Here is a 71,008-nt window from a genome sequence, read left to right as displayed (position 1 = left end):
CCATGCCTTTGGCTTTGTCCAGTTCTTCTTTCCTTTCGGTGGTTGCATGTTTTGTAACGGTCTATGACATAGCGCCTCCTGATCGACTCTTGCCTTAGGATTATCCTTTGACTTCCCATCTATGCCAAACAATGTACCAAAAAGTGCCTCGATGATATTCTTCTCAGTGTGCATCACGTCGATGTTGTGTGGGAAGAGGAGGTCTTTGAAGTAATGCAGATCCCACAAGCATGTCTTGTGAGTCCAGGCATGTTGCGAATTATACCCCTTGAAATACCCTGGACGCTCTAGACCTGGCTCGAGAGTGTTTAACTGATCCAGGATCTCTTGGCCTGTCAATGGAGGTGGTGTAGAGTCTTTCACAACTCTACCTTTGATGAAGTTCTGCTTGTCTTTCCTGAACTTATGGCGAGGATACAGGAACGGTCTATGCATGTCGAATCAAGAAAACTTGTAACCGGCCTCAAGCCAATGAAACTGAAGAGCTCCCTTGCATGTGGGGCACGGGAACCTTCCATGCACACACTAGCCAACGAATATGTCAATGCGTCGAGTACATGTACCACACACGCATTATGAAGTTCTTTTTGCTAAAGGCGTCGTATGTCTTGAACCCCTTATCCCAGGCTTCTTGCAATTCGTCCTTGAGCGGCTGCATGTACACATTCATATTCTTCCCCGGATAGTTCGGCCCTGGAATTATCAACGTCAGGAAAATGTTCTTTCTTTGCATAATCTGTCCTGGGGGGAGATTGAGTGGAATGACAAATACGGGCCAGCAACTATATTGGGTTGCCGTCAGACCAAACACATTGAACCCATCCGTGCTGATGGCGACTTGAGGATGCCTCGGATCTGCCGCTTTGTCGTCATGTAATGCATTGAAGCGCTTCCACGCTTCACCGTCTGATGTGTGCACCATCATCAGCTTCCCATCTGCATCTAGTTGGGTTCTTTTGCCCGTTTTGTGCCATGTCATCTGTCTTGCCGTCTCTTCGACCATGAAAAGACGTTGAAGTCTTGGTACGATTGGCATATACCGAAGAACATTAACAGGGATTTTGGTCTGCGTCTTCTCACCCATACCGTTGTCTACCACAACAGACCTGGATGACTTGCAAATGGGACAATAGTTCAAGTCCGCATACTGAAGCCTAAATAAGGCACACCATTCTCACAGGCATGTATCTTCTCATAGGGCATCTTAAGAGCACGGAGGATTTTGTTTGACTAGTACAGGTTTGCAGGTAGTACGTGGTCTTTGGGTAGAAAACATCCAAATACTATCATCATCACGTCGTAGCATTCTGTGCCCAAGTTGAATTGAGCCTTCAGAGCCATTATTTGTGAGATGGCATCCAGCTGACAAAGCTCAGTGTGCTCGTGGAGAGGACGTTTTGAAGACTCCAACATTTGATTGAAGGCCTTTGCAGATTCCTCCATCTCATCGTCCGAGTCCCGAGCATCATCAAAGTCTTGCACCATGTCTTGCATCCCGGTACCATGCTTGTCGGTGCGACGACGAAGCACCTCAGCTCTGGCACGTTGGGCAGACTCGCCATGAAATGTCCACACCGTATAATCTGGCGTAAAACCCCAGTTCTGCAGGTGTTTGCCCATTTCATCCTCTGTCCTCTTGTGCCAATTCTTGCACCCGGCACAAGGGCACCATGTTGTCCTCTGGACATTTGCAAATGCGGCTCTCAGAAACCCCTTGGTTTTTGTTAACCATTCAGTGGCCATGTCTTTCTGACTAGTGTGACCGGTGTACATCCACGCACGATCAGTCATCTTGCCTAGCTACTGGACACATAAGATATATATATCAGCATGTATATATTCATCAGTTAATGGAGTTTGTCACTTTTATTACGTCCATGCAATCTAGACGCTAATAGGTAAAGATAGGTCCTAATCCCACCCGAGTATGTGTAGATTGGGTTCGTTTTCCCATGCTCTACTCCGGGTCCGACGCAAAATTTCGGCAGCACCTCCCCGTTGTTCTCCTGATACACGTCTCGGCAATAAGCAGAGAGGATGTGTACCCGGAGAACAACAGGGAGGCACTGATGTCTACTACACAACCTTCTTCTTGTAGACGTTGTTGGGCCTCCAAGTGCAGAGGTTTGTAGGATAGTAGCAAATTTCCCTCAATTGGATGACCTAAGGTTTATCAATCCGTGGGAGGCGTAGGATGAAGATGGTCTCTCTCAAGCAACCCTGCAACCAAATAACATAGAGTCTCTTGTGTCCCCAACACACCCAATACAATGGTAAACTGTATAGGTGCACTAGTTCGGCGAAGAGATGGTGATACAAATGCAATATGGATGGTAGATATAGGTTGTTGTAATCTGAAAATATAAAAACAACAAGGTAACAAGTGGTAAAAGTGAGCGTAAACGGTATAGCAATGCTTCAAAACAAGGCCTAGGGTTCATACTTTCACTAGTGCAAGTTCTCTCAACAATAATAACATAATTGGATCATATAACAATCCCTCAACATGCAACAAAGAGTCACTCCAAAGTCACTAATAGCGGAGAACAAACGAAGAGATTATTGTACGAAACCACCTCAAAGTTATTCTTTCTGATCAATCCACTGGGCTATTCCTATAAGTGTCACAAACAGCCCTAGAGTTCGTAGTAAAATAACACCTTAAGACACAAATCAACCAAAACCCTAATGTCACCTAGATACTCCAATGTCACCTCAAGTATCCGTGGGTATGATTATACGATATGCATCACACAATCTCAGATTCATCTATTCAACCAACACAAAGAACTTCAAACAGTGCCCCAAAGTTTCTACCGGAGAGTCAAGACGAAAACGTCTGCCAACCCCTATGCATTAGTTCACAAGGTCACAGAACCCTCAAGTTGATCACCAAAACATACATCATGTGAATCACGTGAATATCCCATTGTCACCACAGATAAGCACATGCAAGACATACATCAAGTGTTCTCAAATCCTTAAAGACTCAGTCCGATAAGGTAACTTCAAAGGGAAAACTCAATCCATTACAAGAAGATAGAGGGGGAGAAACATCATAAGATCCAACTATAATAGCAAAGCTCACGATACATCAAGATCGTGCCATATCAAGAACACGAGAGAGAGATAGAGAGATCAAACACATAGCTACTGGTACATACCCTCAGCCCCGAGGGTGAACTAATCCCTCCTCGTCATGGAGAGCGCCGGGATGATGAAGATGGCCACCGGTGATGATCCCCCCCCCCCTCCGGTAGGGTGCCGAAACAAGGTCCCGATTGGTTTTTGGTGGCTACAGAGGCTTGCGGCGGCAGAACTCCCGATCTAGGTTCTGCTCTGGGAGTTTGGGGATATATAAGAGGTGTTGGCATCGGGAACAAGTCAGGGAGTCCACGAGGCAACCACGAGGTAGGGTGCGCCCTCCACCCTCGTGGTGGCCTCGGGACTCTTCTGGTCCATCTCCGATGCTCCGTGGGCTTCTTCTGGTCCAAAAATTAATCTCCATAAATTTTCAGGTCAATTGGACTCCGTTTGATATTCCATTTCTGCGATACTCAAAACAAGGGAAAAAACAAAAACTGGCACTGGGCTCTAGGTTAATAGGTTAGTCCCAAAAATCATATAAAATAGCATATAAATGCATATAAAACATCCTAGATGGATAATATAATAGCATGGAACAATCAAAAATTATAGATACGTTGGAGACGTATCAAGCATCCCCAAGCTTAATTCCTGCTCGTCCTCGAGTAGGTAAATGATAAAAATATAATTTTTGATGTGGAATGCTACCTAACATATTTATAATGTAATCTTCTCTGTTGTGGCAAGAATATTCAGATCCAAAAGATTCAAAACAAAAGTTTAATATTGACATAAAAACAATAATACTTCAAGCATACTAACAAAGCAATTATGTCTTCTCAAAATAACATGGCCAAAGAAAGCTATCCCTACAAAATCATATAGTCTGGCTACGCTCTATCTTCATCACACAAAATATTTAATCATGCACAACCCTGGTTTCAGCCAAGCAATTGTTTCATACTTTAGTATTCTCAAACTTTTTCAACTTTCACGCAATACATGAGCGTGAGCCATGGACATAGCACTATAGGTGGAATAGAATATGGTGGTTGTGGAGAAGACAAAAAGGAGGAAGATAGTCTCACATCAACTAGGCGTATCAATGGGCTATGGAGATGCCCATCAATAGATATCAATGCGAGTGAGTAGGGATTGCCATTCAACGGATGCACTAGAGCTATAAGTGTATGAAAGCTCAAAAGGAAACTAAGTGGGTGTGCATCCAACTTGCTTGCTCACGAAGACCTAAGGCACTTTGAGGAAGCCCATCATTGGAATATACAAGCCAAGTTCTATAATGAAAAATTCCCACTAGTATATGAAAGTGACAACATAGGAGACTCTCTATCATGAAGATCATGGTGCTACTTTGAAGCACAAGTGTGGTAAAAGGATAGTAGCATTGCCCCTTCTCTCTTTTTCTCTCATTTTTTTCATTTTTTGGGGGCCTTCTCTTTTTTTGGCCTCTTTTATTTTTATTTTTTTATTTTTCGTCTGGAGCCTCATCCCGACTTGTGGGGGAATCATAGTCTCCATCATCCTTTCCTCACTGGGACAATGCTCTAAAAATGAAAATCATCACACTTTTATTTACTTACAACTCAAGAATTACAACTCGATGCTTAGAACAAAATATGACTCTATATGAATGCCTCCAGCGGTGTACCGGGATGTGCAATGAATCAAGAGTGACATGTATGAAAGAATTATGAAAGGTGGCCTTGCCACAAATACAATGTCAACTACATGATCATGCAAAGCAATATGACAATGATGAAGCGTGTCATAATGAGCGGAACGGTAGAAAGTTGCATGGCAATATATCTCGGAATGGCTCTGGAATATGCCATAATAGGTAGGTATGGTGGCTGTTTTGAGGAAGGTATGGTGGGTGTATGGTACCGGCGAAAGTTGCGCGGCACAAGAGAGGCGAGCAATGGTGGAAGGGTGAGAGTGCGTATAATCCATGGACTCAACATTAGTCATAAAGAACTCACATACTTATTGCAAAAATCTACAAGTCATCAAAACAAAGTACTACACGCATGCTCCTAGGGGAAGGGTTGGTAGGAGTTAACCATCGCGCGATCCCGACCTCCACACATAAGGAAGACAATCAATAAATAAATCATGCTCCGACTTCATCACATAACGGTTCACCATACGTGCATGCTACGGGAATCACAACCTTTAACACAAGTATCTCTCAAATTCACAACTACTCCACTAGCATGACTCTAATATCACCATCTTCATATCTCAAAACAATCATAAAGAATCAAACTTCTCATAGTATTCAATGCACTTAATATGAAAGTTTTTATTATATCCCTCTTGGATGCCTATCATATTAGGACTAAATTCATAACCAAAGCAAATTACCATGCTGTTCTAAAAGACTCTCAAAATAATATAAGTGAAGCACTGAGAGTTCATCAATTTCTTCAAAAATAAAACTACCATCGTGCTCTAAAAAGATATAAGTGAAGCACTAGAGCAAATGACAAACTACTCCGAAAGATATAAGTGAATATCAATGAGTAGTTGAATAATTGTGCAACTATGTGAAGACACTCTAACATTTAAGAATTTCAGATCTTGGGATTTTATTCAAACAGCAAGCAAAACAAAAGAAAATAAAATGACGCTCCAACCAAAACACATATCATGTGGTGAATAAAAATATAGCTCCAAGTAAAGTTACCGATGAACGAAGCCGAAAGAGGGGATGCCATCCGGGGCATCCCAAGCTTAGGCTCTTGCCACTCCTTATTCCATAGTCCATTGAATCTTTACCCAAAACTTGAAAACTTCACAACACAAAACTCAACAGAAAACTCGTAAGCTCCGTTAGTATAAGAAAATAAATCACCACTTTTGGTACTGTTGTGAACTCATTCTAAATTCAAATTGGTGTAATATCTACTGTATTCCAACTTCTCTATGGTTTATACCCTCCGATACTACTCATAGATTCATCAAAATAAGCAAACAACACATCGAAAATAGAATCTTTCAAAAACAGAACAGTCTGTAGTAATCTGTAACTCTCGAATACTTCTGTAACTCCGAAAATTCTGAAATAAATTGTTGGACGTGAGGAATTTGTCTATTAATCTTCTTCAAAAAGAATCAACTTAAAATCACTCTTCTGTAAAAAAATGACAGCTAATCTCGTGAGCGCAAAGTTTCTGTTTTTTACAGCAAGATCACATTAACTTTCACCCAAGTCTTCCCAAAGGTTCTACTTGGCACTTTATTGAAACAAAAGCTATAAAACATGATTACTACAGTAGCTTAATCATGTGGACATACAAAAATAGTAGGGGTAAATATTGGGTTGTCTCCCAACAAGCACTTTTCTTTAATGCCTTTCTAGCTAGGCATGATGATTTCAATGATGCTCACATAAAAGATAAAATTTCAAACATAAAGAGAGCATCATGAAGAATATAACTAGCACATTTAAGCCTAACCCACTTCCTATGCATAGGGATTTTGTGAGCAAACAACTTATGGGAACAAGAATCAACTAGCATAGGAAAGCAAAACAAGCATAACTTCAAGATTTTCAACACATAGAGAGGAAACTTGATATTATTGCAATTCCTACAAGCATATGTTCCTCCCTCATAATAATTTTCAGTAGCATCATGAATGAATTCAACAATATAACTATCACATAAAGCATTATTTTCATGATGCACAAGCATATAAATTTTATTACTCTCCACATAAGCAAAATTCTTCTCATTCTGAATAGTGGGAGTATCATAAGAAACTCGAATACTATAAATTGTTTCCACATTAAAAGAGTAATGTTCAGAAAAAGGGTAATCATAATCATGACAAGTTTTATAAATATAATCATCACTACTTTTTATAGCATAAGTGTCATCACAATAATCATCATAAGTAGCAACTTTGTTCTCATCATAATCAATTGAAACCTCTTCCAAGATAGTGGAATCATTACTAAATAAAGTCATGACCTCTCCAAATCCACTTTCATAATTGTCACAATAAGATTCAACACCCTCCAAAATAGTGGGATCATTACTTCCTAAAGTTGACACTCTTCCAAACCCACTTTCATCAATATAATCATCATAAATAGGAGGCATCCTATCATCATAATAAATTTGCATATCAAAACTTGGGAGGTTAAAAACATCATCTTCATAAAACATAGCATCCCCAAGCTTGGGACACACATTAATTGCAGCAAATAAATTCTCAAACATGTCATTCTCATCAAACATAGCATCCCCAAGCTTGGGCCTTTTCATATCATAAGCATAATCACTCTCATCATTAATAGTATGGATAGCACCAATAGTATAGCAATTATCATCATCACAATGAGTAATAGGAGCAACATCATTTGGGAGGGATACCTTTTTACCTTTGCTTCTCCGTCTTTTCTTTTTCTTCTTCACATTAAGTATGGGTTTAATCCTCTTTTTGGAGCTCCTTATTAATGAGATTGGTTGAATAGAAGGCTCCTCCTCGTTACCTGATTCATCATAAGAAAGAATAGGAGGATATTGGGAAATCTCTTCCCTTTCATTAGTATTCTCTTCATCTTCTATTTGTTTTCTTGTCTTTATGTAATTGGCAATATAAGGATTTTCAATGCAATTCACCGCACAATACATAGAAATTTCCTCTAGATCAAAATCAAGAACTTTATCAACAAAAAATTCTGGAATATCCTTAGTTATACATTTCATTTCTTCATAACCCACAAGCAAACTAAGTTCATTATGATGCGCAAGGGAAATCAACTCATCACAATTTTTGGACACGATTCGATCATGAAACAATTTCCATTGGATATTTAAATGACCACGTTCATTGCAAAGTTCACAAGGATGGCTAAGAAAAAATTTAAATTTTCAGCACAAACATCTAGCCTTTCTTACAACCATTTAGTTTCTAAATACTTATGCCTCTTGCAAAATCTATCTTCCCTATTTGGTGTGTACTTGCAAACTCTATGTACTCCACAAAAGTTGACATGCTTATAAGAGACATTTTCATAATGACTAGTGCAATCATCATTAGTACTATGGATATTCGAAGAGTTCATACTAACAACATTGCAATCATGCTCATCATTCAAAGATTTAGTGCCAAACATTTTAATGCATTCTTCTTCTAACACTTTGGCACAATTTTCCTTTCCATCATTTTCACGAAAGATATTAAAAAGATGAGGCATATGAGGCAACCTCAATTCCGTTTTTTTGTAGTTTTCTTTTATAGACTAAACTAGTGATAAATCAAGAAACAAAAATATTCTATTGCAAGATCTAAAGATATACCTTCAAGCACTCACCTCCCCGGCAACAGCGCCAGAAAAGAGCTTGATGTCTACTACACAACCTTCTTCTTGTAGACGTTGTTGGGCCTCCAAGTGCAGAGGTTTGTAGGACAGTAGCAAATTTCCCTCAAGTGGATGACCTAAGGTTTATCAATCCGTGGGAGGCCTAGGATGAAGATGGTCTCTCTCAAGCAACCCTGCAACCAAATAACAAAGAGTCTCTTGTGTCCCCAACACACCCAACACAATAGTAAATTGTATAGGTGCACTAGTTCACCGAAGAGATGGTGATACAAATGCAGTATGGATGGTAGATATAGATTGTTGTAATCTGAAAATATAAAAACTGCAAGGTAACAAGTGGTAAAAGTGAGCGTAAACGGTATTGCAATGCTTCGAAACAAGGCCTAGGGTTCATACTTTCACTAGTGCAAGTTCTCTCAACAATAATAACATAATTTGATCATATAACAATCCCTCAACATGCAACAAAGAGTAATTCCAAAGTCACTAACAGTGGAGAACAAACGAAGAGATTATTGTAGGGTACGAAACCACCTCAAAGTTATTCTTTCTGATCAATCCATTGGGCTATTCCTATAAGTGTCACAAACAACCCTAGAGTTCATAGTAAAATAACACCTTAAGACACAAATCAACCAAAACCCTAATGTCACCTAGATACTCCAATGTCACCTCAAGTATCCGTGGGTATGATTATACGATATGCATCACACAATCTCAGATTCATCTACTCAACCAACACAAAGAACTTCAAAGAGTGCCCCAAAGTTTCTACCGGAGAGTCAAGACGAAAACGTGTGCCAACCCCTATGCATAAGTTCACAAGGTCACAGAACCCACAAGTTGATCACCAAAACATACATCAAGTGAATCACGTGAATATCCCATTGTCACCACAGATAAGCACATGCAAGACATACATCAAGTGTTCTCAAATCCTTAAAGACTCAATCCGATAAGATAACTTCAAAGGGAAAACTCAATCCATTACAAGAATATAGAGGGGGAGAAACATCATAAGATCCAACTATAATAGCAAAGCTCGCGATACATCAAGATCGTGCCATATCAAGAACAGGAGAGAGAGAGAGAGAGAGAGAGAGAGAGAGAGATCAAACACATAGCTACTGGTACATACCCTCAGCCCCAAGGGTGAACTACTCCCTCCTCGTCATGGAGAGCGCCGGGATGATGAAGATGGCCATCGGTGATGATTCCCTCCTCCGGCAGGGTGCCGGAACAGGGTCCCGATTGGTTTTTGGTTGCTACACAGGCTTGCGGCGGCGGAACTCCCGATCTAGGTTATGTTCTGGAAGTTTGGGGATATATAAGAGGTTTTGGCGTCGGGAACAAGTCAGGGGGGGTCCACGAGGCAGCCACGAGGTAGGGGCACGCCCAGGGGGTAGGGCACGCCCTCCACCCTCGTGGTGGCCTTGGGACTCTTCTGGTCCATCTCCGATGCTCCGTGGGCTTCTTCTGGTCCAAAAATAATCTCCATAAATTTTCAGGTCAATTGGACTCCGTTTGATATTCCTTTTCTGCGATACTAAAAAACAAGGAAAAAACAAGAACTGGCACTGGGCTCTAGGTTAATAGGTTAGTCCCAAAAATCATATAAAATAGCATATAAATGCATATAAAACATCCTAGATGGATAATATAATAGCATGGAACAATCAAAAATTATAGATACGTTGGAGACGTATCAGGCACTGACAAAATTCTGCATCGGATCCGGAGCAGAGCATATGGGAAAACGAACCCAATCTACACATATTCGGGCTGTCCATGGATAACGTTGGACAATTCTAAAGAATCACGGTTATAAATATGCAAATGCATGCATATTTTTAGATGTAACCCTTTCAAACGGGAGACGCATAGTGGTCACGCATACTGATGATTGAAGACACCTATAGCTAGCAAGTTTCATCGGCACGAAGACCGGAACAGGGCAAATCAAGGGGGGGAGGAGATGTCATTTGTGCTAACCCACGAATGCAGGGGTGGAGCTCGTCGAATACTAGACCCTCGCAGCGACGAAAAAACTGCATATTTAAATTGAAAGATGAGTTTCATAGCAATATTGATTTTTCCGTCAACCTAACTAAATATTTACAACAGGACGAGCGGGTTAGGGGTTCCTCGGCGTCGATAGAACCCTAAATAGCAAGTATCATCGGTGCAAGATACATGAGGCGCTCGGCGTTGAACACTAGATCCACGTCCCACAAGTGACGCCGGCGCCCGGCGTCCCGCAACAATAGTTCTGGTGGCCGATGACGGTCGAACACCTTGGCAAATTTGTCTGGCAGCCTCTGCAATGAGGATTAAAGCCAAGTTTTGAAATTTCAAACAACCAAACCGACTTGAGTCAGTTTGGGTGTTTCAAGTTTCAACACTTAGCTTTCAATCGTCATCTCAGAGGCTGCCAGACAAAATCGCGATGGTGTTCGACCGCCATCGACGTCGAGAACTGTTGCTGTGGGACGCAGGACCCCTGTGTCACTTGTGGGACATGGATGTTGTGTTCGACACCGACGGCCACATGTATCTCGCACTGATGACACTTGCTAAGGTACCATCGACACCGAGGAACCCCCTAACCCGCTCGTCCCCGGGTAAACTAAATTAGCATGCATTCAATAAGCAAAACTACATCATCTCTTGCATCCGTACATCGTCGAATATTATCACTAATACATCTCGAATAGTATCATACATATAGCATCGCTAATACAACTAGAACCGTAGCGAACGATGGGTATCGGCGCAGGCGGTGGACACCCAAAGAGAAGGAACCATCACAGGATCATAGCTCTAGTGAGATCCCTGAAGAACCTGCCAGGTATTGTCGAACCTGCCCTCCAACGCAACCATGTAGCAATGGACGTGCTCGTGCTCCTCGCTGACACGGTGACGTACCACCTCCGCGGTGTACGAAAGCCTCGGCACCGTCACTGGCCCACGCGACCGCCACCAAACAAGGTTCGGGTCAACGACGGGCTGGCTCCTCACCAACCTGCGCCCCCCGGAAGGAAGAACCTCCCAGTACCAGCCCGGCGGAGCCCAGTCTCGGACATGGCCCCTCTGATCAAGCAGGCCTCCTCCGCCGAGTCGACGACGAGGATGCGGGATAGGCATCGTCGACGTCGAAGCGGGAACAAATGCTTGAACTAAAAAAATAACAACAAATTTCACATGTTCAAGATAAACCAGAAACTTAACCTAAAGTAAACTAAACTAAACCTAAACTAAACTAACTAAACTAAACCAGAAACTTGACCTAAACTAAACTAAACTAAACCTAAAGTAAACTAACTAAACAAAACAAAACCTAAACTAAATTAAACTAAATCTAAAAAATAGAAGAAGAAAATGAAAATGTCTCACCTTGGAGCGGCCGGGGCGGCACGGCGGGGGGAGCGGCCGGGGCGGCGAGGCGGTGCGTCGGGGCGGCTCGGCGGGCGGTCGGGGCAAGGCGGGCCGGCGCGGAGGGGCGGGGCGGCCGGGGCGGCGAGGAGGCCCGGGCGTGGCGGGGCAGGGCGGGGCGGGACGGGGCGGCCCGGGGCGTGGCGGCGCGGCGGGGCGGGGCGGGGACGTGGCCCGGGGCTGCGCGGCGGGGGGCGGGGCGGCGGTGCGGGGTTGGGACAAGGGGAGGGAGAGAGAGGGGCAGGGCGCGACGTGTTGATACATATAGGGCATAGCTCTTTGTCGTCCGCTAGCTGACGGCAAAGAGCCTAGCTAACGGATGTTAGTTTGGCCACTTTCTTTGCCGTCTGCTAGCGGACGGCAAAGTTTCTTTGCCATTAGCTAGCTGACGGCAAAGAAAGTGCCCGTTAGCTGCCCCTCAATATCGGCCCACCCTGCCTCTTTGCCGTCCGCTAGCGGAAGGCAAAGGTTCTATGTCGTCAGCTAGCTGACGGCAAAGACGGGGCTGACGGCAAACACTTTCTTTGCCGTCAGCTGCTTCTTTGCCATCAGTTTTCTTCAAGCTGATGGCAAAGAGCTTGTTTGCCATCCGCTAGCTGACGGCAAAGAACGGCTAACGGCAAAGTTCCTGATTCCAGTAGTGAGTATTGTCACAAAAGATTTTCATTGGACCTGATGCACTAGGTATAACACCTATATCGGATATGAACTCCTTCATTCAGACTCCTTCATTTGCTGCTTCCGAAGCAGCTATGTACTCCGCTTCACACATAGGTCCCGCCACGACGCTCTGCTTGGAACTGCACCAACTAACAGCTCCACCATTCAATATAAATACGTATCCGGTTTGCGACTTAGAGTCATCGGGATCAGAGTCAAAGCTTGCATCGACGTAACCATTTACGACGAACTCTTTGTCACCTCCATAAACGAGGAAGATATCGTTAGTCCTTTTCAGGTATTTCAGGATGTTCTTGACCGTTGTCCGGTGATCCACTCCTGGATTACTTTGGTACCTCCCTTCTATACTTATAGCAAGGCACACATCATGTCTGGTACACAGCATTGCATACATGATGGAACCTATGGCTGAGGCATAGGGAATGACTTTCATTTTCTCTCTATCTTTTGCAGTGGTCGGGCATTGAGTCTGACTCAATTTCACACCTTGTAACACAGGCAAGAACCCTTTATTTGACTGATCCATTTTGAACTTCTTCAAAACTTTATCAAGGTATGTGCTTTGTGAAAGTCCAATTAAGCGTCTTGATATATCTCTGTAGATCTTGATGCCCAATATATAAGTAGCTTCACCGAGGTCTTTCATTGAAAAATTCTTATTCAAGTATCCTTTTATGCTACCAGAAATTCTGTATCATTTCCAGTCAACAATATGGCATCTACATATAATATTAGAAATGCTACAGAGCTCCCACTCACTTTCTTGTAAATACAGGCTTCTCCAAAAGTCTGTATAAAACCATATGCTTTGATCACACTATCAAAGCGTATATTCCAACTCTCGACATATTCCAACACTCCTCACATAGATGATCCTTCTCCTTCATCAACTTGGCTAACTCAGCATCATATCCATTCTTGTCTTGAATACTGCCAAGGTTTTGCTCATGGAACAATTCCCACAGCTTGATGAGGCAGTTCTTCAGTATATGAGGGTGTACTGGATCAACCCACTTAACTACACCACAGTTCACACCTCCATGTTAACTCAAACAACGATATTAAATTCAGAAATAAATTATTTTTTATCAGACAACACATACTTAAGAAAATGCATAAATTCAGTACTAAATTTAGTTAAAACAGTTAAAACAGAGTTAATATACAAGGAGGAGATGTTCAAATTCAGAAATATATGCAATTCAATACAGTTAATATATAGAGGATATATACAGAATTAAGCTAGAGAGGATATATATACACATTCATAAATCAATCCAGTGCCAACTATTTTGAAATAGAGATAGAGAGCATTTCTGCACTCTAGCTACAAATGCAGAGCATTTCTGCACTCTACTTAAACAGAAACCAACACTTAGCATAATTGAATCCAGTGCCAAATATTTTGAAAACCACTTTCTGCAATCTTCTAACCAGTACACAATAACTGAATCCATCCAGCATAACTGGATCCACTAAGCATAACTGATAACCACAAAGCATAAATGAATCACTGACTTCATATATCAAGTAGAAAACCACTCTCTGCAAATAAGAACACTGACTTCAGATAACAATGAGCTATTGATTTACTACATTACTCACCTGAACAGGGCATCCATAGAACCTCCTCCCAGTGTTAGCACCTTCAAAAGCAGTACACTTCCTAGGCATCATCTGGTGCAGAGTGAACTTGGCAACTTCCTCCATGGGAGCACCACACCACAATGGCTCAGGGATGGTGTCAGGTGTGTCCTACATAGAGTACAAGGTAGATCAGACAACCAATGCATCCAATAGTTGCAGATCCATCAAGCACTGGCTAAACCAAACCCTTAACCAAAGGAATCCATACATACAAATGTGCAGATCATCAACCCTAATTCTCAAATCGATTGAACCCTAACCCTAACCCTGAATAATGGCAGAGGAAGGAGGATGAGGCTTACAAAGTACTCCATGTCCATCAGGTTGCCCCCCATGCTGTCGTCGTCGGAGCTCTCATCCCCATCATTCCAAGAAGGCATCATGGCCGGCGACGAGGAAGGGAGGTGGTCGGCGACATTGGCGAGTTCCAGGGAAGGGGAGAACAGAGCGAGGGGGGAGAGAGTGGGAGTGGGTGAGCGAGAGTGGGAGTGGGTGAGCGAGAGTGGGAGTGGGTGACTAAGCACTTGGTCGGAACGACGCGTTCTAACGGCCGTCATCATGCGCGCCGTCCGCCTCTGGCCGACAAAACCTTGACGGGCGGGCCCCACATGTCATAACCGCGCTTAAAATGTAACGATTCGGCAACTAGGGTTTTTGGAACAGCCCACCACTTTTGTGGTAGTTTTTTATAAAATTAAAAAAATGGTAGTTTTTGGAACAATAGCATGTAATGTGGTAGTTTTTTGCAATTTACTCTTCATTACGAACATGCCGGCTCCTTCATAAGGTCATGAGCAACAAGCCACGCTAATGCTAATTATCATCCATGGGAGCAAGAGCGTGAAGCAACCATTCTTTCCTACTTTGGGCATGACCGTACACAGCTCTCGTGCAACCAAAAAATGGGTGGTATTGCAGCTAGCAGAACATTCTTGCTTGCGAGCCAAGCCCGGGTGTAGACGCAGACGATGGGGGTGACATCGCGGTAGAAAAAGCGAGCGTTTCATGCGCGATACTCCATTTTTAGCAACGTTACAGAGCCGACCAGTCAGAGCACACGCTGTAAAGTCGGCCCGTATTGGGCACTGCTCACTGCTGTTGCCGGGGCCCCACCAGTCATCCGCGGACGCAGCTTGCAGGCGCGCGTGACGATATTGTATCCGCGCAGCCAACCCACTCGCAGGATTGGAGAAAAGCAGAGTGGGCCGACGTCGTCGCCCTCCGCAGGTCAAGCTCGGCAGCTCCAGCTCCACCTCGAAACCGAAGCCGCCGCCGCCGCCGCCGGCAGCGGAGGAGGAGGAGGAGGAGGAGGGAGATGGCGTCGGGCCTGGTGACGGAGGACGTGACGGTGGGGCGGCTGGTCCGGATCCGGCGCACGGTGATGCACATGCTGCGCGACCGGGGCTACCTGGTGGTGGAGCACGAGCTGTCCATGACCCGCCGCGACTTCCAGCGCAAGTACGGCGAGTCCTTCCACCGCGAGGACATGCTCATCAACAAGTGCAAGAAGAACGACCCCAACGACCAGGTCTGCTCGGCTCAGCTCATCCCAATCTCCCCTACTTTGCTTTCCTCTTCCCGCTCAGCTTGTAAAGTAGCTAGTCGTCGTCCACGGATCCAGCTCTCTGTTTTTCCTTTTCGCTGATGGAGTGATGGTCATCCGCGATCCGTCTCTCGGTCGACAACTTCGCTAGATTTGAATCCCTAGCTCCATCGTCTCGCTCTTGCTCGATCTGTTCTGTTGGATCGACCGGTGTTTGTTTTGCCGTCAAGTGCTCGATGCAAGCTTAGTTCGTGGTGCTCATGGCATCGGCTGCTTAGCTTGGGGGCACTCTGCTCTGCTGTGCACGACTGCGCGTTGTGCAAGTCGCTTGGTGCCTCTACAATTCTACACACATATGACCACGTACTATTGGAAGAATTTAGCCGACCAAGTAGCTCGACCATGCTGCCTGATGATGAGTGATACTGCTAGGGATCTCTAGGGACAATTCAGAGCCAGTCAAGACTACATTTTCTGCCTAGTTCAGCTATTATGTTGGTGAAGTTCTGCCATGAAATGGCAGTCTCCTAACACTGATTTGTCATTTTTCTCTTTGGAATCAGATATACGTGTTCTTCCCGAACGACGAGAAGGTGGGGATGAAGCACATCAAGAAGTACGTCGAAATGATGAACGCCGAGAAAGTCTCCAGGGCTATATTGGTCGTGCAGCAGAACCTCACCCCATTTGCAAAATCGTTTCTCCAAGAACTGGAGCCAAAGATCCACTTGGAGGTTTTCCAGGTACAGCAGAACCTCACCCCATTATGCACTCTGATTCAACCGGCACATTTCTGTGATCTGTTATGTTCCTCTGGCCTTCTCATAACTGAAGCAACGAACCACAGGACGCGGAAATGCTTATAAATATCAAGGAACATGTTCTTGTTCCGGAGCATCAAGTGCTTGCTAATGAGGAAAAGAAGACGTTATTGGCGCGGTACACTTTAAAGGAAACTCAGGTATTACTAAATCTTGATTAGCACTTGTAAGTTGCACTAATTTTGGGCATTAGTAGAGCCAGCCAATCAAGTGTCTAGTTCCTTGATATAGCAATATGGTGAACATCAGAGGAACAAGATGTTTTTCCTTGATAGTTATAGTAAAAGCTGTCACAACTTTCTATAGCATCAACCATTGCCTTTGTCAGTGTGTTTCACTCATCTTAAATTGTTCACTTTCAGTTCCATTAACTACGGGTATGTAGTTATGTATCAGACCCATTTTAGGCACAAACTAATATAGGTCAGAGAAATAATGACAATCTTTTAAATGCCTGTTCTAGATTCTCTACAATTTTAAGAACAACATGTTTACACAATTTACTCTAAGAAAATTGATGATATTTATCTATGGGAGATGCACTACAATAGCTACTAAATCTTGCTTGTTTGCTAACACATTCATGCTTCTATCACTTGTTGCTGCATGACACCCTCTTCATTTTTCAGTACTTAGCTAGAAAAAATATGCACTTGCTAACCGGCATGTAACCCATCTCTCTTCTGAATGCAATGAACAAAACAGCTACCAAGAATACAGATTACAGATCCCATTGCGAGGTACTACGGCCTCAAACGAGGGCAGGTGGTGAAGATCATCAGGCCCAGCGAGACAGCCGGCAGATACGTCACATATCGCTATGTTGTATGACAGTACACAAGTGAGGTGAAGGTCAAGGAACCTAAAACATGGTGATTTTTGCAGTTACACACGACACACATACCCATTCGCTTGGAGAAAAACGGCATCGCTTCAAGCAACCATTCTTAAGGATCGCATGCCTGTTACGTAAAAGGATTCTTAATAAGCTGAGTGTATGGAGCATAAGCAAAATCCTCATGTTGTACCATTGTTTCGTGAACTTTATAGAACATACAGAACCGAAACTAGTGTGCTGAGAGCAATGAAAGGCTCTGCAGTTCTGGCTGCTACATCATTTGAACGAACCATTCTTGAAACTCCATGATTCTGGTCCTGACGTTGTGTGAGTGTGTGTGTGTGGTGGTGATATGCGTGATGAACTTGTTTGCAATATACCCCACAAAAAAAAACTTGTTTGCAATACATGGTGGATCCTGGAGTGGCATTGTAAGCATTTACTCAAGGCAAAGGGAAAATTGCTCTGTTTACTATTACCTTCGTTTGGAATTAACTCTCGCGGCTCATTTCATCGACAGTTAATTCCGACGGAGGGAGTAGGATGTAGCATCTAGCAACATACCACAGTTGTAGACTGAAATGCTACTGCAAGTGCTGCCGAATCGATGGTTGCTCTGGGCTGGGGTTTACTCTCTTCATGAAAGAAAGGGTAGTGCAGGATATCTTGCCGGTACTGTTTGCTTCCGGAACGCTACTCTGATCACCAGCTTCCATCTTTGTGTAGGCACGGACAGGCATAGCACCGGAGATGCGGAGTTATGACAGGAATTGCAAAGCTAAACATAACATGATCGGCCGGCCTGAATTATGGAGCTGTCCGGCCCCATTCTGCAACAGTTCGTCAGAGCTGGACAAACAAGTGAATGCAAAACAGCGACCACACGTACACTCGCACAGGGACCAGGTCGTCCTAACAATAGCAGATTAAGCTAACAGCATCCAGAGTACTAAACACTAAAGCCTGTAACCGGCAATCTTTTAATTGTGATGATGGCTGTGGTGGTTTCTGGTTCTGGTAGTGGCAGTGGGCATCATCGACCGGCCGCCCAGCCAAGCCCACGAACGAAAATTAACAAAAACGGAATAGACAATATGCCGTTGTTCGGTGGTGATGTGGACGGAGGGATGGGCGGAGACGTAGAGAAGTGGTTCTGACTAAAATAGTTTGGCGAGGCGCAATGGAAAATGGTGGAGAAAAGGTGTTGTTTGTTGACAAAGATACAAACAATGTCCTTTTTGCACGCTTGTTGTACCGAATGGTCCGTGTAGCTTTTAAACTTTCTTCGTCGACTAGCATCTTTTAATATGTTTGGGGTGAATGGGAAACTCAAGACTCAAATCTGCGTGTCAATCTTTTGTTGGACGATTTGGAACTACAAGAATGATATTTGATGTTGGAGTGTAATGTTTTGCAAGTTATCCACATGGTTACTCACTAGAACACCGCGTGGTTTTTACCTTGGTGTGCTGAAGTTCTGAGCTTTTGGGCCCTGAGGGCACCACTTGGAAACGGTCGTGCGGGTTTAGTTCAACCGGTTTGGGGTGACGGTTTATCTGTAGGAGAGTGAAGTATGTATAAGTGCTTCTATGTAATCTCTATTTGCATCCTATGTTTCTTATATAGATGGGTATTACCATCAAGTTAATATCAATACCCGGTCTGTACAACAATCCAATGTTTAAACGTATACAAACAAATCAGCAGCACACAACAACAACCATCAACATCCATCCTGTCCGCGGACATGGATGCCGGAGCCGGCCATCCAACGTTGCCCGCGTACATTTCAAACCGTGTTTCGACTTAGCGGACGAATTCATGCAAACCGGCTGATATTCATCAAAATTCGGATAGAAAATAGCACAAATCATTCATACATAGAATGCAAATAAGTCTACTACAATGTCTTAAATTCGATGTCCAACAAGTTTTTCAATAATGAATCATGTCGTCCCACACATACTGCCCCTTCAGCTTCATCCAACATGTGTATGTAAATGGTTGTCCCTCTTTTTTGTGACACATCATGGCAACGCGTACGAGCTACACAATGTGTAGAGCAACATTGAGTGAATAGATGATTCAACCAACAAGTTTAGGAAGAAGAAGCAAAACTTACGACCTCCTCCTCTACCGTGTGCAATGACCACCTTGCCTCCAGCTGAGCAACTACGTGACAAAACTCGGTGTCGATGGTCTGGGTGGTGTACCATCGATACGATAACGACCTCACAATGTTTTTTTTCGAAAAAGGGGGTATGCCCCAGCCCCAGCCTCTGCATCTGAATGATGCATACGGCTAATATTATTAATAAGCAAAAAATCCAACATAGGTCTCCAAGTCTCAGAACAAAAAGGGTAAAAAGGCTCCACCAGAGCTGAACAGTGAAAAATGAAAAACCACAACCGGCTGGCATAGAAAGAGGAGAGCACTACATGCCTATCCTATTACATGACCGCCATCCAAACCGGTTGAAAATACCCCGAGCTACCATCTCCCATCGGGTAGACACAGTAACCAAACGCTCCCTGGCCTCCGTCGGAGTGAGTAGCGACCACATACGGATCAACGCAGTGTCCCTGAATATAACCTGCAAAAAATGAATATTTGTTGTTCTGTTAAAAACCAAATCATTTCTGCAATTCCAGATTGCCCATAATAAAGCACACACTCTCACACGAATATGTCTCACAGTATCAAAATTAATCCCATCAAGCCACGTCTCAAATAACGTATTGATGGAATTCGGTGGTGTAATGTTAAAAGCTATGTGGACCGACCGCCACAAAGTTTTTGCTAAGGGACAATCCAAAAAGAGATGTTTGATGGATTCGTGTTGGTCGCAGAAACTACATCTGGTAGATCCTGTCCAATTGCGTTTTGCTAAATTATCCTTCGTTAAAATAACTTGTTTATGCACAAACCACATAAACACTTTGATTTTTAAAGGAACTTTGACTTTCCAAACATGTTTCGATCTAGGAATCACACTAGAGTTGATAACATCCAAATACATGGATTTAACCAAAAATTCGCCATTCTTAGTTAGTTTCCAGCACAACTGATCGGGCCGTTGAGACAGCTGAACATCCATTAATCTTCGGACAAGATGGAGCCAAGCTTCCCAACGGGTCCCCACTAGCGTCCTCCTAAACTGGATATTAAGCGGAATGGACTGCATCACTGTTGCAACGTAGGCATCTCTACGCTGAACAATGTTATACAAGGAAGGATATTGGAGTGCGAGGGGCGTCTCCCCTAGCCATGTATCCTCCCAAAACCTCGTAGCAGTACCGTTTCCAACTATGAATCTTGTCCTATTGAAAAAGAGTGATTTAACTCTCATCAATCCTTTCCAAAAAGGCGAATCAGTCGGCCTCACTGTCACCTGGGACAAGGTTCTGGAGTGAAGGTACTTGTTCCGCAAGATCTGAGCCCAAGTGGCCTCCGTCCGACAGAAAGCTTAAACAACCACTTGCTAAGGAGACATCTGTTCTTCACTTCCAGATTCTCAATACCAAGACCCCCTTGGTCTTTCGGCCTACAGATGATATCCCATTTAGCAAGTCTGTATTTTCGCTTAACTTCATCACTCTGCCAAAAGAATCATGATCGATAGAAATCTAGCCTCTTCCGGACTCCCACCGGAACCTCGAAGAACGAGAGAAGAAACATGGGCATACTCGTGAGGACCGAATTAATAGAATTAATCGTCCTCCGTATGACATCAGCTTGCCTTTCCAGCAGCTCAATTTCTTCTCAAAACGATCCTCAATGCACTTCCATTCTCTGTTGGTGAGCTTACGATGGTGAATTGGTATACCTAAATACGTGAAAGGTAGAGCCCCCATTCACACCCGAACAATTGCTTGTACGCATCTTGTTCATCATTAGCTCTTCCAAAACAGAACAACTCGCTCTTGTGGAAGTTAATCTTTAACCGGACAATTGTTCGAACAAGCATAACACGAGCTTCATGTTGCGAGCTTTTGCCAAGTCGTGCTCCATGAAAATGATAGTATCATCGGCATACTGTAGAATGGATACACCTCCGTCTACTAAGTGCGGGACGAGGCCTCCTACCTGACCTGCATCCTTGGCCCTTCCTATAAGAATTGCCAACATATCAGCCACTATGTTGAAGAGGACAGGAGACATCGGATCCCCTTGCCTCAGTCCTTTGTGTGTTTGGAAATAGTGACCTATGTCATCATTCACTTTAATTCCAACACTCCCTTTTTGCGTGAAGGAGTCTACCTGGTGTCTCCAGGCCTGATCAAAACCTTTCATACGCAAAGCCTGCTGAAGGAATGGCCATTTGACCTTGTCGTATGCCTTCTCAAAGTCCACTTTGAAAACTACTCCATCTAGTTTTTTTGAGTGGATTTCATGGAGTGTTTCATGCAGAACGACAACCCCTTCCAGGATGTTTCTGTCTGGCATGAAAGCAGTTTGGGACGGCTGCACAACAGAGTGCGCAATTTGCGTAAGTCTATTAGTCCTGACCTTGGTGAAAATTTTGAAACTTACATTAAGAAGACAGATGGGCCTGAACTGCTCAATACGAACAGCCTCTATCTTCTTGGGGAGTAAAGTAATCGTTCCAAAATTAAGTTGAAACAACTGAAGCTGTCCAGAGAAAAGATCATGGAACATTGGGAGTAAGTCCCCTTTGATGATATGCCAACATTTTTTATAAAACTCCGCCGGGAAGCCATCCGGCCCGGGAGCCTTATTGTTCTTCATTTGTGAAATAGCTTCAAACACCTCTTTCTCCGTAGAAGGGGTAGTCAAGACTCCATTCTCGTCCGACGCAAGTTGAGGTACATCCTCAATCCTGGACTCATCTAAGGACACATAGTTATCTTCCGGCGGCCCAAACAGCTGCCTATAGTAATTCGTAATATAGACTTTCAGATTTTCTTGACCTACAATCGTCCCCTCATCCTGCTCAAGCTAAAATATCCTCTTCTTGCGGTGCTTGCCATTGGCAATCATGTGAAAGAATTGAGTGTTGTCATCCCCTTGGATGATCTTGCGAACCTTAGCTCGCAATGCCCACTTCAATTCCTCCTCCCGAAGGAGATCTCTTCAGTCTTAATTCCGCCTCTACCTTAGTTTCCAACTCCCTGGCATCTAAAATAGTGGATTCGGCTTTTAAGTCTAGGGACTGAATAAGTAAAAGGAGTTTTTCCTTCTCAGCCTTATAAATCCCATGTGTATGTTTAGCCCATCCACGCAGGAATCTTCGCAGATGCCTAATCTTATTCTGCCATCTCTCGATAGGAGACTTTCCTCCTGAATCTTTAGCCCATTCTCTAGCAACCAACTCAAAGGAACCCTTCTCTATCAAACCACGAGAGCTCAAAAGAAAAGATATTCTTATTCCCCACATGAGATGAATCGCCAGAGTCAACTAGCAACGGAGTGTGATCCGAAATTCCGCGCGACAACGCCTGGACAGTTACAAGAGGGAACTTTTGTTCCCATTCGACACTAGCGAGAACATGATCCAGCTTCTCAAAGGTCGGGTTAGGTAACGAATTAGCCCAAGTGAATTTCCTACCAGATAGCTCTATCTCTCTAAGATCCAAGCTTTCGATTATGGTATTGAACATGAACGACCACCTGCCGTCAAAATTATCATTATTCTTCTCCTCCCTCCTTCGAATAATGTTAAAATCACCCCCCCAACTAGGATTGGGAGTTGCTCGCTACCACAAATACGAACCAGATCAGCCAGAAAATCTGGTTTGAGTTCTGGCTGCGCGGCCCCATAAACCGCCACTAAAGCCCAATTAAACACATCGACCTTTGATCTGACCCGAAACTTTACCGCAAAATCCCCCATGACCACACTCCGCACTTCCAACGAGTCACACCTAACCCTGAGTAGGATCCCGCCGGACCTTCCTCTTGGAGGTAAGCAGTGCCAGTCAAAGTCAATACCTCCGGATAAAGTACTAAGGAATTGGGGTGTAAAGTTGTCCCTTCCAGTCTCGGAGAGGGCAATAAAATCCAACTGGTAGTTCAATAGATGCTTCCGCTAGAAACCTTCTTTTAGCCAAGTCTTTAAGACCTCTGCTATTCCAAAAAATTCCTCTCATATTTCATCATGGAATTTTTTTAGATGTACGGATCCTAGCACTTCTACGCACAGCCGAAACTGGATAAACCTTCCGTTTCCACTTCCGCTTAGGCTTATACGGCTCCACCTGCCGGTCCTCAAAACCGGGCTCTGGGGATTTATCCTCTGGAATGTCTACATGGCTTGAAGCCAAGGGGGAATCGAGTCCCTCATCCTCCTGTACCTCAGGGGCCAGATCCGCACATAGGCTATCAAGAGCCCTAACTCCCAACGCCTCTATGTCGTGATCATTCATGGGTTCAACCGCAACTATGTTACGAATCATCTCCAAAGCGCGCTCCGCTTCGAGATCGAGAATATCATTGACGGAATTATTGATCTCAGTATCATTACTACCTAGGGAGACCCCTAATTGATTTGCATTATGAACTATCTCATCATTGGAAAAATGCAAAATCAAATTAGACAAATTGACAGACATACCAGTAGTGACCTCAATGTCACGAAGCTTGGCCGCTCGCAAAGCGCACCGTAGCTGCATGTCGTCCACATCCGGTTGCTCCTGGAGACGGCTGCTTATCCGCCGCCCCTCAGAAACAGGATCTGGGATCCCGCCAAAAGCTATGACCTCCTCCCTCGTGGCCCTATTGGGGGTAGGACCGCCTGCCCGACCCCCAACAGAACGCAACTGAACAGGATCAGCCGAAAGATCACCAAGCGTCCTCGAGGCCTCTCGCGGTCTTGGCCGGTGTCCAGATCCCGGAAACGCCACCGGAACCCCACCAACCACTGGCGCCGCACCAGCACCTGTGGAAGCACCTGAGGCGGGCGAAGCCGCAAGTGAAACAGCGGGAGACCCCTGGCCGCCTCCACCGGCCGGTGATGGCGCCGCAGTAGACATCGGGGAGCGTATCACCAGGAAGGGAGAAGGTGGTGCGCAGGCCTCCTGCCCGCATGGCCCACCCAAACCCGCTAGAACCTCCAGGGAGCCCATAGCCACCGAGCAAGCCTTGCCCCCCCCCCCCCCGAGGCAGGTGAAGAAGTAGCAGATGAGGGCCGGACCTCCCGCCCGCCCACTCCCGCCGAACCTGGCAGCGCAACTGTCACCTCCAGCCTAGGTAAAGGTGGAGTAACGTGAACCTCCCGCCCCCTGGTTCCTCCCAGTCCGTCCAAGACCAACAAAGAGTCAAACCCCGCAATCGCCGACGACAATTGTTCCGACGGATCATCCATATCCACGCGATCACTCCAAAGACGAGGAGGCGCTGAGAAAGCTCCTAAGGATCCAAGTTGTACCATGTTATACGGAACAGAACTCGGTGATTTCCCCTGAGCAGACTCTCCTGCCTTGGACGAATCCGCAGGCCCTGAAGCCTTGTCACCATCATTTTGTGCACTACCATCCTGGTTCCCAGGAGCACCTCCCCCCTCAGAAGTGTCCATATGATGTATCTCCTCAAATTCCTAAAACAGATCAGGTTCCTCATACTCGACGTCCAACATATAAGCAACGCCCTCGTGAGTCCATCTTACCGCATCCGGCAAGAACTCAATATTAGCCACACTAACCAGCAAGCGCGCCACACCATGAGCACGCGTGAAGGGCATATCCACCTGCTTCGTCTTGCCGAGCAAGGATCCCAGGCTCCAAGTGACCAAGAAGTTATCCAGGGGTTCAGATGGCGCCCCCGAAAAACGAACCCAAATCTGAGTCAGCGGCGTACCCTGAGGCTCCTTCTTTTTCCACGCATCAAACTGTAACACAAAACTTGTACCAGTAACTCTACTCATGCCAAACTTGAGAATTCTCATCTGATCCTCCTTAGAAGGGAAGTCCACATTGTAAGTCTGATCTGATAACTTCAACAGAGACCAGTGAAAATTCCCCGGTGCCAACTCCCGCAACTGCTGAATAATCTGAGCTTCAGTGAGAGGTCCATGAACCACCTTAACCACACATGGGAAGGAAGTTTCAATGACAGGAGCCACCGGAGCCACACTTGGTGACTCAAAGAACATCAACTCAGAGCAACAGAGCCCATAAATGTTAACCGTCGGTTTGGGCCCTAAAAGAAGCAGACATTCAGCCGCCACATGCTTCGGTTTCCGACAAATATCACATAACTCAACAGAGCAATCAACCATAAAGTGTCCCGTCTCACCACACCGGAAACAAGTCAACTTTTTCTTCTTAGTCGCCCACTTGGACGGCTTGTCACCCCCGGACTTCTCCGTACCTTTGTCGGATGCAGCATCAGCAGGCTGAATGGTCTTCGGCACTGTCACATCAGCGAGGGCCCGAACCGTCTCCACCGCCACCTGAGTTAGACCAGCACCATCGGTGGGCATCTCCTCAAGGGTCGTGACCGAACCCGTGGCAACGGGCAGATTACGCGGAGGAGGAGGGCGCCGGTGACCACCCCGCCCACCGCGGTAGCGGCCCCGGAATCGGCTATTGGGGCCAACCGCACCCTCAACAAAATTTCCGGGTGGTCCTTGAAACCCTCGACCGGCAGCACCTTGATCCGTCCAACCATAGCCACGCCCACCACCGGTGGACGCCGAACCGCGATGAAGGCCTTGCCCGTAAGCGTTGTAGCCATCGTCCCCCCACTGACCACGGGGGGGGGGGGAGGGGATTGCAACTGTCACCCGCGAACGCGCCCGAGCCGCGGCCAACAGCGCCATGGGCAGCTCCACCCCGCCTGCCGGCCATCTGTCGAGGCCAAGGGCGCTGTGGCTGAGGGGGCGCAGCTCCTGACGGCGGCGGCGCCGCGGCCCTGGCGGGAGGCACCGCAGCCCGCGCTGGTGCCGTAGCGGCCGCACCCGAGACCGCCACAGCCGCAGTAGCAGCCCCCGGCGCCGCCTTCGCAAGTGGCGGAGCCTTCGTCGGTGGCGGAGCCTTGGGCGGCATCACGTCCTCGCCGGCCAACGTCGCAAGCGCTCCACAGTGGCCCGACACCCGCCTCGCACGTCCACGCACAGCAGGTAGAAAACCAATCCGTCCGCCGCGGCGAACCCTAGCGACAACTACATTTCTGCAGGGAAAACACGATCGTGCATGCGATGGCACTCGATCCGATGCGATCTCATGCACGCTAGCCTCCACAGCCCGCTCGCCGCCAGCCGGTTTTGCCTGGGCCACTAGCCCCGCTAATCCCGGCCCGCGCGCATCCAATTCTCCCTGACCCGACGGCCCAGTCGCAGGCGCACCCGCACAGCGGCCCACTGTTTCCAGCCCGTCAGATCCCAGCAGCAATTTCAAACGTGAGATCCGCTCCGCCCGGATCACGCACGATCGGTCAATCGCCGGCTCCGGCGCCTGCGCCGCCGCCGGCCGCCGTTTCTTCTGCTTCTTCCGCGTGACAAGAGTCCAGTTTTCCGGCAAGAAATCTGACAACGTTACCGGTTCTCTCATTACCTTAGGAATCGGTCCGCTCCACGGCTTCATGGCCGGTTTGGAAGTTTGAACTGAAGAACGACGCCGATCGGTCTTGATCTTGACCTCCGGCGACGAACCAGCGCTCTGCGAGGCCAGGGGCAATCCGGCATTCTTCATGGGGACATGACCCTCGACCTGCTCCTCATCGTCGCTCTCCAGAAGCGCCCAAAACCGCCCTCCCGGTCGTGCATGAACCATCGGCTCCGTCAGATCGATCATCTCCTGTGCCTTCGGTTGCACATCCACCTGCACACATTCACCAACAACCACGTCATAAAAATCAAGTTTGAATTTAAAACCAACCTCAATCATGTCGCCGTCCGGGAGAAAAATCGCCAGCGAGGACATCGTTCTCCAGATCAAGGAGAACCATCCATTGCGAACACGGAGTAAAATGAAGACGTCCTTCGATCCAAATGACAGGATCTGTCCCGTCGGAGAAGAACGCCCGCCATTGCACCCATCGTGCCTCCTCCCGTCCGATCTCACCGCACGGCAGGTCGCCGCGGTCACCACCCGATCCCGTCGACCCCTCCTTTCCTCCTGACGGCGCCGCCGCCAGGGTACTAGGAGAGAACGGAAGGATATGATGTGTCCCAGGACGTCCGTTGGGCGAGGATTGATGAAGCGGCGGCGGTAGTCCGGCGTCGACCCCTTCTTTCCTCCTGACGGCGCCGCCGCCAGGGTACTAGGAGAGAACGAAAGGATCTGATGTGTCCCAGGACGTCCGTTGGGCGAGGATTGATGAAGCGGCGACGGTAGTCCGGCCGCCTCTGGCGGCCTCGTCTCCGCCTCGCCTTCTCTCATCGCAGACTTCATTCCCCGGTGCACACTCTAATTCCAGATAGGGCCCGTGGATTCATCTTTCCAGTTCAGAGCTTCGAGGCCTAACCAGAGTTGTCCCTCTTCACCACCGCTGCTGTGTCCATCGCGCAGATCCGTGCTTCCGTGCTCACTGCCTTAGGTTGTTCCTGTGTCACCTCGATGACTGTCCACGAGTGCCATTCGCCGGTAATTCGGCTCGCACCAGACTCTTCCCAACCTCCTCAATTTGAGTGGATCTCTAGAGCCGCGAGTTTTCTCTCCGCCGTACGCAGGGAATGGCGCCGAGCTCAGCCTTCTCCTCCGCCGTGCCGATCTACCCGGTCTCCGTCAGAGCATGTTTTCTGGATGATATGCATGTCGTAGGGCGCAATGTGCTTTCGTGCGTGAAATGATTCATGCACTTGCTGTCAGAAAGCCCCCCTGCTCCTGCCTACAAAATCCGCGGATATGGCCAACCACACATCGCACAGCAACTCATCCTCCATGGTCGAGTACCCTGTCATCCTTCTTACTATGAAAAAACGACACGGCGTCCAAAAAATAAGCTTAATGACATTTGACCAAACACCTGCCGGGCGTGGTGACCGCCATGGAGGTCGTCGGCAGGGTGGCGGAGTGTACCTGGGTACAAACGGCTTCAGGGTGGACAACACCATTGTAAAAGGCGAGCGGGCGCGTCTGTGCTGATTGCGAACGTCCAACAATGCATGTGTGACGGTCGGAGGGTACAACGGCGGCGGCGAAGGTGAAGGGTGTGGATGCAAAGCAAAGAGGAGAAATGGCGGAGTGGAAGAAAATAAAACGGAAAGGACGGATTTAGTGGGCGTGGGGTGTCGGAGTCCGACGTGCCTGCTGTCCGGATGCCCGCACCTAAGTAAAGGAAGCACACGCGAGTTTTCACTCCAGACCCTGAGACCGTATAGTCGAAGAGCGCTGCCAGACCAAAGCCACCTTGTTCGATCTTTGGATTCAGCATTTCAGCGCAATTTTGTTCTGTAATCCGTCCGTCACTGTCGTGACAGCGCGTCGCTCGCGGACATAATGGACGTGTTAGGTGGGGCGCTTATGGCGTTCAATCCTCTTGTTTGCTTCTCATTCCAAGCTACTAGTACTCCTAGGTTCATCGTTCATTGCCACGCTTGGGCGGCCAGCATTCATTTGTTTCTCTTTGGTCCAGACGGACGTCATGATGAAATTGGACAGGCCATCATGAAGCCAGCGATCTCCGTCACGGATCGATTCCGCCGTACCTTTTTTCCTTGGGTCACTCTTGCAGATAACGCGAGAGCAGAGAAAGGACAGGTTCGTCTAATCATACCGTCACACGCGCGCATTCTATATTATTACACGTAAGCAGCTGCCAAGCTAAGCTAATGATTCCGGAGAAAAGAAATAGCGATCAGAAACGGCTCACCGGCCTACACCGGCCATGCAGTACAAAGGCTGTGTTTGTTTGGGCTTCAGTTTCAACAGATTCAGCCGTGGGCTTGCTGTGCTGGCAAAACAGCCGTGCTGAGGAAACAGCTGTAGTGAAGGTTAGCTGTTTGGCAACGCAGCTGTGAAAACGACTGTGAGCTGGTGAAAATCCTGAAATGACCTTAGAGCATTGAGATCAGTGTAACTTGTTGATTCAGTGTTAAAAGATTTTGTAAATGGTATTTTGACTGACAGGGAATGATTTGTTCTATGATAAGGCATAAAATATTTCATAATAATAATTTTCTCACTTTCTTGCTCATATATACAAGTCACAATTTCCCATACAATACAAAAGATAGTCCATATAACTAATAATCCGTACAAAAGAGAGCTAAAGGATTAGATCATCCATATAACTAATAATCCATACATATAATTAGAGGTCCGTACAAATACTAATCTATGTAGCTTGTCGCGCAATAAACAAAGAGCTCGCAATCCTATCTCGCGTGTCGTTCATGTTGCCTTCATCGGATGAAGTGGGAACGACATCGCCAAGCAAAGGTGTTGACCGTGAGACTGCAGGCATGTGATTTTCATTATCATCACATTTATCAAACTCTTTATCGCGTAGCTTGCTGTCCCTGATGAAATTGTGAAGCGTCATACAAGCACTGATAATCATCGTCTGACTTCCCACCTTGAAGTGTGGCACATCCCTTAGGATGCGCCATTTCTGCTTGAGCACACCAAATGTGCGTTCAATCACATTCCGAAGAGAAGAGTGAAGATAATTGAACACCTCAAATTTACCACTCGGTGGGCGGCGGACAGACCGAAATTCGGCAAGGTGGTAGGTTGTCCCTTTGTAAGGAGCTAGATATCCCACCCGGTTAGGATAACCAGAATCAACAAGGTAGTACATATCTACATCCATCGAGAATAAATTTGAGCACGTGTACAAATTAATACAAACAACCTGTACAAAATTAGAACACTTGATTTGTGTACCTTCAGGAGGTGCAGGATAAGTAGCAGCATACTTCAATATACTGTGGTGGAAAATCCGTGTGTCATGTACCGACCCCGCCCAACCGGCAACGACAAAGGTAAATCTCATGTCAAAGTCACAAACTGCCAACACATTTTGACTTGTGTAACTATGTCGACCCATATAGTTGCAGGTCTCTTTAGCGGGAACTATAACGGGAATGTGAGTTCCATCAATTGCACCAATACAACCTTTGAAGTGAGGCCAGAAACGTTTGTCCCTAATTTTTGGATGCACATCTGCGAATGTAGGATCTCTAGGTTTGATGATGTCTCCTCCTAGAGAATTTACACAGTGCAAGACATGATTGAACTTCCTATGGATTGTTTCAGTTGACCGAACAAACCGATCTTCGGCCTGGCGAAACGATTGAGGGCCTCCAAGCATCCACAAGAACATGCCTAGACTTTCCAATGAGTTCATCTCGCTAGTTGACTCCAAATGGTAGTCACTCACTAAAAGACCATGCAAACTCAAGAAAACATCTGGATACATTCTAAACATTTTGTAGCAAGATTTAGGACGTGCCAACTTTTCCATGACCCATTCATGACCAGTTTGTACTGCAATCCTCCTAGGCTGCCTACGTTGCTTATTCAAACAAGTTTTGCTGTAGTGCATAGCCATTTGACCCAAGGTTGCAAGATCAGTACTTAACTTGAGCAAGTTTTGAAGCTGTACTGTCTTTATGTTAGCATCATCATCGTCACCACCTCCGCCGTCAATTCCATCAGTCTACAAACGGAACATGACAACAAGATTAGTTGTCATATCCATTATTCATACATATGGGAAAATAGCATTCAAATAAGCAAATGGTTCATATCCAGCAAAGCCAATAGTTCACACACGAATGGTACAGACCAACAACATAGCATAATCCAACCATTCAAATAAGCAAATGGTATAGACCAACAACATAGCATAATCCAAGCAAAGAACTAAGAAATTATTCTAAACGAGAAGTTACATAGCATAATCATGCGCTCTCTCGAGCCAATCAAACCTTCCTTCCTTGGTCTGAACCGATGCAAACATTTCTCGATACTCAGCCTTCATAAATAGCATGCTTGAAGAGAAAAAGAGAGGAGTTCCTTCCTCAACTCCACATTCACGAACCATCTCCATTGCCTCATTCATACTAGGGCCAACCGGAGGAGGGGGAGGAGCAACCAAAGGAGGGGGAGGACGGGCCATGCTGGAGCTAGATGCTTCTTTTATACTTTCAGCCGTTACACATATCGCATCACTAGCCTTCTTGTACATCCGAACAAATGGGTTCTTCTCATCTTGAGCAGAAAAATCATCTTTACAGGACTTGGTCTTTCGCTGCTTCTTTGGTTTTGCTTTGATGACTTCATCATCATCCTCTGCACTATCAGTGTCATCACTAACATCCTCCTTGTCCAATGGTATCTCACCGGGGATAGCTGACTCGGCACCGGTGACATGACGGTCATCAAACATGAGGTCCATTTCAGCCAAGTTGGGTGGTCCTCCATTCCTATACTTTGCATGCTCCGGGTTTTTTCTGAAATATAGCAAAAGAACAAACGGTCAGCTAAATGGATAATTAAGATAATATAAACCCAATGTAAATGCTATGAGTAACATGAACTTACTATTAGGTGAGTGTTCCACCAATCAGTATCAGCATCAATGGTTCCTAGCTTAGCATTCCATCCAAGTCCAGATGCGTCAATTTGCAGTTGTTTCCATTGACAATACATAGTTTTGAGATTTTCCCATCTATTCTTGAATTGCATCCTCACATAACTTTTCTTAGTTATCTGCAACCAGCTCTCCCCCAAATTCTTATATCCTCTAGGACTCAAGAACGCCCCCGGCCTATTGCCTGCTTCAACTTCCCTCGCACACAACTCGCAAAATACCCTAGTATGGTATGCATCCCAAATTGCCTTGTCTGTCTTGTCTACCTTCTTCGCTGCCTTCTTCGCTGCCTTATTCGCTGCCTTCTCCATCTAGTTCATTTTCACCATAATTTATACCAGAATACAGCACAAGGAAGAACTATGTATAGCAAACAAGCATGTCCAGCAAGCAAATAGAAAAAGATATGTCCATCATGAAACAAGCATAGCCATTTGACCCAAGCAGAGCACCTACATATACATCCAGCAAGTAGAGCATCCATAGCAAGCTTCAAATATTAATTTACCCATCAATGAACAATAACTATGCATCATATTTCAGCATCATGTATGAAGCCTCAATCAACCAGAGTATCCACATCAAGCAATATGCAGCATATCAATCAAGCAGGGCATCCACAAAGAACAGAAATTTCTGCCAAGAAAATCTCACCCCAATCGACGACGACATCGTTGCTCGAGGGAGTGGGCGTCGTTCTCCGGCGGTGGATGAGAAGGCGAGTGCAGGCGTTGGCCGGTGAAGGGGACCGGCGAAGACGGCGAGTGGAGGCGGCGGCGGCTCTTGCCGCGGCGGTGGCGTCTCTTGCGGTGGGCGAGGACGAGTGGAGGCGGCGGCGGGCGACGGCGAGTGGAGGAGGCGGCGGCGGGCGACGGTGAGTGCAGGAGGCGACGGCGAGTGGAGGCCGCGGCAGCGGCTCTTGCGGCGGCGGAACCCTAGGTTCCTCTCCCTCTGGCTGTCTCTCTGTGTGCGTGGGTTTGCGATGAGGGAGACGAGATGAATGGATCGATTGAAACAGGGCTCGGTGGCATTCCTTTCGTAATTGCGCTGAAGTGTCAAGGGCGTCGGTGGAAATTTGACCGAGGGAAATCAGCTTCCTGGTGGAAGCACGACTGGCCTCGCTTCGCCCTATACCACGTAAAAAGGCCTGAAACCGTTTTGGACTGTCAACCGGAAACTGCGCCGTTTTAGCTGTTTGTTACAGCTTTAGCTTATTTCTACCGGAAACTGCTCTCTAAAACCCAAACAAACACAGCCAAAGTCGCCGGCTGGCCAGCTTCCTTGTTCCCGTCTTAGAATCGCACGATGCGGACGTCGTCGAAAGGAAGAGGAACTCTACGCCGCCGGGCGTGCATTAGGCCAACTCCAATCTACCAACGCAAACCGACATGGATTTTCTTTTTCTTTTTTGTTTGTGTTTTGATCGGTTAGAGAAGCGGGTCTAGCCTCGTCCGTTCAAATCAGGCCGGTGCGTCAAATAGTCAATTCATTTGGCCAGTTTAGCTGAATTTTACCAATAAACATATTTTTTTGCAAATAAACCAGCGGCCATAGTTCGTGCTGACATATATGCCAACATACATGACAACACGCAAAAAAACACATCTCTCCATAGTTCATGTCGGCACACGTGCTAGTGGCCGGCATACATGTCACCACACAAAAAAAATCACCTCTCTTAGCCGTAGTTCATGCCGACATCTCTCAGCCGTAGTTCATACCGGCACACGTGCCGGCATATAAAAGAACATGTCTCGGCCATAGTTCATTCATCCATCTCGAGCATCTTCTTTTGCTTCTTCTCCAACCAAGCCCTTTTTCTTGGAGACACCTTGCTCAAGTTGACCGTCATGATCTTCACTTCCTCCGCGACCCGCGCGAGCTTCAACTTATTTGCTTTTGTCCGGGCATACCTCTCATGATCTTGAGGAGGGCATGTTGCGTGGCCTTGGCGACGACTACATCATTCTCCGCAACGATGGCCTGGCGCTGCATGGCTTCCGCTAGGGTGGCGACGGCGGCCTCTTTTTCTCCGCTAGGACCTTCCTGCGACCAACCCTCGGCGGCCGTCTCCTTCGATGTGCGCGCCTTCCTCAACTTCTTCTTCGGGCACACGGTGCTAACGGCCACGCCGTTGACCGTGGCGGTTGGGAAGGAGGTGACGACTGGGTTGGGCACGTTGGCCATGATGGGAGGGCGAGAGGTTTTGAGAGAGAGAGAGAGAGAGAGAAACGGGATGGACGTGTCATCAACTGGGGGGAGGGGCGCAAGGGAGGACAAGGGAGGGCGTCAGGGGCGTTCGCTCTGTGTTCATGCGGACACAAACCCGGCCTAAATTTGGTTTATAAATGGATCGCGGCAGACAAAAAAGGGACACCCGTTCGTTTGTGTCGCCGCTTTGAGCCGCATTGGTGTTGGCCTTACTACTAATGAACTGACCAGCAAGCAAGTATAAGTGACCTAAATGCTTTTATATTTCTTTACAGAGGGAGTAGATGCTTCCGTATTACGTATTCTACAAGTAGGCTGTGCCGTAGAGTACACACAGGAGAGAATACGTATGTACGAATGATCACAAGTGCGTCGTACGGGTACAAGTATCACACAGGACCAGGAGCTCCTGGTCCTGGAATACTCCAGTAGATTAACATCCTGAGCCATCCAGGAGCGATTTGAATCCGAGCTTACAAAAATGGTCGTCGAGTGACAGGTGCGAGTCCATCCTTCTTTTGACTGCACTGCAGGGACCGCCGGCGCACCAAGCAAATATTACCATCAATGCCCCCGGCCCTGCCCATTTTAAAAGGGGTGGCCCCACATTTAATCCACCAGCCTGCTAATCCGTCGTTGAATGGTTAGAGTACTAATGACGATTCTCTCTCTCTCTCTCTCTCCCGTCCGTCTCCTCCCCTCCTCTGCCGCTTGCTTCCGTCACCAGCACGCCGTACTCTTCCACCTTTCCCCTCCCTCCCTTCCTTCCTCGCGTCCGTCGTTTCTTTTCCTCCGTCTGCCCGTCGGCGTCATCCTCGGCACCCGAATCCCGCAACCAAATTTCGAACTCGCCACCGGCCAAAAAAGGATTCCACTTCCACGGGATCGAAAGCAACAGCCTCGATCCATACATCCACCCAGCTTTTCTCAAAGCGCAAGGGGGTTAAAACCCTAGCTGGATTGGGCGGAGGGGCCCTTCCGCCATTTGTCCGCTGCTAGAGTAGTTGCGTGCTCCAGAGGCTTCCAGTCAGTTCGTGTTCGTGGGGCGGCGGCGGCGGATTGCGTGGGGAGCCCGGCTCTCCGGCGATCCTGGGAGCCGCGCATGAGGTGAGGATCCCTGCTGCTCCTGTGTCAGTTCATGCTGGGGGATTTGCAGGTTCGGATTTGGGAGCAGACAAAAGTTACATGGCTTGTCTTCCTGACGTAAAGTTTGTTCCTTTCAAGTCTCAGCGACTGTGTTTTTCAGTTAGTTAGTTGGTTGGGCTGTATTGTCAGTTCGTTACAGAACATATCCAATCACGTTTTTAAGAGGTTGTCTCCTATTATCTGCTGCCGGTAACAAATTTGTATTCTTCCACATAAATCAGCACGGGTTTTGTCATAGCTTACCTTGAATCTGGTATGTTGCACCAGTTAGCAATTTTTAGCCGGAAGGCTGTCTCTTTGTATTGTTCCAAAATTTGTGTGACTCAATTGACCTACCTATCCATAGCAGCTCTAATTGTAAAGCTTAGCTACTCCTTTTCCTTGCTTTGATCTTGCTTCTAACTCTTGAACTCACTGGATGATGCCAATTTAGTTAGTTTCGATGAGCTAGGTACTTGGATTTGTGGAATTCGCTTCCTTGTTAAGTTGTTGTGACGTGCTTCTACAATCTCAGCTTTGCGAATGAAAAATAAACATCAATTTGAGCTAGTATTTGAGAAAATTTGAGCTATTTTATATTCAAGGAACACCAGCTTTGCTGCACCTCGTTTCATATAGCCTTGAGGCAAGTGGTTTGCACCATGAGACATGGCTAATATATCATCAGTTAGCACCTTCATATGTTTTACTGATACTACAACTTTATATAGTTTCGCACTGAAAATATATATTCTTGTTCTGTTCTGTGTCAGAGTTCCGCAGATGACAAGGGTCATCCATGACTCGGGAGAAGGCATGCAGAAAGGAGTTGCACTTGACATTGTATCGTCTGATGTTAACTTCCCCAAGGGCCACTTTCCGGACTACAGGATTGGGCCAAACAACCAAATCATTGACCCAGAGGAGACGCACGAGGTTGTGCCTTTGAAGGAGATTGTTGCGAAAGAAACAACACAACTGCTAGAGCAGCGAAAGCGGCTGTCAGTGCGTGATCTCAGGGAGAAGTTTGAGAAGGGTCTGTCTGGTGCCTCCAAGTTGTCTGAAGAGGTAAGCTAATCAGTCCAAGCACTTCATCTTGTTCTGACTTTTATCAACAATGTGAGTATATAAGGAGCTCCAACGACGCATATATGAAAGTTGTTGTAATTAGCTGTAGATTGTTCACACAAGGCATGGTTCCCTGGTTAGAATTTCACATGCTTTCTTATATAAAGAATGATGTGGCATGTCACCTGGATACGGATAAACATATTTTCGAGTTAGTGAAACTACTATACCTGATAACTTATCTGTCAGTGACCATATTGTGGAGTTGTTATCAGAGTCAGTGTCCCTAGAGCGTGCCTCCAGAGCTCACATTTATTGATCCACTCATTGTTGAACTCACAGTCATACTTCATTTATAGCATACCTCTCTTTCCTGAATATTCTTCCTTTTCAAAGGAGCATATAAATCCGCTTCAAATTGATATGTATATGGGTTCCATGGGGCTTTGCTAAATAGGATAAATATCACATTCTACCTAAAAAGCACGGACACGGGGACTGAAAGACGGGGATACGCATGCGGGGACACGGGATACGGCATTTTTCAAAAACAGTCATTCGGGGATACGGTGGGTATATATATAATAAAATAAAAAGTATGCCATGTAATTTTGAGTTACAGCAAAAAAATAATGAGAAACTGAGATAAGATAAAAATATTGCCCCATACGGGGATGCAGGTGTAAGCTTCTCAGCTTCTCATCATAAACTCAGAGGATACTCAGGGACTACAACACCAGGACTAGGCTGCCCTTCACTCTCACCAACAGATATTGGCTAGTGTCGGCGGCGCTCCCAGACGCCATTGCTACCTAACGGCAAGCAGCAACCATTCAACACTCAACCCTTCAACGGCAGGACAAGGATTCAATAATTCATGCTAGCAGAAGCAGCACAGCATGGGGTAGCAAGCAGCCAAGCAGCAGCATCCAACAGCTCAATGGAAGAAAATCGACTCACAGAGATGAAGAGGTTGAGGTGAGGACTGAGGAGAGGCTGCTGCGCTTGGGTTACCTGCCGTCGGGAGGAGAGGCTGCTGGGGCCTGGTGGCAGGGGTCTCCGGTCGATTCCAGGCGGAGGCGGCGGCGGCGACGTGTTCCTTGCTGCCTCGGAGCAGCTCGTTTGTTTTGTGAAGATTCGAGAGTGTGCGTGTGACCCAGGGTTTCTAGTGGGCCGAGCCGTGTCCCCAGCGTGTATCATGCCCGTGTCCCAGCCGTGTCCATGTTTTTTTTTGTTTTTTTAATTCGCAAATCATGGGATACTGCGGGATACGCGAATCTGACGTATCCCAGCGTGCCGCCGTATCCCGCCGTACTGGAACGGCAAATCGGCAGTTTCTGCCGTATCGGTGCTTGCTAGCATTCTACTCTTAGTAACTTCCTTGCATTGAAATTCTATTTTAAAGTTGTTGCTTCATGTTTCAGGCTAAGCGGCGAGAAGCAGCTTCACTGGACAGGCAGGTTCTTCTGAAGAAGCTCAGAGATGTTCTAGACACGCTGAAAGGCCGTGTGGCTGGTCGAAACAGAGATGATGCTGATGAAGCTATCTCGCTGGTTAATCTCGTCTTTAGACTGCCAATATTTGTCTTCTATTATAAGCTACTTTTAATTTGATTGAATTTTTCTTAATTGAAAGTACGAGTTAAGTCAGTTTCACCCGTGTATGATCTATGTAAGCTAGCATCCTGCAAACAGCTTAACTTTTTTCTTGTACACGTTATTAGGTACCAATTGCCAACCTTGATTGTGCTTTTTCGTTATTTGCTTCACATAATAGTTTGTACATGATGCTTTGAGCGTTTTAAAACTGCTCAAATTTGAAAGGTTGTTAATTAATGTTCTGAAAAGCAGTACTAATAAATTTTGGTTGCACATTTTTGGATTTAAGCTTATCAGTCTAAGTAGGCACATAAAATAAGAAATCCATCATATTTCATATTTATTAACTATGATTCTTCTTTATCTCCAGTTGTGATGTTTTCTTTTTATCTCATATTACCTTTGTTCCAAAAACTGTAAGTGATTATGACTAGTTATGTTCTATCAGGTGGAAGCACTAGCAGTTCAACTTACTCAAAGAGAAGGTGAATTAATTTATGAGAAGGCTGAAGTAAAAAAGTTGGCTAGCTTCCTCAAGCAGGTTTACCCCATTTCTTAATTATCGAATTTGTTATTCATGCCTGTTTAAAATTTGTAACATCAGATCCGAGAGCCGAAAAATGCTTGAGGCTTCATAATTTTATTAATTGTCATTACATTAGGAAATGTATATTGTAACATGCTGATACTGTAGACCTTGTTCAAGTAGAATGTGGTAAGGCTTTTGTTTTATAAGACTGATAACTCATAATTTCATATATGAAAAGTAAATTTGTCCGTAGATCCTGGTGGTTGCAGTGAGAGTAAAACCAGAGGCCTAGGAGTGCCTGGCTTGTTTGCAGAATGCTCTCGTCTTTTCTGGAAAACTTGGCACAATGGCCTAACTCAACCTTAATGTTTACGAGAATTAGATTGTCTTTTGAGCCATTTTGTATCTCTAAAACTACAACACGAAATCTTTTGGGCAAATTATCCTGTGTCCTTTTGTCTTTATTTTTTATATTCTTGATAACCAAAGGCTATACTTTGTCGTATAATATACCGTGTGCTGTTCAAGAGGTCGTGTTGTGCCTAACTTAAGAAAAGCAGTCCTAGTTTTCAGTCACGAGCCACATTCAATTTTCGTATAATTTAGTATGTGCGATGTTTCACAACAATCTTCTGAATGCCTATTAAGATATCAGCATTTACTAGCATTACAATAACACCATTTGGTTACACCTGAATAACGAAGTTACCATTCTCCTCTATATCGTAGGCTACTGAAGATGCCCGAAAGGTAGCTGAAGAGGAAAGAGCTCTTGCACTCGCTGAAATTGAAAAATCTAGAGCTGCAATAGAAAAAGTTGAGAAAGCGTTGCAGGAGCAGGATTCAGCATCAAGTAGCAGAGAGAAGGAGGTGCTTCCTCAATTAATGATGAGCTTGGATATTTCTATACTGTTATTGAATTTCCTCTTATGTAGTCGGTGATGCAAATGCACTGACATGATTCTTTTGATTTGAGTAATTGCTACATTTTTTACTTAAAATTTTAGCTTTTTTCCTGATCAGGAGATAGAGGAACTTAGGAAAGAGATTCGAGAGGCTAGACGAATAAAAATGCTACACCAGCCAAGCAAGGTTTGTTTTGCATCATTGGTTCATTGTTCTATTCATGGAGTTATAGTTTTCGTGTTTATGTGAATCTTTGATGATACTTCCTCTTTTCCATTTGCCTTTCTTCTGTCAAGTTCAAATAGTTCCTTTTTTAGTCCTAACTCCTTTTTTTACAAATTGGCATGTCTTTTTTCTCAATGCTATATCTCTGCTTCTTATACTTTCATGTATCTTGTAATCGAGTGAAGCATATTGTGGTAATTTGCCCCTCATGTATTTACTAACAGTTGTCATGCAAAATATCGTAGGTAATGGACATGCAGTTTGAGCTTCAGGGACTGCGTACACTCATATCCGAAAAAACACAGCTTTGCAATCAGTTAAAGAAAGAGGTAATTCCTGTTAGGACAAGCTCCATATTATTTAAATTGTAATTTGAGTAATGTCGAGCTATGGGAATCACCACTCACTTTTATATTCAGCTTGCCATGATCAAGAGGCTTGAGCAAGATAGCTCTAAACTCTTTGAGCTTGAAGGTTCCGATACTCTTGGATCACAGTTCTGTATTGTCCCTCGAGTTGATGGTGCTCCAGACATCTCAAGCTGTCCAGCTCAGTGGTACCGTGTAATTTCTGGAGGCAACAGAGAGCTCATATCAGGTATGTAATCTGATAAATAGTTCCCAGAGCTTGCTAGACATCTTCCATGAGCATTGAAAGGAACAGACTCATCCGGCAAAAATCTCTGCATTAGACTATGTTTCATGAGAACATCTAATACCTTTTTGGATCATTGTTTTCCTTTATTTATATGTTAATGTATTTAATTTTCTGCTGCAGGTGCAACGAGACTTACTTATGCTCCAGAGCCATTTGATGTTGGCCAATTGTTGCAAGCAGAGATAATTTTGAAAGCAGATAAAGTTACGGTTCAGACAGATGGCCCTATAAATCATGGTTAGGCATTTCCGCACTTCTCTTTTAACATCTGTTATCTGCCGAATTATGGGGGAAATAACTGATGTATGTGGATAGATTTGTTTCTTCCAGAAAAGAACTGAACTGTTGTGTTGCTTTCTTTGTTATATATAAAGCATTAGCAACTTCCACACATCCCAGACCCGATATTTACTATTCCAACTTGTGCCAGTCATCCTCTTCCTACATTTGAGCCTTACACTGATTTTCTTCCTTTGGTAGACCTTAATAACACTATCTATTTTGACCTGACAAGGCATAAACGCCATTTGATTTGTGTTGTGGTATTTTATAAATTAGCCTCATGCTACAATTTGCCAATGGCCCTGCTTGTTTAACTGCATTTTGCCACACATTCTTATAACAATAGTCATTGATATTGGATATAAGCTCGTGTTAATGGCTGACTCTGTTGTGTACTTTGAACAGCTTCAGGATTGGAACGTTATGTGGAATCTCTAATGAAAAGGGCGGATATTGAGTTCAATGTATGTATAAACTTCTTTGCCTATAGGATACCAGTAATCCAGTATAAAACTTCTTCAAAACACTTTACCTGTGATGATTCTACTGCCTTAACATTGGACCAGCTATAAAAAGCACAATCTTGTTATTTTGTGCTAGGAAATATCAGTGCGTTTGAATGATTACTGGATATAAATTAATTGGGGTTTGCATCTGTGCTGCTTTGTAGGTGGTAGTCACCCAAATGAATGGGAATGACTACGCATCAAAATCCGTCCATGTATTTCATATTGGAAAGCTGAGAGTGAAGCTTCGGAAAGGAAGGTCTACAAAAGCAAGGGAGTCATATTCCACCACGATGAAGGTAAAGTGAAATCACATTCACAGTGCGTATGTAACAGAAGTGATGTCTACTCAGTTGTAATGTTTTGTTTCCTAAACGTGCTGTGTTAGGTTGTAGCAGTAAATCTGCTTACACTATATTTAATAATTATGCTTGCCAGTTTACAACAACAATATAGGGCCTGACCTTCTAGGTCTCCTGATAATATTTCGGAAACAAACAATGGTTCCATATAAGTCCGCAGAAACTTAATAATGTTCTCTGATCATTAGCCCTGTCATGTTTAGAACTTAAGGATCATTGAATATGCAAACAATTCGATCGGTATTAGCGAAAAGTTTCCGTATATTTTGAGGTTATTTTCTGACGATCCATCTTGTTCTCTTGGGCAATCTTCAGTTGTGTGGAAGCCGAGGTGGTGGTAATGCTGCGGCCTGTGCAGTCTTCTGGCAAACTAGGAAGGGCCTATCCTACACTCTAGCTTTCGAGACGGACAGGGATAGGAATGCCGCGATTATGCTTGCTCGGAAATTTGCTTCCAGTTGCAACGTGAGTGTAATTGTGCTCAAGAATTTGCGTCATTTATAAGAACTTGTGAAGCAATATGTTTACACCTTTCATCTACTGAATGCAGGTTGTTCTCGCTGGACCAGGCGATCAAGTCCACGGTGGCGGCTGATAAAGTAACCGTGCCCGGTTTGACGGCGCTGCATATATTATTAGGTTGTGAATTTGGGTGCTTGTGTATTCATATTTGTGAGAGTAGGAGGTTGATCAAGTCCATGAGGTTTTCCCCTTTCGACACGTCCTGTGAAGGCAATCTTTTTATTTGCCTGCCTGCAGCTGTTAGCAAATGCTCTAAAGATGTGCAGCACACGCCGATTGTATCTTGTGTATTTACATATTTGCAACATTTGAGAGAGAAAAAGGAAGGAGGCTTTTTAGTGTAGTGCCCAGGGGATTTCCTTGAGTTATCAAGAAATGTACAGATGAGAGAACCTTTTCATCTACTATGTAATTCTTGTCCTTGCCGCGAGTATAATTAATGACTGATGATTTTTTGTTGGTAGCTTGATACTGTTTGCAGCAACCCTATATTTTAGTTCCAATTTTCTCCTCGTCCGTGGATAGGGGCCGTTCGCGGAAACGGATGCGAGAAGCGGCTATCCAACGTTGCCCGCATATATTTCAAACACTTTGGCAACAAATCGGATGAAATTCATTCAAACACAACGGATTTCATACAAATTGGACGACAGTCATGCAAACATGGCGGATTTGACGTCATTCATGCAAACATGGCGGATTTTCGTTAGATTTTGAACATTTAGACAAAAAAACCGTTCCGACCCGACCCTAAACCTATCTTAAGGCGATGGCTAGCGTCCAAGCCCTTGTCGACCTCCATCCGCCGTCTCCATGAGCACTGGCGATAAGACTGATGAAGTGAAGCTGCGAACACCGGTTAGAAAGAGTAGAACACACGAGACAGACCGACCCACATGGGACACAAGGCCCTGCCGTCTCCCGTGCCCTACTCATCCTTGACGAGTCCGCCGTCTCCCGTGCCCTACTCATCCTTGGACGAGTTCGCGCTTTGTCTATCGCCGGTGGACGTCCACGATGGAAATGGTGGCGCCCGCGCTGTCGTCGTCCACCGGGCCGCCTAATAGTTCGTAGGAGGCGCAGCTCGCGTTGTTCTCATCCGCGATCGCCTGTAGTTGCGCGTCCGCAGCGCCGCTTCCTGGCGAGCGGCGGCTTGAGCACGGACAGCTTCGTAGATCGCACGCTACTCGGCGACGAAGTTGGGGTTCACCGCGGCCATGGCCGCCACGGCCTCCTCGCTCGCGTGCTCGTCGTCGATCTAACCCTCCGCCAGCCAGTGCTGCTCTAGGAGGAACAGCGATACAACATGTTCCTGCGTATGCTAGAATGTTGACATAGGCGCCGACACAGGCTGCTCCCCCGTCATGGCGGCGTTGTTGTGCGCCTGTGCCTGCTCCATGGTGAAGCCGGCGTGCACAGGCGCGGGCTTCGGTGCGATGTCCTCGGAGCCCGTCTCCATTGTAGGGTCGTCCTCATCCTCGGAGACCTCGGACGAGTTGGCCGACATGCCGGCCTCGATCTTCCTGGCACGATGGCTCTGCTAGGCGGCCGCAAGGGCGGCTACCTCGTGCTTCATCTCCGTGGAAAAGGTCTCCCACAAAGCGTTGCCTGCCTGTAGTCATGGCGGATGCGGTGCAAGGGAAGAGGATTTGGAGCGGCTTGTGTTGTCGTGGAGTTAGCCGCGTGTGGCCACCTTTAAATAGCGGATACCGATGGGGCCTGGCTTCCTAGTGTGTCTATGCGCGAGGCTGGAGTGGGTTTCTCGGCCGGCGAGCCTGTTTAATGGTGGCATACAGACAGACGGGGCATTGATGAACGGGCGTGGTAGATATCCATCCCGTCTCGTCCAGTAACGCGTCTCTAGCATTGAACAGGAGCAGGCACCGGGGACGCGTCGTGGCCGACACCCTCGGCCAGCGCACAACTTCAAAGGCGGAGCCGGTGAGAGGTCACGTCGGCTTTGGGACGGCTTCAATGTGGAGCGGTCGCTGTACAATGGCATGAATGCAGGCATCTGGCGCCAGGAGGGAACGCGCGCGGGCGAGAGAGGATTGTTTTTGGGTGGGTCAGGGTGATTAGAAGCGGGCGGAAGTGCTGTCCGGCCACCCGCAAGTCTCCTATATTTGTCTTTGGTTTGCGGGAGAAAGTGCGTCCGGAGCGCCATGCAGACCAACACAGAAGTGGCAAAAACGATAAATTTGACCTGTGGACAAAACAATATCACAAAATGAAACGTTGATGAAAAAGTTTCACCCGGCTGACCCTTTTGTGTAGCGCCCGACAGCTATGCGCCACACTACACTGTGCAGCGCCTGGCTCTCAGGCGCTACATGCCTGGCCAGCGTCGCACCCTAGGCTGCCTGAAAAATGCTAAGTCAGTGTGTAACGTTTGAGAGTTAGGCGCTACACTATATAGTGTAGCGCTAGTGGCTGCACTATTTGCCACGGGGTGCGACGATGACCAGGCATGTCGCGCTTGCCAGTCAGGCGCTGCACAGTATAGTATGACGCTTAGCTGTCGTGCGCTACACAAAACGGTCAGCTAGGTGAAAAAATTTCGTCAACGGTTTATTTTGTGATATTGTTTTGTCCACGTATCATAACATTGAATTTTTGCCTACAGAAGCGCGTTTGATGAGACAACATGTCCGGACCACGCGCTCTCAACGGTTGCGGGCGAATTGACGGTGGAGATGCCATAATAATAGCAGGTGACATTAGCATTTTTTGAACCATCCTTGTTAGCGTCACCTGCTATTATCAATATATATTCATGCAGAGAAGTTAGTCACTGTCATCACTAATTCTCTATACTGTATTTTTTTTCTTCGTTGCCGAATGTAAACCCCCCTGCTTGTTACCGTCTGTATACTACTCTCTTCTTTTCGGTTTATAAGGCTCAATTCAAAAATCTCACCAACCAAAGTAGATGGTGAGTGATGGAATACTTTTCGTAATTTGCAAAAGCACTCAATTAATACTCTTGTTTTCCTCAAACAAATGTGTTTATCAATGTATTAATTGCAATGCATGCATGCATAAAATACATGTATTGATCAATTTTCTCTTAATACTTGCATGCAATGATTGAATGCACCTTGGAATCTGAACTTGTGATGGGGAACAACCAAATTGAGCCTTATAAAATGAAAAAACTGAAATTTTAAGATAAACCCTATAAACCGGAAAGTAGGGAGTATAAACAACAAGGGCAAAAGACTGCACAGCTATCTGCAAGCACGCTCTGACAACCTTGTTTTATATACGTACTACTAGTACACTATATCTCTAATTCGTAGCCGTTGACGGGTCAAACCAAGCGAGTCTCAACAACGCGACGGATTTTCTGCGAGACGTTCAAAATCCACGTGAGAATTTCTTCTCGAAAAGAAAAAACATATCCATTTGAGAAAGGATAGAGTTTACAAATCCACGTTGAGGGGGTGACAACGGTAGTACCAGTACTAGTACAGGACAGCGCATAGGCCGCTGCAACGTACGGATCTCGCTCCGAGACGCTCTTCACATGCAAACGGAACGCAAGGCAATCCAATCCAAGGTTATCTTCAATCCGAAAGCCACTACGACCACGGAGCTCTTGTCAGTGCGGGGCTGGACCGCTGGACCATGGGCTCACATGCCTTTCAGCCGGGCATCTTGTACTGCGGTAGCACTTGCTCGTTGGAGTAAATGAAGTTTTCAAACTCTTTTACCAACTGACCATGATTCATGGTCCTCTCAATCTGGCCTCGTGTGTGTTGGGTGCAATTTCCAACAAAAGTGATGTAAAAATATACTACCTCTTTTTGAAAATATTTGTCGAAGAAATGAATAAAAATAGATATATCTATAATTAAAATACATCTACTTCTCCGACAAGTATTTTCACACAGAGGGACTAGTTAATTCCGTATGTAACCAGATGTTTGTGTCGCTGCGACACCTTTTACAAGGTTTCAAATTCAGTGTTGCGCTCTCATTATGTTTGAGAACTATGTAAATTCCAATCGACATTCAGTGGCGGAGGCAGGATTGCCAAAATACTGATCTTGAGGGGAGGCCGGCTACGAGAGAAAGGCCAAAAAAAATCACCATTTTCCTGTAGATTATACAAGCAAACACAAGATGTTGGGGCGGGTTGGGGTCCCTGATGGCCTCCCCCTGGCTCCGTCACTGTCGACATTACCGGATTTCAGAATTAGGCGGGTTTCAAACTTTGTGCGATGTGCAACTTGTGTGCTCTCCATTGTTTGATCATAAAACGAGTTAAATTTATGAGTGCTATTTGTAGTTCTATTTACTGTAATCAATTTGTGGTCATCTAAACCAGACTCCAAGATAAATTGCAGAATACCTTGATTCAAACCCCATCGTGAACAATGAAAACATGGCAGAAATCGAGCTAAGCCCACAAAAACAGTTGCAACAAACACACCCACATAGAAATTACATTCATTTGATGGTCAACTGCACGTAATTTGAATGTGACGCGAAGTTAAACTCACCCTGGTCCTTTCATCTCGTAATTTGGAGACTATAGCTTTTAAATGCGATAAAACGTGACACAAAATTTAAATCTGGCAAAATGGTCATATAGTCACAAATACTTGCTACACTGTGTCGATACTTGGATACGTATTAGATACGTGATACAGGGATACGTCCCATACATCAATTTTCTATTAACTATGATACGGGGATATGGGGTTACGCCCAATACATCAATATATATTGAAGTGATGAAGTCTTCCAACAAATTCTTTATGTTTGGGAACCAACTGTGGTTGAATGGTTAGGAGGACAACAGTATCTCCTGCCCGTCAGAGTTCAAGTCTCAGACTTGACATTGGTGCTCACATTTTTCTTAATTTATTCCAGATCTTTCGGGGTAGGATGTGCGTGCATGTGTTCATAGGGATGAGTGTATGTTGCGTATGCATGAGGGTCTGCATCTGTACTGTGTTTAAAAAATACTTTATCAGAACAGAATAAATTAGTACAATGGTAAATTCAAATAAAACTAAGAAATGGTTAGATACATCATGCTTACCATGTAAGCAATGGTTTCTCGTATTCAAAATGTATCACAATAGTATCCCACACGTATCAAACATTACTTTTAAAAAGTAAATCAAAGGATACGTATCATGTCATATTAGGGGAGTATCCAAGCAGCATCTGGCTAGATAAGTGTTCTTTCTGAAGTATCCGGGTGACATGGAATACTTGATCAAGAATATAATCCGTGCTAGACATAACCATGGATGCTTCTTGACTCTACAGTGTGTAAATCTTATGAAACTGGATGATATTAATACATCGTAAGGTCGGTGTAGTTCCATACTACACAAATATGAATATATAAACTCAATAGTTGATGCTAGATCCCGAGCTCATCAGCTATCGGATGAAAGTAAATTTAGAAAATATAGCAAATACGATAAGAAGAACCTCAAAATTCAGAAAATATGCTCAGGTTTTGACATCGAGGGAGCTCTAGACAAAAAAAAATCAATGCTAAAAAACCTTAAATTTTGAGCCTTACTCAAAGTTTATTTTTGTCCAGAGTTCCTGCGTTGTCAAAGCGTCGTGAAATTTTCAATTGAAATAAGACCATGTCAATTATTTTCGAACAAAGATTATATCTTTTATGTACCGTGCATCGCGGGAGCAGATGACCCCGAGCATTGTAACGTCGCCCTGTATAGAAACTGCTTTATTCACATGGCTTGAAAAAAAAATCTGACCGTAGAAATGTACAGACCTCACATTTTCGCTTTAGGAAAGAGTTAAAGAATTTGACATTTTCTGCTTCCGGAAAGAGTTAAAGAATTTCATATTTTCGTAAAGAGAGGTTGAATGTTTCCACCTGGTGCCTGGCCTTGGCAGCCCAGAGCACGCAATGGCCAGTGAATGAATGAACCATAAAAAGAAAGAAAACCACACGTCAAAGACATCTTGTGAATCCATGGTACACCCAACACAAAATCTCTCCAATAACAGTGGCCATCAATTTCTTACCATATATCCAACGCGGCTCTGGTGTTACGTGTCCTGCACAACTCGCGCCCCTTTCCAGCTCGGAACCCAGCCGCCCAACGGCTAGTGCCCCCGTTCAATCCCGGCCGTCCGATCCCGCGCCCCGACCGTTGCGATCCGAGCCCTTACCGACCGTTGGAGGGAGCCAGCCGCTCCTCCTCCTCACCCCCGCTCCGCGCAGAGGCCCACGCCGCCGCCCACCCCGACAGCGCCCGTCCCCATCGTTATATCCCTCCGGAACCCAGACCCAGACCCCCAATCCCTCCAAGAACTCCCCCATCACGCCATCGATTGATCCACCCACGGCACGAAAGCGCGAGGCAAAGGTCGATTCATACCTAGGCGAGGCGAGAAGAGTCGAAGGGTCGCCGTAGAGCTCGCCGGAACCCACCGTGGCTGCGCTCGCCGGCGGGGAAGAGGGCTCGCGGGTTGCGCGCTTCTTCTCCTCGGTGCTCTCCGGGATCTTTGGCCAGGGCGAGGAGGGGGACGCGATGGCCGCACGCGCGCACAACGTCGCTGCCGCTCAGCAGCAGAACAGAGGTGCGTGCGCCGACGGGATCCTGCCCTCCCTTTCTCTTCTTCTTCTTCTTCTTCTTTTGGCGTGGTTCGGTTCCCCCTAGTGGATTCTTCGCTGGTTCCTGGTTCTTGTTCTGGTCTCGGGAAAAGATGGGTTCTTGGGGGTGTTCATCTCGGCCCTGAAACCCTGTCTGGCTGGGGTGAATTCTTGATGCGTTTTTGTTTGATTTCTTGGCAAGATTGTGCTTCAAGCTTCCGATCCGTGGCTTTTCTCTGCGATTAATTGTTCAAGATTCCGATCCTCGTTTTTGGTCTGAATTGATTGCTGCTAGAGCAGCTTCAGACGCAAGATTCGACTCTGGTGGCGATTTGATCCGCCTCCTCGCGACGGATCTGACTTCTTCTTGTTTCTGCCGTGCAGCGTTAGGTGGTGTCCCCGCCATGGGCAAGCAGCAGAAGGCGGCCATGGCCGGCAGGCCCGACCCCAAGAACACCCGCCGCGCCCTGGGCGACATCGGCAACGTCGAGGCCAACAACCGGCGCGCCCCCCTGGGCGACATCGCCAACGTCGTCAACGCCCGCGCGGCCGAAGGGTAAGCAGCAAATCTATCCGTTCCAGTACCGATCTCCCCTTCTTCTTCTTCTTGCTATGGAACTCCCGCTTACGTTGCCTTCTTAGAAACAGGAAGCCGCAGCCCCATGAGCCGGTGAACCGCCCCGTCACCAGGAACTTCGGCGCCCAGCTCCTCAAGAACGCGCAGGAGAAAGCAAAGGTACGCACGCACGCATGCCCTCCTCCCTCATCCTGATTTGAATCATATCTGGTCTTGGTGCTGATCGGAGCGTCGCCTGGCTTTGGTTGCTGCAGAATCCGGCGGCGAGGCCTGCGGTGAGGAGGGCTCATCATGTCAAGCCCGCCCCTCCTCCACCGGAGCACGTGATCGAGATCAGCTCCGACTCCGACGTGACCAAGTCGGAGGCCGGCAGCGTCAGCTCCGTCCGCAAGTACTCGAGGAAGAAGGTGGTCACCACCCTCAGCCACGTGCTCTCGGCGCGCTCCAAGGTACGCGCGTTCATCCGTCGACAGTCAAACACTTGCTTGCTTCTTAGACCTGTGCAAGGAGTCTGATTCTGATTCTGATTCCGATCCACCATTGCAATGCCAGTTTGCAGCCGGAATCACAGAAGAGCCAGCGATCCAGGACATCGACAAGCTTGACGGCGACAACCAGCTCGCCGTCGTCGATTACATCGAAGATATCTACAAATTCTACAAAGTCGCCGAGGTAAAAACATGGACTCTCTCAGGCAGTACCGCAGTAGTAGAGTACTAGAGTGTGCAAAAGCATTGTGATCTCCTGCCTGCCTGCCTGGTCTCTGAATCTGAAGGTGTTGTTTCCCTGATCTCTCTGTTGACAGAATGAGTGCCGCGCCAGCGATTACATGGACTCCCAGGAGGAGATCAATGCCAAGATGAGGGGCATCCTCATCGACTGGATCCTGGAAGTGCACCAGAAGTTCGACCTGATGCCCGAGTCGCTGTATCTCACGGTGTATATCATCGACATGTACCTCTCGCTGCAGTCCGTGCTCCGGCGGGAGCTGCAGCTGGTGGGCGTCTCCGCCCTGCTCATCGCCTGCAAGTACGAGGAGATTTGGGCCCCTGAGGTAAGTAAAAAAGCTGAATCCCTCTGCTTTTCTCCACTAACCGGCGTTCGTTCGTTCATTCATCGAGTCCACGTTTCTGATTGCTGGCTGTGTGTGCACGTACGCTTGCAGGTGAATGATTTCATCTTGATCTCCGACAGCGCCTACACCCGGGAGCAGATTCTGAAGATGGAGAAGGCCATCCTGAACAGGCTGGAGTGGAACCTGACGGTGCCCACGCCCTACGTCTTTCTGGTGCGTTTCGCCAAGGCCGCGTCTTCCTCAGATCACAAGAACGACAAGGAGGTAAAAGAAGAACTTCAGATTTTTACATACACAGCATGCAAATTCTTCAGATGTACTTATTTGCCATTTTGCCAAAGCAGTGCGAGTCCGTGTGCTGATTGATGTTTCCCTCGTCTTCCCCTGAATGTGTGTGCAGATGGAGAACACCGTCTTCTTCTTCGCGGAGCTGGCGCTGCTGCAGTACGGTCTCGTGCAGTCCAAGCCCTCCATGGTCGCCGCCGCTGCCGTCTACGCCGCCAGGCTCACCCTGAAGAAGACCCCTCTGTGGACCGACACTCTGAAGCACCACACTGGCTTCACTGAAGCACAGCTGATGTAAGCACGCACGCACGCTACTGAATCCCTCGTAGCTTGAACCTGTGATTTCATTCAGGGGCACTGACTGATTTTGTGTGATGGTTGGATTTCAGGGACGCCGCCAAGATCCTGGTGGCCTCGCACTCCACCGCGCCTGACAGCAAGCTGAAGGTCGTCTACAAGAAGTACTCGAGCGAGAAGCTCGGAGGAGTCGCCCTGCGCCCACCTGCGACCGACTTGTGCAAATGAGCTGCCCGCCTGTTTGTTACTTTGGGTTTGGATTTGGGAGTGCGATTGGAAGGATTGTCTGACATTTCGCCGTGTTGGTTGGTTAAGAAGCTGTTTGCTTGTTGTTTCGTCGCAAGTCAGGCATATTATCCGACTTGTTGACAACTATTATTAGGATTTGTGTGATAAAAATACATCTCTTCTGAATGTTATCTACGACAGTTATTCAATTATTTGAATAATCTTTGATGTCTCTGTCCTTCTGAATTTCCTCCTAAAAATATGGTGTGTGAGATAATCTAACTGTTATTCAAACCTTCTGAATTTGGTGTATGAGATAATCTAACTGTTATTCAAAATCTGAACCACACAGTTGCAGCATAATTTCAAAATCTGAACCACAGTTGTAGAAGTTTGCAATTTACGTGTAGTTTGAAATTTGTTCTTCATAATTTGAACTAGCGTCTGAACTACTCCCTCCGTTCAAAAATAGCCCAAATTATACTAAAGTTAGAGTTGGGTCATCTATTTTGAAAACGGAGGGAGGTAGCTTTGATGTCCAGGCAACTTAAAAAACACTGCTTGGGCGTGCATAGTAAAAAATGATTGTGTTAAATTATTCTGTACCCACCCATCCCAAAACTTTCATTACTGAGGTTCGTGGGAATATACATTGCGAAACTAAGGGATTCACGCCATTTACTCCCTCCGTCCTATAATGTAAGACGTCTTTTCACTCTAGTGTGGTGTCAAAAAAACGTCTTACATTATGGGACGGAGGGAGTAGTTTAGAATGTGGTGCGGTACTTTTGATTGTCTCCATTCAGGGATTCATTTGATGTTTGCATATACGTTGGCTAAAATGTTTTTCCTGAAACTAAGCAGAGCTTTGAACTCTCTGAACTTAACTCGTGTGAGAAGTGAACTCTGCATCTTCAGAGAAAATGATCCGACTCTGACACCTATCTTGTGACAGTACCAAAAAAAAAAGAGTGGGAATCATCACACCATTTACTAAAAAACGCAGAACTAGAAACTTAATCTTATGTGTTGTCAGATGAATCTCAACGCCAGCAGGTAAATCACGCCATTTACTAAAATCTAGATAGTTAATTTAGAATGTGGTGCGGTACTTTTGAGTGTGTTGACTGCCAATAGGCAGCAATGCTTGTCATTGCTTCGCTGCTTAGCTTCCTAGCATTTCTTATTTTCAACTATATGCATACAAGTTATTATCCCTCATATCCCTTGAAGTGTTGAACCATAAGAGGAAAATAGTTAGCGAAGGGAATAGAGTAGTCATATTGCGCGGTTCCGTGATGTGCCGGTAGATCTGGGCCATCCACTTGTTCTGAGATTCGTAAAAATGTATGGCCCATCTAAATGTATAGCACTGATATATTTTTTGTATCTTTATTTTTAGTCAAATCAGTGGCAGCATAATGGACCCCAAAGTACACCTTTTGTCAGGGACACCTTTAGGGTACATCTTTTAGACGCCCACCAACAAGTCAAACTTATTTACATGCAAGCTTGACTTTGAGTTGCTACTGGCCACTTGATCCAGCAAAGTAGGAACTATCACCGATAGAGCCCCATCTAGGGTATTCCGTTTGCACAAATGCTAGCCAGTTTTGTAAAGCTTCCAGTTGGTTATTTTTTTCTTTATTTTTTGATGGGGTTTTCTTTGGTTTTTTCTTTTTCCTTTTCTTATTTTTGCTTTTCATTTTGAATTTAATATTTTATTAAAATTCATGAATATTTTTAAAATTCACAAAGTATTTTAAATTATGTCAAAAAAATTTAAATTATGAACTTTTATAAAAAGTTTGATCTACTTTTGATTTCCCAAATATTTTCGGGTTCACGAACATTTTATGAATACAAAATTTTAAATATTATTTGAGTTCACGAACTTTTTTCGGATCCGCGAACATTTTTCAATACACAAACTTCTTTTAAATTCGTGATTTTTTCCAAATTCGCGTTCTTTTAAATGAAGGATTGTTTTTTGAATTCAAGATTTTTTAAACTGTTTCAATATACTAAAATTTAATCTATTAAAAAAGTAAAATTGTTTTTTTTCCTTAAACTAGTACGTACGACCGAGCGAATAGCTGGGCCATCTCTACTCTCGGGCCTTGAAGGCCGCCGAGGAGGAGGTCTCCCAGAGCAGTGACGGCGACGCTAACCCTACTGGTCGCCGGAGCGAAGCCGAGTGCCGGCGCCCCGCGCCGCCACACCCCATCCCTCCCCACGCCTGCCGGTACCCAACCTGAAGACCTCCGTACAGCACCGTCGTACGATCCCGTCCCGCCTCCTTGGGTGCTCGTCAGTCGTCAGGCAGCACGGGCTCAGGGCGACAGAGGCACCCACATCCACGGCGAGTCGGCGACGGCAGCAGCATCGTGCGTGTTTCAAATTCCGACCCTTCACAGTTTCTGATTTTCCCGGTTGAGAACAGAGGATAATTCTTAAATGTATCGATTGATTTACTGTTGGCTGTTTGCGTTCGTCTACTGGTTCGTTTTGTAGTGTTGAGACTTGGGTAGAACACAGTGGTAGTGGGCAAAAGAAGAGGATCAAGAGAAGAAGTGTTGAATTTTATGCATTTCAGCTTTTGCATTGAACCTTTTTGTATCAACCATCCACTATCATGTCTTGTATTACTGTGAACTTTCATTTCTCATATTGTTCCAACCATAACCTGATTGAATGGTTGCCGCCTGCTTGCTGAAGATGAGCAAAACAGACAACGGCTTCTTATTTTCCATCACAGCCCAGCCAATCATCAACTTGGTAGCAATGCTCGCTGAATATGAGCAAAACACTCTGTTACTTGCTTGAATGTTCATCTGAGTACCGTAAATTCCTTGTGCAGACAAGGTGTTTGGTTAAATGTTTCTCAGATGAACATCAGCCCCTAGGCGCTTTTGGAGTTTGTAGATTGTGTTCTGTTATTTTTTACCTTTTTAGTATCAGAAATGATTTGTTCTTGTCACACTCACAATACAGGCTCGAGCTAAACATAAGAATTTAGTACATCGCTTTAATATATTTTGACCGTCTTGTGCTTTACCATGGAGCAGGTTGAACCACATAAAGAGGTTGTTGCAGACTTGCAGTAGCCGGAAGCGAAGCGCTATGCCGGGGCGAGGGGACGGGAAAAGAAACTGCTCCGAAGGAAGATATTGGGGTTCCCAATGCTTCTCCACGCCCAACGAGATGCGCCAACCTCGGGATGCTTTACTCCTAACCCCACGGCGGTTCCGAGACGGGCATAAAATCGCTTTCTTTCTGTAGGGAGGACGGATGATTCAAGTAAGGGCTGAGAGCAGCCGAAATGAAGTTTAGAGTTGTTTGCAGGAAGGTGTATGATTACGTGAGGTACGATCTGAAAGAGATCGCCTTCCCGTCTTCTCTGCCAGACCCTCCGGGCACCAAGAGGCGCCCCAAACTCACACTTAAAGAAAATGGTGTATCCTCATGGAAGCAACTAGGCTGTATGGGGCTTCCTGGGTCAGGGACATCGGTCCTGAGATCAGGCCCAACGATTACAAGAAGGCCAAAGAGGAATATGAACCCAACAGTGCCGAGGGGGAAACTAAAAGTGGGCCTACTGTGCTTGAGGACCTCGCGGTGGTGGCGAGGGGTGGAGCCGAGACTCTGAAGCCCGTGTTGTGGCGCATATACATGACCCGTGCCTCAACCTACACAAGTGCGGTGAAAAACTATGTGGAGACCTATCAGGAAGGGCTGAAGGATGTCTTGGACGAGAAGGCTACTGGGAAGGGTCACCAGCAAGGCAATGAGCCGAGGAGATCGTCGGCGTTGCCTCCACACCCACAATCATCGTCATGAACTTGTTTCAGTTTGCGGGGAAATGCCATCATTAGGACTCATAGTTTAAAGTTCATATGTACTCTTGTCAGAGTGGACAGCTGTGTAGTCGGGTAGAACAGATAGTGATGCTTATCACATTTCCTAAAAATTTCTTTCATGTGTAGGTCTCTGTTCTTTGCCCGCTGATGAAGGTTATGTGAACTGTATTGTACAATGTTGCTACAGACGTTGTTCTTCGGCTTGTTTCAGTTGATGCTCGGACAAACAAAATGTGATGCTTAGAAAAACAGAAAGAAACCATAGTATGCTAATTAGATCTCTCTTGCCGATTGATTTTCAATCATGCACATGACAAATATCATGGGGGTTTTAGAATGAGCATCCATGTGCAAACTCTAGAATGAGGCCTACCTAGTGAAGTTAGAACTAACGGCCTCACAGGGTCGAGCTAGAAGAGACACGATGAGATCGGTGGCGATTTCAAAGATGAAGACTGAGACACATGCTCGCCCAGTCGGAGGACTCCTACGCCGAAGGACCAGCCGACCAAGGCCTCACAAACACGTCGACGCTAACCGCATCGGTTTGTAGATGGGCCACGCTCACCTCCCGTCATTGTCCTCTAGCCTGTCTAGTGACCCAGGTGTCTGAATAAGGACTAGCTGGACTGAAGTGCTCCAAAATTTGGGGCCCTACCAATTGGGGGTCATGTTTGGTCACACGGGCTGCTTGTTCCTGGTTCTAGGCCTAATTCATCCCGATGTCTGCTATTCTCAAAACTCTTCGTGGTTTACTAGTGAGTACATACCATGAACATTACCATCACAACTTGTTCCTACCGATCGATCGTCGAAGATATATAAGATATATATAGAAAGAGGACCGTAATAACGGCACATGGCGGAGCAGTACTATACCCATACGCACGTTTAGTTATACGAAGACTTGATGTATGGTGGTGAGATAATTACAACTACGGTACCTGTACTATCTGGCACGTAACAAGAAGGTCCTGGCACTCGTGAGTTGCTCCAATATGGTCCTCGTATACGCAGATACGCTCCAAAACAGTCCTCCCGTACGTATCAAGCTACGAACCAGGTTGGACGAGCCCCACGTCATCACGCGGGCTGGTCGACCGCACTGATTCTTAATTTGTAAATCGGCCCCTGCCCACGTGAGTGCGTCCAGTTTGAGCCCAACTGCTCCTTTCGTCTTCATCTCATCCTCCAGGCGACGGCAACGTATGGCGGCGCAGGTGATCGGTAACATCTAGGCGACGAGAGGCGTTCGTACCGGTGGGAGCTCACACGGTGACGACGACACGTCGTCCGCCGTGAATGGCAGCATGTGATCCTATACGGCGGCATGGCGGCGCCCCTGTACCCATGTACGGTAAGAAGATTGGATCACCATGGCTGCATTGGGCATGTTACTACCTCGATTGTCATCTATTTCGTCGTTTTGGTGCGTTTTGTGATACAATTTAAGTGATTTAGGCACACATTTGCTTTGGGTTTACACAGATGATTAGGGTTCGATGTCCAATGGCTAAAATTTGAACTTTTTGTTGGTTTAACAGATGCAGGCACTGATTTCTGTACAATTGAGTTCATCCATGGTGGATCTTTCATGGGCACTGGTGGTAATCTGTCATATCTCAATGGTCGCAAGGTCTGCTATGATTACTGTGACAGTAGTGTTGCTTGTATGGAGATGTTCTATGAATTAGTAGAGAAGGTGGGTTATGAGACTGCAGGAAGAATTCAAATCTATTTGCTGCTGCCTGGGATGCAAATGAATGAAGATGGGCTCAGGTTGATTGCAAGCAATAATGACACAAAATGCATTAACAAGCTAGTTAGAGAAGGGCACAAATACCTGATGTTGTATCTTGTTCATGATGGTGCTTCTGGTGGAGGAGGATGTGATGATGTGTTAGCAAATCCATGTACACAAGCACCTGATGTGATATGTCCTATGAAGAGCAAGATAAATAACAGTGTTGTAGAGGAGCAAAGCACTGTACTTGGTAGGGACAACAGTGCTTCCATGTTAAAGCGTTGGTATTTATATGCTTCGTTTGACAATAGAACCAAGGGAATTCAGGTTAAAACATTTAAAGATGAGCACACATCCACAAAGAAGTGGAGTGTTAAAGCGTTCACTGCCAGATACATTGCTGCAAACTATGTTGACAAGGTCAGAGCAGATGATAAGATTTCTTTGAAGGGTTTAGGAGCAATGGTGCAGGAAGAGTGGAACATGAAGGTTCACAGGCAGAAGCTTTGTAGTTCTAATATATGCTTTGGTAGTTTGGTTGCATTTCTTCATATTCTACTATATGCTTCGTAATTAGTAATTATTTAGCACTAATTTAATTTATTCACATCCAGGGTTGAACTAAGGCAGTGCGAGAACTATTTAAAGATTCAGAGCATAGATATTGTGTGAGACATATCTGGCAGAATTTCACAAAGAACTTTAAAGGAGAAGCGCTAAAGAATCAATTGTGGAGATGTGCTAAAGTTTCCTCCTCCGGTGAAGAATACGAGGCTATGACACAAGTAATATAATTGACCACAACCTCCTTAATGTTAATTTTTTTTACATAGCCAGAAGCTTACTAATTTGTATGGTTTTTGTAATCAGGAGCAGAACATGCAAACTGAGGGTTTATTACAACAACGACCGCCTACTTATGAGGCAGATGCCATTACAACATTAATGGAAGAGGTATCTAATTGATTTCATATTTTTATTACTACCATCTAATTCATGACGGCAAGCTAATTAATTTTCCTAAATTATTATAGACAAATATTGCAAGCCAGATCATAGAACCACCTAATTCAGGCCCTTTACCTCCATCTGCATTTATTAAACAAAATGTCCCAAGCCAACCCCCTGTTCAGCCAACAACTGCAACATCACAGGAAAATGTTCATAGAAAAAGAGAGGTGCTTGCACTGGCTAAACTTAGACTTGCAGCTGAAAAAAGAGAGATTGCAGATCAGGCAAAGTTTGATGCAGCTTTGAACAAGATCAGAGAGGAGGAGCAAAAGATTTTGCAAGCTGCAGAGAAAAGGAAACAAGAGGCAGCAGCAAAAAAGTTAGAGATTGAGGAGAAAAAGAAAGATGTGCTGAGAGAAAAACAGTTGGCAGCTGAAGAAAAAAGAAAAGAAATTGAAGAAAAGAAACTAAAGAGGTTGGTTGAGCAGCAGGAGAAGAAGGCACTTGCAGAGGCCAAAAGGAATGCACTACAAGCTAAAAAGATGCAAGCAGAGGAAGCAAAAAAGGCGAAGGCTGTAGAAAAGAAAAGAATTGCAGATGAAAAGAGAAAGAAAGCTGAAGATTCACTAAGAGCAGAAGAAATGCAATTTTTTATGATGCAAGAGGATGAGCAGGAAAGAATTAGAGGTTGTAAAGATTATCTTGCTCAAGGTGAGAATTCAAGGCAACATGCATGGGAGAAGCAAAATCTGCAGCAAGATACATCCAGGACACAAGATTGGGAAGAGAGAAAGAGACAAGCAGAAGAACGGAACAGAGCACAAGCACAAGCTGCGGAAGGAAATCTCAGGTTGGCAAGTGAGGAGCAAAGGCAGGATGAATGCCAAGCAAAGCAGAGCACTTTGGAGCAGCCACATCAGCCAAAGAGACCTTACTTCAGTCAGGCCAGGACAAATTTTAAGAAAGCAAGAAAAAGTAGCATGTTTGATATATTTAGGAAGTAGAGGATATAAGCATTTGACACACGAAGTGTTATGCGTTTTCTTTTGTTAAGTTACAGAACTTATTTATTTGCTTCCACCAACCTGTTAAATCTTGGTCAGACTAATCATGTAATGATCAGGCAAACCTGTCAAACTGAATGCTTTTGTTAAATGCATGAAACATGTTAGCCCCTGTTCTGTTGTGTTCAACTGCTGCATGTATGAAAACAAATTATTTTGGCATATGATTTCTGCTATTTGTCTGTTCTGTATGAGAACATAGAAACATGCATGGTTTAAATGAAGTTCAGTATGCATTGTACTCAACTAGTGGACTTCCAGCAAAGTAACAAGCTGACAAACTTGCTGCAATTCCCAACAAATTTTATACAGCATTCACAAGATACCAAATTGCATCCAGAAGCTACCAAACTTCATTACATAACATCCCAGTTCACCTTGATTACATAACTGACCATATTTACATAGGATGCAACTTCCCAGCAAAAGGTAGCATACAAATTTCATTACATAGCATGCCAGTTTGGCAATTTTCCTCTTCCACTTGACATAGTGACATCCTAATTCACTACTATAGTACGTAATACAGATTGAGCCGTCGGCCTCGGCAGGCCCAGTGTATCCACGCTGCAGAACCAAGTGTGGAAGCGATGTGTGCACGTAATGACGGTGGGCAGGCCTCCTCGATGCCCAGCTCCGTCGGCTTGACGCGGCACTTCTTCGCGAGGACATCGAGCAGCGCCGCCGGTCTCCAACTGCCGTCGCCAGAGCACGTGGCTGCGCGAGTCTGCAGCAGGTCCATCGCCAGTGTGGGAGCGAGGAGCACATGCCTGGTCTCCGGCCGGAGGCACGACTCGCTGCGGTGCCACACCACCAGCCACCGATAGCACCGCCGGCGCCGCGGATGCGACGCCCAACCTTGCCGCGGCTGACGGGGGAGCCGACGCTTCTGCCCGCGCCGGAAACGGGGCTCTCCATCATGCTATCAAGAGGAGACGAGAGGAATTTGGGATTTAGGTTGGGGAGGGAATGGGGAATTTTGGCCTACCAGTGCGCCGCCCCTCTGGTTTAAGCAGTTCGGCTCGACTAGTCTGCACGCGGTCTGGGCCTCGCGCGTACGAGCGGAGTAGCCAGGTTCGTATGAGATAGGTATACATGACCATTTTGGAGCATATCTGCGTATACGAGGACCGTATTGGAGCAACTGATGAGTGCCAGGACCATCTTGTTACGTGCCAGATAGTACAGGTACCGTAGTTGTAATTATCTCTATGGTGGTTGATGGTCTCTAGCTTAGCTAGTCTAATGGGAACCGGAAATATTTCAATTCGCAAGGAAGTAGGGTAGGTAGCTAGGTCATTAATCATAATCATTATTGTATTTACAAACTATTCTCTGCAGGAAGCAACTTGTTCCACCAATTGCAATAAACATCCAAGTTCATACCCCGCAAAAAAACATCCAAGTTCATCACGGCTACCACACATGTGGATCAAAGCAATTGTTCCAGAGTAAGGCAATGCAATCAATGCGTGCATACATGATACATCAACAGGCATAAAGAGTCATGGTCTTGTTTAAACCAACAAGAACAATGGTGGCATCTAAGGCTGCTCCCCCTAGCGGGGTGGGCTACTCTGTTGTCGCGGCAGACATACTGAGCACGCGCTAAGCCACTTGATCATGCTTAAGGCCACCAGTCAACTAAAGTTCTTTGCTTAGGGATCATCGTGATCAAATTCGGGCACTTTGATCAAGATTCATTTTCCATACATCCGCCAAACTAAAGACCATCCAACTGACCACATGGCTGCTCATATGGACCATTTTACCCAATAAAATAGGTTCAGATGAGTTGTATATGTGTAAATGTTAACATAAATTTGACAAGTGTTTCATGAATTGAAAGTAAATTTTTGTTCGAGCATAAGAAGATTATCTGTGTTCTTCAGTAAACCAAACACTAGGCCAAGTTGTAGAGCAGTTATATTCAACAGCAGGTTAATAAAGAAACAAAAACAAATCGACAATAGCATATTTCGAGTGCTACAAATCAGTCGGAGACGTAAGTTGCATCGAGGACAGCCAATGGGCTATAATGTACAAACATTGAATGTTTGGAGGGGAACGTTGCTGGGAGAAGCCTGAAGGAAATATGCCCTAGAGGCAATAATAAAGTTGTTATTTATATTTCCTTATATCATGATAAATGTTTATTATTCATGCTAGAATTGTATTAACCGGAAACTTAGTACATGTGTGAATACATAGACAAACAGAGTGTCACTAGTATGCCTCTACTTGACTAGCTCGTTGAATCAAAGATGGTTAAGTTTCCTAGCCATAGACATGAGTTGTCATTTGATTAACGGGATCACATCATTAGAGAATGATGTGATTGACTTGACCCATTCCGTTAGCTTAGCACTAGATCGTTTAGTATGTTGCTATTTCTTTCTTCATGACTTATACATGTTCCTATGACTATGAGATTATGCAACTCCGGAATACCGAAAGAACACCTTGTGTGCTATCAAACGTCACAACGTAACTGGGTGATTATAAAGATGCTCTACAGGTGTCTCCGAAGGTGTTTGTTGGGTTGGCATAGATCAAGATTAGGATTTGTCACTCCAAGTATCGGAGAGGTATCTCTGGGCCCTCTCGGTAATGCACATCACTATAAGCCTTGCAAGAAATGTAACTAATGAGTTAGTTGCGGGATGATGCATTACGAAACGAGTAAAGAGACTTGCCGGTAACAAGATTGAACTAGGTATTGAGATACCGACGATCGAATCTTGGGCAAGTAACATACCGATGACAAAGGGAACAACGTATGTTGTTATGTGGTTTGACCGATAAAGATCTTCATAGAATATGTAGGAGCCAATATGAGCATCCAGGTTCCGCTATTGGTTATTGACTGGAAACGAGTCTTGATCATGTCTACATAGTTCTCGAACCCATAGGGTCCGCACGCTTAACGTTTGGTGACGATCGGTAATATGAGTTTAGTGTTTTGATGTACCGAAGGTAGTTCGGAATCCCGGATATGATCACAGACATGACGAGGAGTCTCAAAATGGTCGAGACATAAAGATCGATATATTGGATGACTATGTTTGGACTTCGGAAGGGTTCCGGGCAAGTTCGGACAAATACCGGAGTACCGGGGGTTACCGGAACCCCCCGGGGAGTGTAATGGGCCTATTGGGCCTTAGTGGAGAAGAGGAGGGGCGGCCAGGGCAGGCCGCACGCCCCCTCCCCCTCTAGTCCGAATTGGACAAGGAGGGGGGCGGCGCCCCCTTTCGTTCCCCCTCTCTCCTCCTTCCCTCTCTCCTACTCCTACTCTTGGAAGGGTTGGAGTCCTAGTCCCGGTGGGAGTAGGACTCCCCTTAGGGCGCGCCTAGGAGGGACGGCCCCTCCCCCTCCTCCACTCCTTTATATACGGGGGAGGGGGCACCCCATGGACACACAAGTTGATTGTTCCAAGCCGTGTGCGGTGCCCCCCTCCACCATAATCCACCTCGATCATATCGTAGCGGTGGGTCAAGACCAAGCTCCACCTCCGAAGCGGGCCCCGGCAACCACGGCCGGCTGCCGCGCCTTCACCCCCGAGCTGCGTAGCGTCGCCTGGCCAGGCAAGTTCAAGCCGGATCTGCCTCCTCGCTACGACGGCACCGCCGACCCCGCGGAGTTCCTGCAGCTCTATGAGCTGAGCATCGAAGCGGCCAACGGCGATGAAAAAGTCATGGCGAACTGGTTTCCCATGGCTCTCAAGGATGGAGCTCGCTCCTGGCTCCTGAACCTGCAGCACGGCTCGATCTCCTCTTGGGACGAGATGCGCGACCGCTTCGTCGCCAACTTCCAGGGCACTCGTGGCCGCCCACTGGCCGCGGGTGATCTACGCCGCATCAAGCAGCAACCAGGAGAGACCCTCCAGAAGTACATCCAGCGCTTCAACAACACCCGCCTCAAGATCCCCAAGGTCACGGACGAGGCCATCATCTCCGCGTTTTCTGACGGTGTCCGCGACGTCAAGATGAAGAGCTCGCTATCCACGAGGAGCTCTACACATCTCAGGAGCTGTTCAACCTGGCGACCAAGTGCGCAAGAGCTAAGGAGGGGCGCCTTTCTCTCCTCGAGCTGCCAGCTGCAGGAGCGGAGGAGAAGAAGGCCAAGGCCAAGGACGTGAAGCGCAAGGAGGCGGTGGTGCTCGCGGCGGAGCCCGACACCAAGAGAGGCAGAGATCAGCCCGAGTCATCCAAGAACGGCCGACCGTTCTGCGCCTTCCACAACCTGAACACCCACAACACCAGCGACTGTCAAGAGCTTAGAGCCATATGGGAAGGACGCTACGGTCGGCGCCCCGAGCGCAACGACCGTGGCTACGACCGTGGAGGAGGACGAGGAGGCGGACGCTGGGACGATCGTGGCCCGCGCCAGGAGTGGCGCGACCGGCCTCGTGAGGACCGCTGGCAGGACCAACCTCGCGAGGGCGCCTGGAGGGACCCGCCTCATGAGGATCGCCCCCAGGGCAACACCGATCTTCCCCCGCTGCCGCCACCAAGAAGGAACGACGGTCACCACCAGGACGAGGGGGCTGGGAGCTTCCAGGAGCCGCGTGCAATCGCCTGCATTTTGGGTGGCCCCCAGGCCCCAGCCTCTCAGCGCATCTTCAAACAGTTCGCTCGCGAGGTGAACGCGGTGCTCCCCAAGCTCGAGGCCACGCGCCCGCTCAAGTGGGCCCAATGCGCCATCACTTTCAACTCGGCGGATCAGCTCAAGTGCGCAGCCACAGCTGGCGCCCTCCCTATGCTGTGTTCCCCAGTCATCAGCAATGTGCACGTCACCAAGACCCTCATCGACGGCGGCGCAGGGCTCAACGTCCTGTTCGTCGACACGTTCGACAACCTCCAAGTGCCATATGAACAGCTCCAGCCCACCAAGCCTTTCTCAGGAGTGACCGACGGTTCCACCACACCGATAGGGCAGGTCCGCCTGCTAGTCACCTTCGGGGAGCGCAAGAACTACCGCACCGAGCTCATCGACTTCGACGTCGCGCACATCCGCCTGCCGTACAATGCTATCCTCGGGTATCCAGCCCTGGCCAAGTTCATGGCAGTCACACATCACGGCTACAACGTCCTCAAGATGCCGGGAAGCGGAGGAATCATCACGGTCCCGTGTGAGGAGAGGGATGCGGTGTGCTCCCTCGAGCGCGCCTTTCAAGCCGCAGCAATCGACGAGCCCGACAGCAGAAGTGAAGGCCCTCCGGAGGCCATCCCCAAGAAGAAGCAGCCGCGCCGCGCAGGACCTCAGGAGGATGGCGACGCGGCAGGAGCCTCATCAGGATCCGCGCCCGTCCCAGGGGCGCCTCCCTCCATCGCATAGGAAAGCGCGCCCGGCGCCCCCCTCGGGCAGGGCTCGGGGGTTCTCTTCTGGAGGGCCTCTGACCTTGCCAACCTCACGAGGGAGGCGCTTGGGCACCACTTGGAAGCGTGCTTCGCGGCACATGTTCCTCAGGAGAGCACAGGGCAAGGAGTGCCCACCACTCAGGAGTTCATCACCAAGACCACTCAGGAACTGCAAGATGCAAGGGCCATGCGCGGCGACAGCCACTCACGAGGCGCAGCTCCCCATCCAGGCGAGGATGCTGAGCTGCGTGTCTGCATCGACGTCCCAGGGCTCAACAGGGGCGCATCCCAGGAGCGCTTCTGGCCATCGCGCGTGGACCGCTGCGAGGGCCCACCTCACAGCTATGTTCGCATGCCCTTCGGCTTGCCGAGCGTGGCGTCAGCCTATCAACGCGACCTGCGGCGTGTCCTAGCGGCTCAAGAGGCCAGGTACCACGCCGTCCTGGAGGAGATGGAGACAGTCTTCAGGGAACCTCACGAACCCCCAGAGCCTCCTGAGGCTCAGGGTCCCGGTGGCTCATGAGGAGTCATTTCTTCAACGCACGCCTTCAGCTGCACCAACTCTACTTCGTCTACAGAACCAGGTGACATCTTCCAAGCTCGTTTAGCTGGGAGCGCCCCTCGAGCTGCATTATTCCAGGCCACGTGGGTCCGTCCCTGTGGCATGTATCCCTTTTGCTTATGTCTTTAGCTTACCTTGCTGGGGGCGCCCCTCGGGCTACATCATCCCCAAGCCACTCGGGCCGGACCCAGTGGCATGTATCTTCCTGCATTTACCTAAGCTAATCTGCTCTCCATGCTTGGCCTGCTCATGGCTGTCGCCCGCTCGATCGCCGCCCGCCACGGGTCTGTTCATCCTATGCAATTTGCTTGCACGTTAAAAGGGGGGCTCCTGAGCATCGCGACTCAGGAGCTCTTACTAGCTCTCCAGCCCTCACCCCCCTGGCCTTGACCACGGCATCGCGACCTGGCATACCAGCGGCGGCTGAGCTCGTTCGAGGGCCGTGACCTGAGGACGTAGAGCGCTTGCATCTAACCGCCTTGCAGGAACATACAGTCACCAAGACTCAAGACCAGGCGCAACCCGCCTTGAGGTAGGGCCTCGTGAGTCCCGCGCTGGCTCACGGGTGCCCAGATACACCTCGCAGCCCTGCCGTGCAAGCCACGTGTCAGGGCGGGGCTGTATACGCCCCGGGGGCTCCTCCCGGAGGGGCCCCCCATCCCACGCCCAAGTGGAAGCACCATGCTCCGTGCTGGCTGTCGACACTGCCGAGGAGCGGCTATGCCCGTGTACAAGCAGAAGCACTATGCTCCGCGCTGGTGATAAACAACTGAGGGCGGCGCCACGATCGTACCAACCTCAGGGAGCCCAGAGCTCAGTGCCCAGCCTCACCACAACACCTCCCCTCGAGAGAGCCGCACGAGGGGGCTGGGCACGGGGGCTGCGCTCGGGTCACGCCCAAGCGAACGCCACCCAACCAGGTCCCCGGGACCTGGGCATCGCGCGCCCCTCCCGAGGCCTCGGCGAGGGCAGGTATGGAAATTGTTTGCACGTCAAGGGGGACTCCTGAGCATCGCGACTCAGGAGCCTAACTGGTTACGTAGCCCCTCACTCCTTGGTCCGTCCTGGTCTCCGGTCGGCGCAATGGCGGTTGAGGTATGCGCGGGGCCGGGCTCTGCCGACGTAGAACATTAATCTATCCTCATGAACTCTCCCTATATGCTGTTTGCGCGTCAAGGGGGACTCCTGAGCATCGCGACTCAGGAGCCTAACTGGTCACGTAGCCCCTCACTCCTTGGTCCATCCTGATCTCCAGTCGGCCCAATGGCGGTTGAGGTATGCGCGGGGCCGGGCTCTGCCGACGCAGAACGCAAAGCAAATAGGAAGGAAATCGCAAAATCTCAAAGCAAATATTACAAGCATATTGTCCTCACAATACCAAATGAAAAGTCTAAACGCCTCCACGAGGCCTGATACATGTCATAGGAACGGAACGAGAAGAATAGCCGCGGGTCACCTTTAGACGTCGCCGTCGCCTGCGGAAGGTGCTCCCCCGTGAGCAATTTTGTCTTCACCTTCACCACCAGCTGCAGGGTCGGCGACATCGCCGGGCAGAGGAGCGGAGACAAAGCCGCGGAACTTCTTCAGCAAAGCCTCCACCTGACCTTGCACGGCCGCGGCGGCCACCTCGCACTGATCTTCAGCTACAGGCTCCAGCAGCTCGTCAAGGTAGGCATTGGGGTCACGAAGGTGCAGGTGGCTGAAGACGCGAGTCAGTGCAGCCGAAAACAGGACACGAGCTTCTGCCTCCGCCATGGGACCGAGGCCATCAACGACCTCCTCAAGCGCCTTCACCAAGAGTGGGAGCAGCCGGGCGGGGCCGTCTTCATCAGTGGCCAGCGACTTCTCCAGGCCGTGCTCGTAGAGCGTCTTCAGCGCCTTGCCAGACCTCTCCTCGAGGTCGGCTAAGGCCGCGCGATCTTTGGCCAGGACACGCGCCTTGGCATCGAGATCGGCCTCCCTCGCCTTCGCCTTCCGCTCCAGCCCTTCCAACCGGCTCCGCTCGGCGGCCTACGTCTTCTCCAACTCCGCCAGCTCGGCATCGCGGTTCTTCACGGCGTCCTCCCGGGCCTTCACCTCCTCCTCCTTCGCTTGGCGGCAGCGTGCTTCTTCAGCGTGCTGGTCGCGCAGGCTCTGCAACTCGTCGTCAAGCGCCCGTCAGCGGTCACGGGCGGCCTCGGCGTCTTTCTGCGCCATCTCACGATCGGCTGCGGCGTTGGCGGCACTCTGCTTCTCCTTCTCGAAAGTCACAGCGGCCTGGCCCAGCGCCGCGCGGCCAGCCAAGTCGGAGTGGAGCCAGCCCAAGACCAGCTCTAGGCGCCCGGCCACAAGACGTGGGTCCACGCTCAGGAGATCTGCCTGCAGCTGAGTCATCTCCGAAAGAGCACGCTCCAGAGCAACAGTAGCAAAAGGACCTGGGAGTGGAGGTGCAGCAGCGGGAGGAGGCGACATCATCACCAGGGCCTGGGGGATCGCGGGCTCCGGAGCGGCTGGGACCTCATCAGCCGCACCAGGCGCCGGCACCTCCGGAGCCCGCGGGACCCTGGGGGCTGACTCCACGCGGCGATGCTCCTCTTGGCCTCGCGAGGACGACCGGGCTGGGGAGACTCGGACACTGCTGCCTCCTTTCTCTGCGGGGGGAGGCACGGCCGCTGCGTCTTCCTTCTTCTTCTTCGCCGAAGATGTCAGTCCGATCAACCAAGGGCGAGTATCAGGAAATGAAGACTACAAACAAGGACAAGGCGAAGATTAAGACACTTACTGATCCACCGCAACATACTTCCGCTTGGGGAGCTTGAAGCCTGACAACTTCGGGACCTGAGGAGCAGGCGTTCGGACACCGGCGGCGCCACGCGGTGCGGAGGCAGAACCAGATCCAGCCCCAGGAGGTGTCGGGGCGGAGGTGGCACCACGGGCCACCAGCGACGACCTACCCCTCATCGGGACGAGAGGTTGCTCCCTCTCCCCTTGGTGGGCATCGGTCTCGGCATCATCAGGAAGGGCGCGAAGAATATCGGTCTTGCTCAGAGGGGAAGTCTCCCCCACCTCTTCCAGAGTCTTCTCCGAGTCCACCTCCTCTTCCCCCTCTCCGCGGGACTCGCCAGAAGACACCTCCACCGGTTTCTGTGCCGTGGAAGCTCCCGGAAGCGCCGGTGGCACCAGCCCACGCGCATCAAAGGTCGGCCTGGAGGCGACGAATTCCTCCCGGTCCCTGCGTTGGAACAAGGGAACGAAGGCGCTAGGCGGGTACTCCTGGTTGTCCCCGACTATGAGGCGCAGGACGGCATCCAATTCATCACCAGGCCGGTCCCCCGGCCTCAGGCGGGTCTTGTTTTCCTCTTCTTCAAGCTCCCACAAGGGGCGCGCGCGCCTGGAGTGGGGCAACCCGCAGCGTCAAGAACTCCCTCAGGAGCATCGCCCCCGTCACCTTGGCAGCCCTCGCGTTGCCCGGCTTCAAGTCGTTCATCATCTGCCCCAACACTAACGATGCCCGCTCGTCGACAAGCTCCGCCTTGGGCCACCCCCCGTTGGAAGGGGCGCAGCTGTTGGCAACGCCAGACGTGGGTCGGCTTGCTTGGCGTCCATCATGACCCATTTGGATCGAATGTTGTCGGCCCTCTTCCTGGTGCTCGAGATCGAGTTGGCCTTGCCGCATGCGACGAAATTAGCGCATCCGGAGATGTGCATTTCGCTGACACGGAGGAAGACGAAATGGCGCAGGAGCGCCACAGACGGCATCACACCCAGGTACGCCTCACAGTAGTAGGCGAAGATGGACAGGAGGAGGACAGAGTTGGGATGGAGATGCAACGCCTGCAGACCGTAGTGGTCGACGACTTCATAAAAGAAATCAGAGAAAGGGGGGACCAACCCAACGGCGACGCTACTCGAGAAGAAAGGGAAGAAGGTGCCCCCTTCAGGTTCCGGCTCGTCGGAGGCGAGCCGAAGCTCCGTCTTCCCCCACTCATTGCTCTCCCCTGCCGTCAGTAGACGCACGGAGGCGAGGCTCTTCTCTGTGACGGTGGGCGCCTCAAGAGCGGGCTCATACCAAGCTGGAGCCGAGGAAGTCTTGACCTTGCGCGGCACCATGGGCGGCAGATGCAGAGCAAGGTTGGAGCAGATCTGGAGGTAGCGGCGACGTAGAGCGAGAAAGGGGATCTAGGGTGAGGCGATGAAGAAGCAATGAAGGCAAGAACTGCCCGCGCCAGCCTTTTGTCAGGTCAAGCAGTTGTCGAGGCAGCGTGGGGAAGCGGAGACGCCCACGTCCAGTCAACCACCACGCGTCAACCGAGGTCGCAGGCTTTGGGGGCACGCGGTGCTCTGGACTTGACCCTTGGCTTTTCCGCGAAGCCAAGCCCAAGCGCACCTTGGGCCCCGGGGCTACTGTCGGCGTTCTGGGAACGGGGGTCCCCAGACTTGCCTGCCTGCGGCCCACAGCGTGGCTAAGCCAGCAGGCCGTACGACCCATCTTCATCAACAAGGCATCCAAGACCCTCGCGAGGCGGACGACGCAAGACCTCCTCTGGAGTGGCCTAGCTGGGCAGGCTCACAAGGAGCGGAGATATCAAGGCAGGGCAAACCTCACGAGGCCCTCGTGACGTGAGCCATGACGAATGGCACCAGGCGGGCGCCAGCGCGCACAGCGTCCTTATTTCCTCTTTGATGCTAAGGAGGCCAGCGCAGGCGAAGAGTACTGAGGCATCAGGCAAAGGTTGCTATATTGGTGCAACGAGACCAAGACCAGGAGGACGGCAAGACGGAGGTCATCGTGGAGCCCAAGGCAGCGTCACCACCAGAGCTTTTCGCAGGCGAAGACCGCTTTTGTCAGGATAGCTTGTACTAGCTGTCCCCCTTCAAATTTGCCCGCCATTGTTGGCTCCCTTCCCGCTCGATATTTGGGAGGAGGACCAGGGCCTATATAAGTAGAGCTAGCCACCATAGAAGGGATGATATGATCTTAGCTTGATCCAACCCGATCGAGAGCCTAGCCACAAGAACACCTCAACCTCAAGAGGCTGTTCTTCCCTTGTACTGTTCATCGTCAGTCCAAGAGGCAATCCACCACCACCACACTGGAGTAGGGTATTACACCACAACGGTGGCCCGAACCAGTATAAACCTCGTGTCTTTCTGTGTTGCGAGTTCGTCGAGTTCGTCCGCGAGATCTTAGCGAGCTTGAGCGTAGATCGGTAGGAGGGAAAGACTTCGCGCGCACCCCAGTGTTCGAACCTTAAGGGTTTGCCGGAACCCCACATCCGACAGTTTTTGAAACGCCACGGAGCATATGGGATGTTCCAAGAATTGAAATTAGTATTTCAGATTCATGCCCATGTCGAAAGGTATGAGACCTTTGACAAGTACTTTGCCTACAAGATGGAGGAGGATAGCTCAGCTAGTGAGCATGTGCTCAGAATGTCTGAGTACTACAATCACTTGAATCAAGTGGGAGTTAATCTTCCAGATAAGATAGTGATTGACAGAGTTCTCTAGTCACTATCACCAAGTTACTAGAACTTCGTGATGAACTATAATATGCAAGGGATAACGGAAACGATTCCCAAGCTCTTCGTGATGCTGAAATCGACGAAGGTAGAAATCAAGAAAAGCATCAAGTGTTGATGGTTGACAAGACCACTAGTTTCAAGAAAAGGGCAAAGGGAAGAAGGGGAACTTCAAAAAGAACGGCAAGCAAGCCGCTGCTCCCGTGAAGAAGCCCAAAGCTAGACCCAAGCCTGAAACTGAGTGCTTCTACTGCAAAGGAAATGATCACTGGAAGTGGAACTACAAAGTGAACAAAGGTATATTGGATATACATGTTATTGATGTGTACTTTACTAGTGTTTATAGAAACCCCTCGGCATTTGATAGTGGTTCAGTTGCTAAGAGTAGTAACTCAAAACGGGAGTTGCAGAATGAACAAAAACTAGTTAAGGGCGAGGTGACGATGTGTGTTGGAAGTAGTTCCAAGATTGATATGATCATCATCGCACACTCCCTATACTTTCAGGATTAGTGTTGTACCTAAATAAGTGTTATTTAGTGTTTGCGTTGAGCATGAATATGATTTGATCATGTTTATTGCAATATGGTTATTCATTTAAGTTAGAGAATAATTGTTGTTCTGTTTACATGAATAAAACCTTCTATGGTCATACACCCAATGAAAATGGTTTGTTGGATCTCGATCGTAGTGATACACATATTCATAATATTGAAGCCAAAATATGCAAAGTTAATAATGATAGTGCAACTTATTTGTGGCACTGCCGTTTAGGTCATATTGGTGTAAAGCGCATGAAGAAACTCCATGCTAATGGGATTTTGGAATCACTTGATTATGAATCACTTGATGCTTGCGAACCATGCCTTATGGGCAAGTTGACTAAGACTCCATTCTCCGGAACAATGGAGCGACCAACTGACTTATTGGAAATAATACATACTGATGTATGCGATCCGATGAGTGTTGAGGCTCGCGGCGGGTATCGTTATTTTCTGACCTTCACAGATGATTTGAGCA

General features: G+C 47.5%; 4 protein-coding genes and 1 pseudogene across 5 annotated transcripts; all 5 read left to right on the top strand.

The window, feature by feature from the left end:
• The first annotated feature begins 15,336 nt into the window (after positions 1–15,336).
• LOC123079481 (DNA-directed RNA polymerases II and IV subunit 5A) lies at positions 15,337–17,706 on the top strand. The gene is made up of 4 exons (XM_044502257.1): positions 15,337–15,728; positions 16,307–16,486; positions 16,591–16,704; positions 17,270–17,706. Exons 1-4 carry the CDS (start codon positions 15,516–15,518, stop codon positions 17,393–17,395), a joined length of 633 nt encoding a protein of 210 aa, XP_044358192.1. The 5' UTR covers positions 15,337–15,515; the 3' UTR covers positions 17,396–17,706.
• Positions 17,707–34,793: 17,087 nt separating this feature from the next.
• On the top strand, positions 34,794–42,356 carry LOC123079480 (stomatal closure-related actin-binding protein 1). Its single transcript, XM_044502256.1, has 13 exons — positions 34,794–35,220; positions 36,012–36,306; positions 37,731–37,859; positions 38,353–38,445; positions 39,163–39,303; positions 39,457–39,525; positions 39,810–39,893; positions 39,984–40,161; positions 40,342–40,458; positions 40,909–40,967; positions 41,174–41,308; positions 41,687–41,836; positions 41,922–42,356. Exons 1-13 carry the CDS (start codon positions 35,216–35,218, stop codon positions 41,964–41,966), a joined length of 1,500 nt encoding a protein of 499 aa, XP_044358191.1. The 5' UTR covers positions 34,794–35,215; the 3' UTR covers positions 41,967–42,356.
• A 5,806-nt stretch (positions 42,357–48,162) lies between these two features.
• Positions 48,163–51,159, top strand: LOC123079479 (cyclin-B1-1). 2 transcript variants are annotated; one of them, XM_044502254.1, is made up of 9 exons: positions 48,163–48,472; positions 48,870–49,041; positions 49,128–49,221; positions 49,317–49,511; positions 49,615–49,734; positions 49,868–50,116; positions 50,228–50,401; positions 50,538–50,716; positions 50,812–51,159. In XM_044502254.1, the coding sequence occupies exons 1-9, from the start codon at positions 48,424–48,426 to the stop codon at positions 50,945–50,947; spliced, it is 1,368 nt and encodes a 455-aa protein (XP_044358189.1). In that variant the 5' UTR covers positions 48,163–48,423; the 3' UTR covers positions 50,948–51,159. The 2 variants fall into 2 exon arrangements, with proteins under 2 accessions (XP_044358189.1, XP_044358190.1); XM_044502255.1 differs by having other exon boundaries at positions 48,164–48,472; positions 49,134–49,221.
• A 1,893-nt stretch (positions 51,160–53,052) lies between these two features.
• On the top strand, positions 53,053–55,367 carry LOC123074887 (uncharacterized; annotated as a pseudogene).
• A 598-nt stretch (positions 55,368–55,965) lies between these two features.
• Positions 55,966–57,962, top strand: LOC123074886 (uncharacterized). The gene is made up of 5 exons (XM_044497620.1): positions 55,966–56,164; positions 56,352–57,080; positions 57,166–57,336; positions 57,422–57,505; positions 57,586–57,962. Exons 1-3 carry the CDS (start codon positions 56,110–56,112, stop codon positions 57,174–57,176), a joined length of 795 nt encoding a protein of 264 aa, XP_044353555.1. The 5' UTR covers positions 55,966–56,109; the 3' UTR covers positions 57,177–57,336; positions 57,422–57,505; positions 57,586–57,962.
• The last annotated feature ends 13,046 nt before the right edge of the window (positions 57,963–71,008 follow it).

Source organism: Triticum aestivum, chromosome 3D (genome assembly GCF_018294505.1).
Source record: "Triticum aestivum cultivar Chinese Spring chromosome 3D, IWGSC CS RefSeq v2.1, whole genome shotgun sequence".
NCBI lineage: Eukaryota > Viridiplantae > Streptophyta > Magnoliopsida > Poales > Poaceae > Triticum > Triticum aestivum.
This window is presented reverse-complemented; position numbering and strand designations above follow the sequence as displayed.

Coding starts and splice junctions, on each gene's coding strand:
- LOC123079481 (XM_044502257.1), top strand. CDS start 15,516: ATGGCGTCGGGCCTGGTGACGGAGGACGTGACGGTGGGGCGGCTGGTC. Junction 16,487..16,590: donor TCCACTTGGAGGTTTTCCAG/GTACAGCAGAAC, acceptor AACGAACCACAG/GACGCGGAAATGCTTATAAA. Junction 16,705..17,269: donor ACACTTTAAAGGAAACTCAG/GTATTACTAAAT, acceptor TGAACAAAACAG/CTACCAAGAATACAGATTAC.
- LOC123079480 (XM_044502256.1), top strand. Junction 39,526..39,809: donor TGCTACACCAGCCAAGCAAG/GTTTGTTTTGCA, acceptor AAAATATCGTAG/GTAATGGACATGCAGTTTGA. Junction 40,968..41,173: donor GGGCGGATATTGAGTTCAAT/GTATGTATAAAC, acceptor GCTGCTTTGTAG/GTGGTAGTCACCCAAATGAA.
- LOC123079479 (XM_044502254.1), top strand. CDS start 48,424: ATGGCCGCACGCGCGCACAACGTCGCTGCCGCTCAGCAGCAGAACAGA. Junction 49,222..49,316: donor ACGCGCAGGAGAAAGCAAAG/GTACGCACGCAC, acceptor TGGTTGCTGCAG/AATCCGGCGGCGAGGCCTGC. Junction 50,717..50,811: donor TTCACTGAAGCACAGCTGAT/GTAAGCACGCAC, acceptor GTTGGATTTCAG/GGACGCCGCCAAGATCCTGG.
- LOC123074886 (XM_044497620.1), top strand. CDS start 56,110: ATGGCAGCATGTGATCCTATACGGCGGCATGGCGGCGCCCCTGTACCC. Junction 56,165..56,351: donor CGCCCCTGTACCCATGTACG/GTAAGAAGATTG, acceptor TTGGTTTAACAG/ATGCAGGCACTGATTTCTGT.